Source organism: Phodopus roborovskii, unplaced genomic scaffold (assembly GCF_943737965.1).
Source record: "Phodopus roborovskii unplaced genomic scaffold, PHOROB, whole genome shotgun sequence".
In the NCBI taxonomy this organism is placed as follows: Eukaryota; Metazoa; Chordata; class Mammalia; order Rodentia; family Cricetidae; genus Phodopus; species Phodopus roborovskii.
This window is the reverse complement of record NW_026126433.1, coordinates 14,635,514-14,707,602: the sequence shown is the minus strand read 5'-3', so window position 1 is coordinate 14,707,602 and position 72,089 is coordinate 14,635,514.

The window sequence follows — 72,089 nt, the reverse complement described above, 5'->3', positions numbered from 1 at the left end:
GTTTTTAAAACAATTTTTATACTTTACATTTTGATCATATTTTCCACTCCCCCAAGCTGCCCAGATCCCTGCCCACCCAACATTCTTTTTCAAAAACAAACAAAAAATCTAATACAATAACAAAGCCCAAAAACCTAGAAAACTTAATATAACATCACCTAAAAAGAACAAAATAAAAACACTAAACTGTAACCAAATAAACACACACATAAATAAAAAGCAAAGCAAAAAAAAAAAAAAACAGCAACAACAATAATAATAAAAGCCAAAAGCAAATAAGCAAATAGAAAACCTGTGAGTACATTATTTGTTGGTCAACTACTCCTGAACATGAGATCTGTCTTGGAGTAGTTGATATACCCTGTCCTCTTATATTGGAGAAAGCTGATTTCACATCTGTCAAGGATTTTTTGTTTGTTTTGCTTTGTTTTTTAAAGAGGCTAGCTTTTTAAACCAAGAGGAAATTTCTTGCTGTGCAGGCATGAGCTTAACCCCCTCAGCCAATGTATAAAGTGTAGTATCATGATGCGTACTTTTCTTCCCAGTGCTCTGTTGCAGAGACTAATAAATTCCTGGGGCTTGCTGGCTAGCTAGTTCAGTTTAATAGGAACATTCCAGACAAAAAATGGGAAACACAGTCCCAAACACCAAGGCAGATAACTGCAAGGAATCCACGAATGCCAAGAATGACCTCTGGATACTGCATTTCTATATGTATATGCTTGCTTGTATATACACGCACACAAACACACACACACACACACACACACAGAGAGAGAGAGAGAGAGAGAGAGAGAGTTTCTATTATAGTAGCTTAGTGGTCACTGACTTGAGGGGAGAAACAACACAACACAATGATCTTGATGATGGGCCGTTCGATAGAACTAATTGAGAGCATGTTTGACAGCAAGTTGACTAGAGACCACACCCCTAGTAAATGTCACAGTGAACTGCTTCCATGCGTTTTATATCCAGAGTTAAGTACAAATAGCTCCTTTACACACACAAAGACACAGGAGCCTCTCCACTGTGGCTACATAAGAGAATCACTTGAGCAGCTCAAAAACAAATGTAAATGACAAGGCCCACTGCAGACCAATTTTATCAGAGTCTGTAGGGTGACATGTGTGTGTAGTTATCTCAAAAACTCTCTCCAGTCGATACTAATGTGAAGCTAGTGTTGAGAATCACTGACAGAGAGATGAAAAATAATCATGAATTCTGCCACATAACAATCAAGAATCTTGAGTTATTATTCACAGTTAGGGTGTTGAAATGTAACCACCGCATTTCTCAGTTTCCTTAGCTTGAAAAATAAAAGGATGACACTAGAATCCCCATGTAATTTTCTAGCTCTGTAACTCTTCAAATGTATTCTTGAAACTTGTATATAAATAAAATTTTAGGTAAGTATATGAAATATAGTTAAATTCCATAATGCATCCTTCATGAATGCAGCTAGTATAAACATAATCAACCTTTGATTGTATACAATCAGATATAGATCAATTTCAGTATCTGTTATTTTCATTTGTGTACATATGGTGTATGTATATGTGCATGCTCACACATATACACACACAGTTTCATTTTCATAGTATGTGTGAGTATGTATATGTGTGTGTGTGTGTGTGTGTATGCATGTATGTGTCAGTTAGATACCAGTTTTCTTTTTTAATAGTACTTGTGCTCATATTTACATGTCTGTGAGGAGTATACACTATGTATGGAGATATGCATGGACACACACACACACACACACACACACACACACACATATATATATATATTTGCAAGCCTGCCAGGAACCTTCCTTGATATCTTTTTCATCTAATGTCTTTTTAGTGTTTCTGTTGTTGTGAAAAGACTCTATGACCACAGCAACTCTTTCTTTTTCTTGAAGATTGTTATTCTTTTTTTGTTTGTTTTGTTTATTATTATTTTTTTTCTTATTTTACATATTGATCACAGTTCCCTCACCTCCCATGCCCCCCACCCCCTCCTATCCCTCCACCCACTCTACAGGAGAGTGATGCCTTCCAGGAGAAATCAACAAAATATGTGAAGTCATTTGGAGTAGGGACTAGGCCCTCCCTCGTGCCTCTAGGATAAGGGAGTATCCCTCCATGAGGAATGTGCTCCCAAAGTCCTTTTGTGCATTAGGGATACAAACTGGTTCCACTGTCAGTAGTCCCTTAGACTGCACAGGCCTTCTAGCTGAGATCCATGTACAGGGGTTCTGAGTCAGTCCAATGCTGGATCCCCAGTTACCAGTCTGGGGATCCATTAGCTCCCCCTTGTTCAGGTCAGCTGTCTCTGGGGTACAGAACTGAAGAGAGAATTCTCAATAGAGTTATCCAAAATGGCTGAAAGAGACTTAAAGTGCTCAACTTCCTTAGCCATCAGGGATAGGCAAATCAAAACAATTCTGAGATACCATCTTACTCCTGCCAAAATGGCTAAAATTAGGAAGACCAATGACAACTTATGGTAGAAAGGATGTGGAGGAAGGGGAACACTCCTTCACTATTGGTGGGAGTGCACACTTTTATAGCCATTTTGGAGATCAGTATGGTGGTTCCTCAGGAAAATGGGTATTAGTCTACCACAGGACCAGGCAATTCCACTCTTAGGCATATACCCAAATGATCCACATCCATGCAACAAGGACATCTGTTTAACTATGTTCTTAGAATTATTTATAATAGAAAGAACCTGGAAGAAACCTAGATACCCCTCAGCTGAAGAATGGATAAAGAAGATGTGACATATTTACACAACGGAATACTACTCAGTGGGGGGGGGGCGAATCTTGAAATTTGCAGGGAAATGGATGGAACTTGAAGAAACCAACCTGAGTGAGGTAACCCAATCACAAAAAGAGGAACATGTTATGTAATTCATACCACCAGAGGAACTAGGATATGAGGAGACAAGGAGGAACCTAAGAGATTCATGCATGGTCCCTGCCAGAAGGGGAAAGGAAGATGATCTCCTGCGGTTATTGGGAGTTGGGGGCCAGTGAGTGGAGAGGGAGCTTGGAGAAAGATCACAGCAAACCTTATACAGGAAAATATTTCTTGAAGTGGCAGCTTATAGTTACACAATTTAGTTCATTACTCATATGCTGGGGAGTGTGGTGGCTGGGAGTATGGTGGTGTGTAGGTAGACACATGGTGCTGGAGAGCTCTACATCTTGATGCAAAGTCAACAGGAAGTTAACTAAGACACTGAGTGCTATCTTGAGCACAGGAGACCTCTAAGTCCATCCCCACAATGACATAGTTTCTCCAACAATGTCATATGTCTTAATAGTGCCACTCCAACTGAGGGTCATTTTCGTTCAAACCCTCACCCCATACTGTTTGAAGTAAGGTTTCTTAATCAGATTTAGAGCTGGTAAATATGTCTATTAGCCAGTTTGCTTTGATATCTTTGAATTCTGGAGCTGAAATTGCAGGTAACTCACCACATTCACATCACATTTGGGTATCAGAACTTGTGTCCCTTTGTTTTTATAGCAAGCAACCACTGACCCAGACTTCCCTATACCTCTTTTTTACCTTTTGAGACAGGGTCACTTATTTTCTTGGGAGCTCAGAGATTCCACAAGGTTCACTAACAAATGATTTCCAGATATCCTTCTGTATCTGGCTTTCCAGCACTAGGAATTTAGGTGCATACCATCATGCCTAACATTTTAGGTGTGTCCTAGAGAATTCCAGCTCAAGCCCTCATGCTGATATATCAAACACTTTTTCTACTAAGCTGACTCCCCATTCCAGATTCAAGGATTAAAGCATTCAATGTGTTCCTAATAGAAATATTTCAGTACCCAGTTATGAGACTTTCTCTAGTTGCATCAGTCACATTAGAGAGCTGAACATTGGTTTGCCTCTGCCCTTGAAATTCATCCTTTGGTGTTTAGTTTAGAATGTGAGCTTATCATGATTTTTTCCTGGGATACATGGATAATGTCTCATTTTCAAAGATGAAGGAGTACCAGTGTTATTAATTATTCTTTTAATAGTTGTATCCATTGTCTGGGCATAGCTTTAAACAGATAATAGACAGAAGTTTGCACTGCTAGGAATGATTTCTTTCTCATTCTTTCAGTTCCTCTTTCATAACTCATTTGTGACTTAATTTACTTATACTAACAAGTTTCTGGATGAAGAAATTAAGAACTGAGAGCTTTACTTAGATAAGCATTTCTGTGTGGGTCATGACCCCTGGTGGTTAAATTATACTTTCATAAGGGTTGTGTAAGACAATCAGAAAACATAGGTATTTACATTATGACTCAAAACAGAATGAAAATTACAGTCATGAAATAGCAAAAAAAATAATTTTATGGTTGGGGGTCACCACAACATAAGGATGTATATTAAAGTGTACAGAATTAGGAAGATTGAGGATGACTGGTCTGGATTGAATGGTAAATAAATGTTTGGATTATTCTGTTACAAATCCTTCAACTTGTTTTCAAGTATTCATTGAGCCCTATAAAGTTATCCATAAAGCTACATGTGACATATTATAAGGCTTGTGATTCCTCTTAAGGAATTTAGAATTTAAGGGATCTGTTAGAGTCTAAGACCCCAAGAGTGTAGGAGTTCCAGGTGTAGGTTGTTACATTGGTAAGAAGGAGGATTTTCCACAGATTCCAAGGAAAACTGAGCAGAATGAAGAAACAATATGCTGTCAAAGTCTTTGTCAAACCCAATACAGCCTAATACTCACCAGATGTAAAGTTCCAAGAAATCATAAAGGGTCTTAGTTTCTACTCTGGAGCTTACCAGAGGTAACAAACTTAACAGGTGATGAGATGAAGATGTGAATAGTACACAGAGGAGCAAATCACAGATTGCATCCATCCTAGAACTGGAGTCAGACTCATTTAATAGGGCATCATCTGTGTGTGAGTATGGGGGAATTAGAGGAACAACTTGGACTTATGTGTGATATTCCAAGATGCAAATATTACAGCCTCTCCTCCTAAGCCCAAACCACGGTGTTGGAAGTAAATTTAGAGACAATGGAAATGTGAAAATGATTTTCTTACACTGTTAAAAAGTCACTAACATTGGTGTCACAATCAGACTGTTTGCAGATAGATATCAAAAGGATTATTCAGAGAAATGTGTAGCGGCACAGTGATTAATCAAGGTAACATATTAGTTTTTCTTAGCTAAGCGAAGCAGACTTACAGAGACAAAGGCTTGCTAGAGAAGGTCAACATTTGTGCATTTGTAAAAGATTTAAAATTCAAGGATTTAATTAAGTCATTTCTTTTTCTTCCTCTTAGACACATAGTGTTTCATTATGGCAGGCTTATGAGATTATGGAATTTCTAAAAACTTAAACTCATCTAATTTTTTACTTGGAATTAATTATTCCTCAGTGTAGCATTGTTCAACATGTTTCTGTTGGATTTGTGGTATTTGGAACATCTAACATGGCAGACTTTATTATTTTTGGTGATGAAAAATATTACTAAATTTCTCATAACTCTCTAAGACAATGATTTGGACAAATGAGTTATACATTTACAAGATGCTGGTTTTTTGTTTTGCTTTGAAAGTTAGCCTTAGATTATTTTAACAGAGCATATGCTTCTATAATAAGTCACTCTCCAAAGTTTAATTGTTTACAATGAAGATGCCAGCTGCTTTAGAAGATATATTGTTTTACTGGTTAAAATATTAAGCAATTCCCAGAGCACTTACATTCAATTTGGTTTGACTAGTTCATTATAGTTTTTCATTTAAGCACAGACAAGAATTTTAAGAATAATGACTCCAGCTCTTAAGCTTCTTTCTAAATTTAGGTGAGGTAATTAGTGTGGTAATACAGAAGAAACTGGTAATTACAGTGGTAAATGTGCATTGGTTTGAATATTTCTGGAGGAAATGATAACTTATGTGTGTTTGCCAGTACTAGATTAACTGTTGAAACCAAGATTTTAACTTCAATTCACATGTTTTCAAAATCTGACATTTTCTGCTTGTATAAATATTTGATACCTGTTTCACACATCCCTGCAGAAGTGGCACTTGAGCTAAATGCTACTTGTGTTCCTCTTGGATAAAAACCAGGTGAATGTATAATCTGGTATGAAAGTATAATATTTTGCTAAATTATATTTCCTTAGGAAAACCAGGGAGATATAGATGTTGTCAGTCCTAGTCAATAAGAACCTGCTCTATGAGCTTGTATTCTGCTTAACCTGCAGTTGGCCAAATCACTGTGGATCTGATTAGCTCTTTGAGGGTCTTCCTTCATTTATCATCCGATTTAGAGTGGTGCATGCAAATGGAATTAATGAGATCACATGTTGGAAACTGCCATGCTTCCTTAGAAATGTTACCTTGACCTCACTCTACAGAAGCAAACTCATAAATTATTTTTCTTTTGACAATAATATATTCTCCATTTAGTTTTATAGATTCATTAAAAAATTTTATGTTATCTTTTGGCAGTTATTGAAAATGATGATAATATTTAGCAAACACACACACACACACACACACACACACATACACACACACACACACACCCCTCAAATAGTTTTCTTTATATAGGAACCATCTGAGTTTCTAAACTTACCTTCTCAACCCTAGCTTTGGTCACTTCCCAGAGTAAAGCCTTCTTAGGGAATAATGCTTGATGATAACAATTTAGACTTTGCTGTATTATATATCTATGCATATTTTCCCTGAAATCTCAACATCCTTTCCTGTAGCTGACACATCTCTGGCTGACTTGGGTGAACAGATGTAAATGACACTCACCCACTGTCAGGGACTGCAGTCACATTCCTGTCTTGCATGAAGTGAGTGCATTGTATTTCCACAGTCAGCTAACTTGACATAATTGACTTGTATTCCTGTATCTATGGTTGTAAGGATGTTCCATATCACCTATAACTCAGATTCAAAGATGATTGCTGAAGCAATATAGGACACAGGTTCATTTGTACTGGAAATATTTCTATTTACCATTTTAAAACAGAAAATTAAATTTACAAATGAATTTCTACCAGAAATAGGGCTGGGTTTTTCATTAAGTGCAAGCTGAAATTTATTCAGAAGTAGTGCTATGAAACACAAGTCTATGATTTAGTTAGGGATTTTCTCCAGAGACTCCATACAAAATAACCCTGTTTCTCTCCTTTTAGTCTGAACTATCTTCAGAGGATGTTTCCCCCAGGGCTCTGCTCATGATGGATCCTTGATGAGGCACATAAAGAACTGATGTAGGTAGACTTATCAGACAGATGCCATCAATAAATGCCATCACAAAAATACTTGCCTGTCACAAGTTAATTTGATGTAGTATTTTCTGTCATGAGAGTGGATTAATTTTGTCCATTTTCTTCTCTTGTCGTAATTCTTGTCATGTGAATAAGAATGTATTATAAAGAAGAACACACTAGACATTATAATCCTGTGATAACTCATTTTTGTGACAAAGAATATAATGAGACCAGACAATAGTGCAAATTCATCATATTCTTTCTGTGAACTTAATATTGACTTCCTGGCTTCTCTTCATGATTTCAAAGGCATGCCACTTATGATTTTCTACCAACCAAATGATTGAAAGGACCACCGTTGAAAGACTGGCGCTGATGACAATGTCTTTTCCACAGACATAGTAAAATCATTTTGATTTTCCTTCTTTTCTAGATTAAACACACACTTAATGTATATCTCTGATTTCATCTTGATGAATTAAAAACTCCTGGACTTGGTAAGTTAGCCAGAAAGTATTATAAACTGCAATAGTGAACAGCATTTGTTGCTAAGGGAAAAGTAAATTTTCTCAATTAATTATTGTTCCAAGTCATAAAGGAAACATGGTTTCACAATGAGGAATCCATCCAAAATGGTCCCTGTAGTTTATGCTGGTGGCTAGTACTGAACTATCACTTTAATGTGGCTTGTGGCCGCAGTCAAGCCTGCTGTGCCCCTGGAAATGACTCCCTGTGAAGAGATGGGCTTTGTTTGCTCTCCATTCATATTGCCTCTGTCCCACTATCATAGACACTCCTTTTTTCATATTGGAACAAAGAGAGAAACAATTATCTGGAAACAACCACTCCTTTATATAAAATGTAATCTCAGGCAAACTGGACAGAACAGGCAAGATCTATAAGCAATGCTGGAGCTTGAATTATATTACAATATATTCATATTTACTGTGTTCAGTGGATATGAGAATATATCTAAAATCAAACCATTCAGTCTCTAGGGTGGTAAAAAGAACTGCTAGACTGTGAATCTCTCTCCCTGTCTTATTTTGATCTCATAGTCATATATATATATATATATATGTATATGTGTATATATACATATATATTAAATTCTGATAATTTGATATACATATACAATGTAATATGAACAAATCCATTTCTGGTTCTCTGGGTTATCGCCTTCACATGCCTGTTAATTCTCTTCTTCCCAGTTAGTTGTGGATGTACTCTCATGTTTGTTTGTTCAAGTCTTAAGTAGGTGGCTACAGCTGCTTTATATTCATGATTACAACAACCACATCATACCCAGAAGAGAAAATTTCATAGCGTTCATCTCCCTTCCAGCTCTTAAAAACTTTCTGTTTCCATCATCTCTAATGTGATTAACATTTTATGATATTTCTTGGACCTTAGCATGGCTGATATATACGTACTGTTTAGAGCTAAACACTCTATTATCACTTTTCCTAGTACCAAGAGAAGTTAGAGGTCCTAAAATAACTGCTATCCACTGCATCAAACTATGGGTGTAAATATAATATTTAGAAGACAATTTGATATATACCCATTTATCTAAATATCAGTATTACGTTCTCCCTACCCAATCCTGTGGCATCTCAGCATGTCTTTTTGTCCATGTTTACACTACTACACATGTATTTCTTTCTGTGATCAGGCCTCAAATCCAACAAGAGAGTGGTCGTTCATAGCAAATAATCTGGCTACTATAGCAGCTGCAGGACCATTTTTCCTGGAAGGTGGGTGTTTTAGTTTTAGTTTGCATAGTTCACTGCTGGGTAAGTCCACTGATGCTTTTTCTCCTCTAACAGCCTACATAGCATGTTTGGACAACAGGAATGCTACCAAGTGTGATAGAGGTTGTCTAGGTTATCTCCAATATTATTTGCCTGTGTTGCATCCCAAGTGTGTGATCATCAGTAATTGGGTATTACTATATAATTCTTTTTTATTAATTTAAAAAATATTTATTTATTTACTTTTTTAGCCTACATTACATCCCAATCACAGCTTACCCTCCCTTCACTCCTCCTAATTCTTGTGAGTAAGAAAGCAAGTTGGCAAGAGCCTCTGTTATTTTGGGACCATTTAGATGCTTCCTGGCCAATACCTCATGTGAAGATTTTGTTTATAAACCCACAGCTGAGAAGTAGATGGGGTTGGGAAGGAGGAGAAAGGGAGGGAGGGGGAACTGGGGTTGGTTTTGTCCAGCTGTTTGGAATGTAGGATCAGCTTATACTCTGTTTCAGGCGGTCTGGTGTGATCAAACCACATTAGTCTGTAAGGAATCCACATCTTTTCATTTTCTGTGGAAACAAAAATAGAAATACTTTTCCCCAGTAACTTGTTCTTCAACTTAAATTTTGGAGTCAAAGCGTTTTTTTTTTTTTTTTTGTCGATCCTAGTTCCCTCTCCCTCCCTCCCTCCCTCCCTCTCCTCCAGCCCTCCCTCCCTCCTTCCCTCCCTTTTGCCCTCTCTGCCCTCTCCCATGCACTCTAAACACCCTCCCCTCCCAACCCCCCACCACAATACCATATGTAGGGGAATGCCATACAGTTGGGGTCATGTAGATCTGACAGGTCCTGTGAAGTAGGGACTAGGGCTTCTCTCCTATCTCTAGAATAAGGCAGTTATCCTTCCATGGGGGATATGTTTGCAAAGTCCTTTTGTGCACCAGGGATACATCCTGGCTCTACTGTCTGAGGTCTCTTAAACTGCTCAGACTTTCTGGCTGAGACCCATATTCAGGGGGGTCCGAGTCAGTCCCCTGTTGGCTTCCCAGCTATCAGTCTAGTGGCCCTTAGCTCCTTCTTGTTCAGGTAAGCTGTCTCTGTGTACTTCTACCGCATGGTCTTGTCCTCTCCATCTGCTTCTGGGTTCTAGTTTGACTCAGTGTTTATGTATGGGTGTTTGCTCCTGTTTTCAACAGGAATTAGTTGAGGACTCCATGGAGAAGTTAGTTGTTGATCTCACTCTCCAGGAAGGGCATTTATGATAGCCTTTCCACGGAAGCTGAGATTGTTAGTTGGGAGCAGTCTTGTAGTTCCCTCGACCTTTCTTTGTGTTCAACTTTATCTTCAAACCAATATTGGCTCCCTCTTTTATGTTCTCTCTCTCTGTCTCAGTCTCTCTCTCTCTTTCCTATTTTCCATTCCTAACCAGGCTCAATCCTCCTGGTCGCACATGCCTTCCTCTCCTCCCTCTCATTTTCTCCTACTTCTCTCTCCATTAGCTGTCTTCCCCCACTTTACCTGAGGTCTGGGGGACTTGTCCCTTCCCAGTTCTGTGAGGGACTTTCTATGAATCTCTTAGAATACAACTTGTATCCTAGTTCCTCTGGTGGTGTGAATTATAGGCTGGTGATCATTTGATCTAGTTCTAAAATGCATATATGAGTGAGTACATACTGTGTTTCTCTTTTTGTGACTGGGTTACCTCATTCAGGATGGTTTCTTCAAGTGCCACCCACTTGCCTGCGAATTTCAAGATACCATTATTTTTTTCTGCAGAGTAGTATTCCATTGTGTAGATGTGCCACATCTTCATTAACCATTCTTCAATTGAGGGGCATCTAGGTTGCTTCCAGGTTCTTGCTATTACAAATAGTGCTGCTATGAACATAGTTGAACAGATGGCTTTGTTGCATTGATGTGAATCCTTTGGGTATATGCCTAAGAGGGGGATTGCCGGGTCCTGTGGTAAACTAATTCCCATTTTCCTGAGGAACCTCCATACTGATCTCCAAAATGGCTGTATGAGTTTGCACTCCCACCAGCAGTGGATGAGTGTTCCACTTTTTCCACATCCTCTCCAACATAAGTCATCACTGGTGTTTCTAATTTTAGCCATTCTGGCAGGGGTAAGATGGTATCTCAAAGTTGTTTTGATTTGCATTTCCCTGATAGCTAAGGATGTGGAGCATTTTCTTAAGTGTCTTTCAGCCTTTTTGATTTCCTCCATTGAGAATTCTTTCTTCAGTTCTGTACCCCATTTTTTAATAGGGTTATTTGGTGTTTTGTTGACTAGTTTCTTGAGTTCTTTGTATATTTTGGAGATCAGCCCTTTGTCGGATATAGGATTAGTGAAAATCTTTTCCCAGTCAGTGGGCTGCCGTTTGGTCTTGTCAACTGTGTCCTTTGCCTTACAGAAGCTTCTAAGTTTGAAGAGGTCCCATTTATTAATTGTTTCTTTCAGTGTCTGTGCCCCTGGAGTTATGTTCAAGAAGCGGTCTCCTATACCAATTTGTTCAAGGGTACCTCCTACTTTCTCTTCTAAGAGGTTCAATGTGGCTGGATTGATGTTGAGGTCTTTGATCCATTTGGACTTGAGTTTTGTGCATGGTGACAGACATGGGTCTATCTGCAGTCTTCTACACACCCTCATCCAATTGTGCCAGCACCATTTGTTGAAGATGCTGTCTTTGCCCCTTGTATAATTTTAGCTGTTTTGTCGAAAATCAGGTGTTCATAGGTGCGTGGATTAATATCAGGATTTTCAATTCGATTCCATTGGTCTACCTGTCTATTTTTATGCCAACACCAGGCTGTTTTCAGAACTATAGCTCTGTAGTAGAGCTTGAAGTCAGGAATGGTGATGCCTCCTGAAGTTCTTTTATTGTATAGGGTTGTTTTGGCTATCCTGGGTCTTTTGTTTTTCCATATAAAGTTGATTATTATCCTTTCAAGGTCAGTGAAGAATTGTGGTGGGATTTTAATGGGGATTGCATTGAATCTGTAGATTGCTTTTGGTAAGATTGCCATTTTTACTATGTTTATCCTACCTAACCAAGAGCATGGGAGGTCTTTCCATTTTCTGGTATCTTCTTTAATTTCTTTCTTTAGAGTCACAAAGTTCTTATTATATAGATCTTTTACTTGTTTGAAGATTCCCCTTTCTGCTTTCAAGTCACATTTACATTCCCGCCCCCCCCCCCCCCGTAAGCCCCTGCCTACATCCTCATGGCTCCTGCTTAGCTGCCTGGCCTTTGTGGACACCCTCTGCAAACTTAACCAAAACTACAAGTTAAAGCTAGGATTCTTACATAAGGGATAACATGACATTTGCTTTCCTGGGCCTTTAAGCTCACTCTGTATCATATACTCCAGTTGTATACTTTGCCTTTCAAACACAGTAATTCTAGTTTCCTTTAGTCTCAGTTATAACATCTAAGCATTAGACTTTTTATTGTATCTCCTTGTTATATTACAATGATACATTTATTTTACCAGATTTAGATAATCCACAAGAAAAAAAAAATCTAAGAATTTTACTCAATTTTCTGTTTACAAGAGCCCTTAATGTAGGTGTCATACCATCTGTTTGGTTTGATGATTTGTTTTTTAATCACCTATAGCAAAACCATATAATAATATTCTTCCAAGAACCTGGTGATTCTATTCTGGTGCTGAAATTGGAGCATATATAGCCTCCTGTAATATGAAGCACAAAAAAGTCTTTTTTGCTGTGGCTAGATTGTGGTCCTCTCTCCTGTCCTTTGGAATTTCAATAGCTTTTTGAGACAAAGGCCAACTTGGCTGTGAATCATCACATGTAGTGTTTACAGGAAACCCAAGTCACTCTATGGTCCATAGCTAATTGACCTGACAGCCTGGGAATGGCAATTGGGATAAATTGTAAACCATCCAGTTCAGGATCTACCCTGTAATTTGATTACAGTATTTGCCTAATATAGGTGTTAAGGTTTGCTTGTTATTCATACTGGAATGCTAATTAACTGATCAATGATTTACAAACCAGGTTTTATATAGTGTTCTTTGGATTGCCTTTGGCGATTTGAATAACATGGTATTTATTAGTTCTTCTAAAACTTTAAGCTTTGATATCTCAAATAAAGATAGAGAAAGCTTATCTCATATTAAATCACTCAATTTCGACAACAGAAGGTGGCAAGTGTGTATTACCCTTTTAAGCATTTAAGCAGATTTTGATTTATTTCCTGTTATAAGAATTTGAACAGTGGTGTGTGTGTGTGTGTGTGTGTGTGTGTGTGTGTGTGTGAAATATCCATGGATGTCAACAAGTAATTACTGATTTATGTGGACTCTCATAGCAGGGAAGTGCAAAGAGAGGTGGATGTGTGCTTAGCAGTTAAACTGCTAGTGAAACCAAGCAAATGGTAAAACAGGTGTCTGCCAACAGGAAACATGCCCAGGTGCTCAGCCTGGAAGCTCAAAGTAGGTCAGATGAAGTTCACAGGGCAGCAGCACTAGGCACATCTATGTTGGTAACCTGAGGTCAGTCATAGGTCAAGCTGGATAAGGGGAGCAGACATCTGTTGATCTGGAGGGATTGCAAGGAGATGCAACTGGGTCAGTCAAAGAATGTGTTTTGAGAAGGTGTAGGGAAAGTTTGGCATGAAAGCAGCAAGGGCCTTGTGCAAACCTCCAGGTATTAAACAGGAGCATTTTATGTCTTATAATTAAACCTCTACAGACTCAGTGGTATTGGGATGGGATAGAGACAAATGATCAGCCACATGAGAAAGAGTGCTACTCACTTTACTGCCTTTATAGACTGGACAGTGTTATTCCTAAATACAAGCTCTCATGTTAAATAATAATTAGCCTGAGATTTTTTTAAAACCAGGTACAGTTGAGTACATAATTAGGTCCTAGTGGCTTCATCTACCATTTATTGGTAAAATTATACCTTTCTTTTTGAAATGCTTTGTTTCTATATCTGAGGGTGTAAATTGTGCCTCTCTGTCCCTGTGAACTTCACAGGCAAGTTTAATCTGAATTTAGAATGTTTTCTGTGAAATTTGAGTACAAATTCATATTGGCTTGATAATCTAAATATTTTTACTTTTCCTTATTTGGGAGAAATATGGAAATTTGTGTACAATTTTTTGTTTAAGAGTTTCATTGCAAAATGAAGCTATGAAGGTAGTTGATCAAATGTCCTTTTTCTGTGATTGATCATTTTCTGGGTAATTGCCTAAGACTGTTATTGCAAGCTATTGAAGTTGATCGACTACCAATTTTCTTTCTTTTTTTAAAAATTTTTTAATTTAATTTTTTATTTAATTTATTATTTTACATGTTGATCCCAGTTCCCTCTCCCTTACTCCCTCCCCCCTCTCTTTTACCCTCTCTGCTCCCTCACATGCATCCTGACCACCCTCTCCTCCCATCCTCCTACCCCAATTCCATATGTAGGGCAATGCCATCCAGGTGGAGTCATGTAGATCTGTCAGGACATTTGAAGTAGGGACTAGGACTTCTCTCCTGTCTCTAGGTTAAGGCAGTATCCCTCCATGGGGTGTCTGCAAGGACCTTTTGTGCACCAGGGATACATCCTGGTTCCACTGTCTGAGGTCCCTTAGACTGATCAGTCCTTCTGACTGAGACCCATATTCAGGGGGCCCTGAGTCAGTCCCATGCTGGTTTCCCAGCTATCAGTCTGGAAGGCCCATTAGCTCCTCCTTGTTCAGGTCAGCTGTCTCTGTGTTTCCGCAACCCGGTCTTTCCTCTGTCTGCATCTGGATTCTAGTTCGACTCAGTGTTTAGGTATGGGTGTTTGCTTCTGCTTCCAACAAGTATTACATGAGGGCTCCATGGATAAGTTAGTTGTTGATCTCACTATCTGGGAAGGTCATTTATGGTAGCCTTTCCACGGTGGCAGTCTTGTAGATCTCTAGACTTTTATTTAGGTTCATTTTTTTCTTCATACCAATAATGGGTCCCTCTTTTATGTTCTCTCTCTCTCTCTCTCTCTCTCTCTCTCTCTCTCTCTCTCTCTCTCTCTTCTGTCTTCAATTCCTACCCTGATCAATCTTCCTAGTCGCACATGCTTTCCTCTCCTCCCCCTCTCTTTCTTTTCTCTCTTTTCACTGCCCTCCCCACTTCCCCTGTGCTCAGGGGGACTTGTCCCTTCCCCCTTCTGTGAGGGACTTTATATGAATCTCTTAGAATACACCTTGTATCCTAGTTCCTCTGGTGGTGTGAATTATAGGCTGGTGATCCTTTGCTCTAGGTCTAAAATCTATATATGAGTGAGTATATACCATGTTCCTCTTTTTGTGACTGGGATACCTCATTCAGCATGGTTTCTTCAAGTGCCATCCACTTGCCTGAGACTTTCAAGATTCCATTAATTTTTTTTTCTGCAGAGTAGTATTCCTTTGTGTAGATGTGCCACATCTTCTTTATCCATTCTTCAGTTGAGGGGCATCTAGGTTGCTTCCAGGTTCTTGCTATTGCAAATAATGCTGCTATGAAATTTGCAGCCAAATAGAACTAGAAAAGTCCAACCTACTTTGGGAGCAAATTCCCTATGGAGGGATATGCCCTTAACATAAAGTCAGTTGGGAAGACCTAAAAAAAAAAAAAAAAAAAAAAAAAAAAAAGAGAGAGAGAGAGAGAGAGAGAGAGAGAGAGAGAGAGAGAGATTAAAGAGTTTCATTGCAGCAATGAAGCATGATGAAGCATGATAGCATGATAACCAAAAAGCAATTTGGGGAGGAAATAGTTTATTTGGCTTATATTAAGCATTGCTGTTCATCAATGAAGGAAAGCAATATAGGAAGGAAATCAAAAGCAAATGGGATAGGATTTAGGGGGCAGGATGTGATGCAGAAGTCATGAAGGAAATATGCTTACTAGCTTGCTTCTCTTGGTTTGATTTCTTGTAGAACCCAGAACCACCAGTGCAAAGATGGTACCACAAACCAATGTCTAAGCCATCCCCTAATTATCACTAAATTCCTGTGGTGTTTGACAGAAAATGGCTTCCAAAGGGAGTAGCACTGCTATGATATGTGGCCTTGTTGGAGGAAGTGTATCCTGTGGGCATGGGCTTTGAGGTCTCATTTGCTCAAGTTTCCCCCCAGAGTGACAGTCAGTTGATTTATTGTTGTTGGCAAGATATGTCACTTTCAGCTCCAGCACCAAGTCTCACTGAACACCACCATGATAATAATGAAAGTATAAGCAAGCCACCCCACTTAAATATTTTCCTTATAAGTGTTGCTGTGGTCATTGTGTCTCTTCACAGCAATACAAACTCAAACTAAAAAAAATGCCTTAGAGCTGGATTTCAAGGTAGGATTTCTTCAACTGAGACTCATTCCTCTCTGATGAATCTAGCTTGTGTCAATTCAACACACACACACACACACACACACACACACACACACACACACACACACAAATCTAGCCAGTAAAATTGTCTTATGTTTCAAACCTATTTATGGTTTTTTATTGCTGCTAGAAATTGTTTCTGTACTTATTACTAGCAGTAAAGTAAAAGTGAGGAGTCAGAAGCTTCTCTGAGCCTGGATTTACTAGGTTGAATGACAATGTTTTACCATTTGGATACCACTGATTTGAAGGTGAAATGCTCTCTTTGGTACCATAAACCCATGGTTTTGCACATGTGGTCCCCATTTGGCTGCACCATTTGAGAGTGTTGCAGAGCCTTTAGAATGGGAGCTGTTGTTGTCATTGGGGATTGGCCTTTGATATTTCTATACAGCTCTATGCTTCATTTTACTTTCTGTGTCCTGACTATAGATACAGTGAGACTGGTAGTCTTTTGATACCATAATAGATGGCATCATCTTGAACTATAAGTCAAAATCAAGCCCCTCTCAAGTTCTTGTTAGGTATTTGGTGAGAGCAATGAAAACCTCAAGTAACAGAGCCTCCAGATATGTGTACCTTAAAGCATGCTCAGCTAAGAGGTTCCAGAATTTTTACCTCAACCAAATTTCCCACTTTAAAGACAGAAGAATATCCACACTGATGTTTTTGATAGTATTAGTGTCCTCTGCAGATTTTACTCCTAACACATAGCAAAACCACTGCCTCTTAAATTGGTAGAAGGGATGCAGGAAAGGACTGATGTTGCATAGAGTTAAGCACAATGAGTGTTTCTCTATTCATCTCACAGTTTTACCACTTCTAGTATCATGAGTAGTCTAAGCTATTCCACCTGTAATGTTGAAATAATGGCTGTACTTCCCTCATAGTATTGGAGTGAAGATAAAATATGCTAATGCAGGTTATATACTTAGAGAAATACAAGGCCTACAGTAGTGTTCCCTATGTGTTTTTTAATCTATCATAGAATTTTGATCATAATTATTTTATTCAATTGTCATTAATACTTGCCTGAGAGGAAGAGGAAAATAAGGGAACCGTCTAACAACAAATACACTTGGAAGGAGGATGAAAATAGGAACATTATGTCAACAACTTTCTTTCTACCTGGACACTTAAGAGAAATTTCAATTTTTACCTAGCTGTTGGATAATAAGGTGAATATAATCAAGCTTTTTTTTTTTTTTTTTACACTAGAGAAAACATTAGAAAGTGTTATTTGTAGACAGGTGAATTCTGTACTTTTTTGAGAACTATGAGTATACTCATTAGATAGTGCTTTCATTACAAGCATAATGAAACAATATTGGCTGAGTATTCAAAGGTTGTGAAATTAACACAAAAATGACAATAACCAACTATATTGTAATTTACTGACAATCACAAGTTTGTTTTACTCTTACAATGCAAGAACAGATTTCATGGGAAACTACTGGAAAGGTCTTCATTGCTGATGCCAAGTAATCAAAATTGATTACCCAAGAACTGAGGTGTTTCAGTAGATTCTTTGTTAGGGACATTAACCCAAAGCCCAGCTGTAACAACATAATCAACATACCCACTTGCATAATTTCTTTATGGAATTATCTTCTATTTTTTTTAAAATCATACTGTATTATTCCACAATAGGGGGTTGATATGCATTTGTGAATTACTAATTTATGACCTAATTTCATCTAAAAAAACAAAACAAAACAAAACAAAACATTATATAAACTAATACCTAAATTCCTTGCAGAAAGGGATAGAATACACAATAAAGTGTCCCAGTAGGTTCTGGGCAGCCTTGTTTTGTTCCTTATTTTAGAGGAATCCCTATGAGTTTCTCTCCATTTAGTTTTATGTTGGCTGTTGGTTTGCTTTTTTATGCTTAGGTATGTCCCTATTATGCCTGATCTCTCCAAGACCTTTATAATGAAAGGATGTTGGATTTTGTCAAAGGCTTTCCCAGCATCTAATGAGATTATTATGTTGTTTCTCTTTTCAGTTTGTTTATATGGTGGATTATATTGATGGGTTTTCATACGATGAATCATTCCTGCATCCCTGGGATAAGGCCTTCTTGATCATGGTGGATGATTTCTCTGATATATTCTTAGATTCGATTTGCCAGTATTGTATTGACTAATTTTGCAGCATAGAAGAAACACACCTCAACTTCAAAGACAGACTTTACCTCAGAGTTAAAAGTTGGGAATAGATTGTCCAATAAAATGGTTCTAGCAATCCTAGTACCTAACAACTAAGACTTTAAGCTAAAATCAATCAAAAGAGATGAAGAAGGTCATTTCATGTTCATCACATGAGAAATCTATCAAGATGAAGTCTCAGTTATGAACATCTATGCTCCAAATACAAAAGCACCCTCATTCGTAAATGAAACATTACTAAAACACAAATCTCACATAAAACCTCACACACTTACAGTGGGAGGTTTCAAACCCTACTCTCAACACTAGACAGGTCCACTTAATAAAGAAACTGAGGAACTAACTGAAGTTATGACCTAATTGGGTTTAACAGGCATTTACAGAATCCAAACATAAAAGAATATACTTTCTCAGAGCCACTTGGAACCTTTTCTAAAATTGAACACATACTCAGCAATATATCAAAACTCTTTAGGTATGAAAAAACTTGGAATAACTCCCTGTATCTTATCAGACCACCATGATTTAAAATTAAAATTCAACAACAACACAAATTTCATAAACCCTACAAACTCATGGAAACTGAACAATAAACAATTGTAAAATTCTGGGTCAAGGAAAAAATTAAAGACTTCCTAGAATTCACTAAGAATGAGAACACAACATACCCAAAATTATGGGACATTTTGAAAGCAACTTTGAAGCAACTAGAGAATAGTCACACTAAAGTATTAACAACACAACTAAAATCTCTAGAACAAAAAGAAGCAGACTCAACCTGGAGGGGTAGATGCCAGGAAATAGTCAATGTGAGGGCTAAAATCAGTAAGTTAGAAACTGGGAAAGAATACAAATAATTAATGTAGGAAAGAGTTAGTTCTCTGAGAAAATCAACAATATAGATAAACCTTTATCCAAACTAACTAAAAGACAGAGAGAGAATATGCAAATTAACAAAATCAGAAATGAACAGGGGATCTTAACAATGGACAATGAGGAAATCCAGAGAATCGTTAGTCATACTTTGACCTTACTTCACAAATTTTGAAAATTTAATGGAAATGGAGAGTTTTCTGGGTAGATATCACTTACCAAAATTAAATGAAGATCAGATAAGTAATTTAAGTATACCTATAACCACTAATGAAACAGAAGCAGTCATCAAAAGTCTCCCAACCAAAAAAAGTCCAGATGGTTTCAGTGCAGAATTGGACCAGAAATTCAAAGAACATCTAATAGCAATATTCCCGAAAGGGTTGTTCTCTATAGAAGCAAAAGTGTAATTGCCAAACATTTTAGGAGGCTTCAATTATTTTGGTACCCAAGCCACACAAACACACAACTAAGAAAGAGAACTACAGACCAATATCCCTCATGAACATTGATGCAAAATATTCAATAAAATACTGGCAAATCAAATCCAAGAACATATTAGAGAAATCATCCACTATGACCAGGGAAGTTCACAACTTTCTATAATGAGATCGGATGCCCTCTTTTGGCATGCAGGCATACTTACAGGCAAAACAATGTATACACAATAAATAAATAAATATTTTCTTTCTTTCTTTCTTTTTTTTTTTCTTTTTAGATTTTTCTAGACAGGGTTTATCTGTGTAGCTATCCTGGAACTAGCTTTAAAGATTAGGCTGTCTTTGAATTCACAGAGATTACCCTTGCTTCTGCCTCCTGAGAGATGGAATTAAAGTCATGAACCACTGCTACCCAGTAAAAACATAAATCTTAAGAAAGATAGAAAAAAGAAAGGAAGAAAGAAAGAAAGGAATGAAGGAAAGAAGGAAGGAACAGAACACTATTCTGCAATGTGAAGGTTGGAGCACAAGGTTCCAGGAGAGATAGGTATGAATCAAAGGTCAATTTCAAAAGCCAAGGGTTTGAACCTATGAAGGGAACTGCAACATTGGTAACAGACAACTTGTTTAAAGAAGACTCCATTAACTAGATATATGTTGTTTTAATTTCATAGAACAAATTCAGGGAACATGGAGTTACAATGATCTCATTTGTTAATGTCTTCATTGGTAGCATGTATCATATTTGTAGAAAAATCTTGATTTAGAATAAAACAGGATTGTCCTTAAATAATTTTGAAAGCAAATACACATGGATAATTACATGCTTGCACTGAAAACTTGCATAGTTTATAATTCATGTCACATATGTAAATGAATTATATTAGTAATAAATTTTGTATGTAATAATATAGAATATATATTACATTAAGTACAATATATATTTTATGACTTTAAAATTTGCAAAATGCATCCTAGCTTGAGTAGGGTATAGCTCACTGGTAGACTCATTGTAAGCATGCATAAAGTCCTTGGTTCTTACTATAATTGGTTCCATCCAATCTAGCTCTCTCTTGTGCTTTTTTCCAAAGTATCACAGTTAGTTTCTTGATCTTCTTGTACTCATGTTCTATTGTCTTCTAGATCACTCTGGGTCCAGGTCACATCGAAGGAATACCTCATAGAAACACCTAGATGTTTTATAGATCGCCCTATCAAAGCCAGCACTGACACTGGGCCTACAGGCCTGTCAAAGCAGCACTTTGCTTCCCAATTCACTTCTAAGAGGCTGCTTTCCAGATGCTTCATACCTGGACCTAATTTATGTTACTGCATCACTACCACAGAGCTCTGCATTAATACAACCAGATTATGGCTTCATTAGGATTTGTCATAATAATTAGGTTTTACCTGATATAGATATTATAATTTGTACTATGGCTTGGTGATATTCTTTTGAAACATTGACCTAAAATAATCTCAGGATCAGAAGTCCCAAACTAACTTTTAAAGAAAATAAATATTGAAATAATTAGCTTGAGAATAACTATTTTTGGCTTTAGGAATTTGAACACTGGTTTTTATATTGTAATGTGATTCACTTTATCTTAGATTCAGGGAGTTAAAAGAGTAGGAGATTCTGCAGAGTAGTATTCCATTGTGTAAATGTGCCACATCTTCTTTATCTAATCTTCAGTTGAGGGGCATCTAGGATGCTTCCCTGTTCTTGCTATTACAAATAATGCTGCAATGAACATAGTTGAAAATATGTCTTTGTTCCATGGATATGGATCATTTGGGTATATGCCTAAGAGGGGTATTGCTGGGACTTGTGGGAGACTGATTCCCATTTTCCTGAAGAACTGCCATACTGATCTCAAAAGGGCTATACAAGTTTGCATTCCCACCAGCAGTGGAGGAGTGTTCACCTTTCTGCACATCCTCTCCAGCATAAGTTGTCATTGGTGTTTCTAATTTTAGCCATTCTGGCAGGAATAAGATGGTATCTCAAAGTTGTTTGATTTGCATTTCCCTGATAGCTAAGGATGTTGAGCACTTCTCTTGAAATTCACAGGCAAATGTATGGAATTTGAAGAAGAGAGAGAGAGAGAGAGAGAGAGAGAGAGAGAGAGAGAGAGAATAAAAGATGGAGTCATTGTAGACTTGAAGAGAAAACTGAACCTAGAGAAATGTCTAGAGACCTACAAGACTGACCCCAACTATTTGAGCAACAGTGGAAAGGCTACCATAAATGCCTTCCCTGATAAAGAGATTGACGACTAATTTATCCACCATTATAGAGCCCTCATTTAGTAGCTAATGGAAACAGAAGCAGACACCCACAACTAAACCCTGAGCTAAACTGGAATCAGATGCAGAGAGGGAGGACAAGACCAGGCTATAGAAACACATGGAGACAGCTGACCTCAACAAGGAGGAACTGACGGGCCACTAAACTGATAGCTGGGAATCTAGCATAGGACTGACTCAGACCCCCTGAATATGGGTCTCAACTAGAAGGCCTGGCCGGTCCAAGGGACCTCAGACAGTGAAACCAGGATGTATCCCTGGTGCACAAAAGGACTTTGGGGGCACATCCCCCATGGAACAATATTCCCTTAACATAGAGACAGGAGAGACGGCCTAATCCCTACTCCAAATGACTTGACAGATTTAGATGACACCTCCTGGAAGTCATCACTCTACATGTAGAGTGGGGTGAGACAGGAGGGGAGGGTGGTAGGGTAGGAGACAAGGGAAGAAGGAGGGAGGGAGGGAGAGGGAACTGGGATCAATATGTAAAATAAAAAGAAAATAAGAAAGAGTGGGAAATTATTTGTCTGAACTGATTCATTCCAGATATTTTTAAGCAAAATGTAAAAGGAGCTTGTATAATTGGTGAGAATGCATGCAGTATGCACGTGGTAAAAATTCTTGAATCAGATATGGTGGTTTACAATTTTTACATTCATGTTACAATATAGGTTCATATTCTTAGTAGTAGAAATTCTGCAAGAGTTGGTGTGGACCTAATAAATATTTTGTTGAAAATCATGTCTGGATCTATTTAAGAAACTAATAAAATGAAAAAAGGCAAGAAAGCCAAGTATCTTAGCAAACTACTAAGCAGATGTTGGTGTTTGAATCTGAAATGTCCCCCAAAGGCTCATATAATGAACTTGGTCTCCAGCTCCACTTCTTTGCTCTTTACTTCTTGTACATGGTATCAGTGTGACCAGCCTGCTCCTATTCCTACCACAAAGACTTTCCTGCCAGCTCTCATTCTTTCTATCATGATAGTTTATATTCCCTATGACAGACAATAAGAAACAACATGATCACTTTTCTTTAAGTTGCTTTGTTGGGATATTTTTATTCCAGAAACAGGAAAACAGGTAATAAATTAACTACGATGTCTTGATACGTAACAGCCATTTCTTTCCAGCTTCTCTATGAAATTACTATCTATATATATCTGTGAATAAACTCTTTAGAACATAAATATCTTGGTTCCATAAATTAACTATTTAAAATATCTAATATTTTGTAAAGTCGTCATTACTGTTTCCATATTTAATAGGAGAGATATAAAAAAGTCTAATGTTAACAAACAGGATGACAGAAGAGAACAGTATTAAAATCAAGATGAGATGTCTTGGTATTAATGATACTAGGCCATGCCTGTCATTGTGCTTCTGATACCTACAGAGGATGTTAATTCCATTCCATTCAGTTTGATATGTTTGGCCAGTTTAGAAATGTACAGGGTTATTTTTACTGGAGACAGACTCATTCTAAGAAGTTATTCTGCCTTCACTGATAGCTAAAACACATTAAAGTAGAGAACTGAAAATTCTTTGGTCTAGAATCTTCTGTTTATTAGTCACTGGGCTCTACAGGTAAGCAGAAGGGTTTTATGGACAAGAGGCAATAGCAGTGGTTCGGATCATCAGAAGTTATTTGGTTTCTAACAACCCCTGCCTGAGGAAGCAGCAGCAGATTTTCCTACTGGAATGTATGTCAATATTGGGATTAGGAGAAAGCAGGAGTAACTTTCCCCTCCCTCCTGCTTTTAACAAAATGGAAAGGAAGCTAAAAGTAGGAAAGGAAGCTGAAAAGATAGTTATTAACCAGGGTATATCTATCCACAAGCTGGCTTTCAGTACTAAAGCACAGGCCAGAGCCTTTTCAGCTCTTGGATCTATTGTTCGTTCTCTGTGACACTAGAAACCCTTAGTACCATGGAGCTTTCCTTGTCACTTCATTGAACAGACAAGTTGATCTTGATTAATGACAACAGTAGCCAGAGGAGCACATAAAAGATTGTCTCCCATGGAGACTAGAGAAGTATGGAATATATTATCCCTTCCATCCTTACTAACATTAACTGATAATTTGGCACAGCCTAGAACCACCAGGGTAAAAACAGGACCCCAATTGATCAGTTTTCTTCATCGTGTTGGACTATAGTTATGTTTGTGAGGAATTGTCTTGACTGTTAACTTATATAGGAGGGCCCATCCCATTGTGGGTGGTAGCAATTTTAGGCCTGTGGTCCTGAGGTGTATAAATAACTAGATAAGCTTGAACCTGTGAAAAAGCCAGAGAGTCAGCCGATAAGTCATTGCTCCATGGATCTTTATATAGTCCTTGACTGTGCATGAGCTGTGCATTCAGAGGTAATTGCCATGTGGAATATGCAAACTGTTCATCCTATCTTGAGTTATTCCCCTGGATTATCTCAATGGTGGATCATGACCTGCAAATGTAAGATAAAATAAATTCTTTCCTCGTCTATTTGGTCAGTATTTTATCACACCCAAAGAAAGAAAACTAGAACCCCTCCTAATAGTTGTGTTTGCATTTTCCATCTTCATTACAAGCCATTGAAACAGATGTGAAACTCAAAGAGATCGTGGCAACTGCTCATAATGTAGGAAAGAAAGGAACGGAATTTTGCTGTGTTCTTTCTGTGGTTCTCACACATGGCAGTGTCTATTTCAGCTCTTTCTATTTACTGAAAGATTCTGACTTATTCATGCATTTTATCTCTTTTCAGCAGCATGCTGAAACTTACCCCATTCTGACTGGATCTTTCAGCTTCCATTCTATTCATACTGCCTCCTGCAACTGGTATGCATTGTTCCAAAATGATAAGAAAAATTCCCTGTCCTTGGCAGACAGAAATAAAAGGACCATATTTCTGGTAGATTACTAAGTTAAATACTTGTCTTGCAACAGTGAAGTTTTAGTTTTGAGAGTAAAGAAGCATCTAATTTGTCAGGATGTAGAGTAAACCAGCTTTTAACAAAATTGGCCCCATAATAGGTCAAAACTCACTGAGTGACACTTGCTAGAGATAGCTCCATAGTAAGCAAAGAAATAAGAATTTAGTGTCAGACAACAGAGAAAACCAAATTATTGTCAACTTGCTATTGGGACTCTGTTCAGAAAATATATCATACTGTCAATGGTAGACATTAAAATACTCATACTTCTAAGCAAGGATATTGCTTGTTTACACCCCTCAACCATTTCCATTTTAGTCATAACTATAACACTCTCCTATTTTTGTACCAGCTTTTTATATCATAGACATCAATCCATGTAGCATGGGATTTATGCTCAGGACTCATAATCAACACATCTGAGATAGACAAATTTGCGCAGTCATTACAGAGGAAAGTGTCTCAGTGATGTTAAGTGATCTGGCCAAGGTTCCACACACAAGACAAAAGCACAGCAATGGATGAACTGAGCTTTCCCTTCTTGTTCTTGATATTAAGGCATGCATGGTATTAGCTCCTAGTGGCTGACTGCTGTCTGCTCATTTCTTTCATTTGAACATTTGGAAAATGATCTGTTTAACAAGGAACATGTAATTCTTTATAGACGTCTATGCTGATATTTCTAGAGTTCCTTGGTTCTTTCATCAGATGAGCCATGTTATATTGTGTTGCTGCTGTCCTGACCCTGATCACAGTGTTACTCTTTGAAGCTTTCTGAACCTAATTTCATTTAATCTTAAAACTCTATTAAAAAAATTCATAGAAGCTAAGATTCAATGTCAAATCTTATCTAATTCAGTTACAGTCTTTACCTTAGTTCTCTAGTGAGCACAATGAAGGAATTATAATTCGCCTTAAAGCAAAGACCCTGACTAATCATAACTAAATCCATCAGACAGTGTCAAATATTTTTCTGCTAAGTCTGTGGATGACAAGTAAATATTTATAATGAGTTTATCATGGATTCAGGAGAAAGAGAAGTATCTTGGTAGGTAAAACCATCTCAGAAGTTGTCTTGCATGTAACAGCAGACCCTGGTTTCCATTAAGTGTTAACTTGATTTGGTGTAAGAACCTTAATGAAGTATGCAGCTGTGAGTATACGTTAAGGCTAGCACAAGTTGTTTGCATTCTACTCTGGACTAGAACGCACACTGTTGAATATTGTATAATTTCATAGACCCTTCATATGGAATGTTCATATCTAAATCATCACATGTCTTATGCTAGGTGACTGAGATGCTTGTTTTCAATTTTCACTTCAACTGATTAGTTGTCATAGAAGAACACACACATTTAAAGAAGGGCTATTGCCAAAGTGCCGTGAAGTGATGGAGCTGATGTTTATTTTCCGTAATGAGCCTGGCCTCAAAAGTTTCATTTTGAAGAAGCAACATTTCCCCCACCTTCTTGGAAACTGGCCCTTTCCTACCTGCATCCAGGATTGTTCCCTTAGTAACAGCTTGTTTGAAATCACTTTGGCTTATATAACATTTTGAAAGATAAAAATTCAGAAATTTGGGTGGGGGACATAGCTCAGTTGATAAAGTACTTATTGTGTATACATGTGAGCATGCATTCAAATAACTAGCCAGCATGTAAAAAATCGAGCATTGTGACAGATAACTGTTAACTGTTAAACCAGAACTCATGGAAGTGGGGGTTGGCAGAGAAAGGAAGATCTCCTTAGCTCACTAGCTATTTAGTCCAACCAAACATGGAACTCAGGATCAGTGAGAGACCCTGCTTCAAAATCTAAAGCGCAATTTATGTAGACACCCACATTGACCTCTGGCTTTCTAATGCACGCACGTGCATGCATGTGGGCGTGTGCACACGCTCTCTCTCTCTCTCTCTCACACACATACACACACAAACAAACACACACATACTTCAGGGATTCTATACATACTGGTGAAATCCTAATTTCCTGATCTATGACTAAAATTGCTAGTAACGCTTGTAGCTTGATTCCATGTGGTGAAAACCTTTCTCAGCAGTTACTACATGTAATCTGCCCTGCTCTGAGGCTTCATAGGATTTCACAAACACACAGTTTGTTAGAACAGAGGTAAGATTTCACAGTTGAATTTGCTTCTCATCTTTAATTTTATTAAGGTCTAATATTATAACTTGTATGCATTTAGAATACAGAAAAACAGGCAAAACAAATGCAGCGCAGATGGACCCTTTTATAGTTTTCACAGAAAGTGATTTGGTTTTAATTATCTACTTAGTTTTTACACAGTGCCTTTTAAATGGTAAGTACCAGCGTAGGTGCTAATTACAGCACAAAGGCAGTTCATTCCATAAATTTGTATAATACATAGCATAATAATATGTACATATTTATTGGCTCATTTATGCTTTATTTAGATAAAAAAGTAAAAAATTTGCAGGTGTTTTCATCATAACATTCAATCTTCACGACATCTCTAAGAAGCTCATATAACTGACCCCAAATTAAAGTGACTACCCCTTTGACAGAAAGAATTTGAGAGATTCAATAGGAACTCTGATCCAAGGCTTCTGGCTATGAGGGTGAATGCCTGGTTACATGGTTTAGTGGGTAAAGCCACAGAATTCACATCCAAGAATCCATATAAACATACACATATGGAGGTATGCATTTGGAATCCTAGTGCTTGAGAGGGAGAGACAGAAGGATCCCTGAGGCTCAATACCAGAAGTCCAGGTATAGAGGCAGGCCTCCTTCAAAAATGTAGGGAGAGAGTTGTCTTAATTAAAGTTTCTATTACCATGAAGAGACACCATGACCATCACAAATCTTAAAAAGGAAAAAAATATTTAGTAGGAGTAAATTACATGTTCCCAGACTTAGTTCATTATCATCATGGTGGGACAGGGTGGCATGCAGGCTGGAGAAGGAACTGATAGTTACTACAGTTTGACTTATAGACAATAGGATGTAAACTGTACTAGGAGTAGCTTGAGAATAGGAGATTACAAAATCCACCCTCACAATGATCACTTCTTCCAACAAGGCAATACCTAATGCAACAAGGCCACAACGCCTAATAGTGCTACTTCCTTTGGGCTTATGGAGGCCAATTACATTCAAACTACCACAAGAGTAGTTTGAGAAGAAACTAATTGACTTTTTCCCACTCCATGTATATGAATGAACACACTTGTAAGCACACATATTATGCACATTTCAACATTCTACTTCAATACACCATAGTTATGACCTTCTAGTGAGGGTTATTGAATTAATACCATAGAATTTTAGAAGGAGGAGGGCACCCCATAGACCATGAGCCTTGAACTTGGATGATGGATGGACAGAGTTACAAAGAGGAAGAGGAGGGCACATTCAAACCAAGATGGGGGAGCACCTGATAGAAATACCAGTAAGACACACTCAATGCAATACATTAGCCAACATGAAAGAAGTAAAACATTAGTGTCAAGCACAGCCCTAGGTGATTTATGGAGGCATGAGGACTAACTGTGGCAATCCACTGGTGCTATTTTTCAATCTGTGCTTCTATCTTACCTGAGCTGGGGAAACCAAGGTTCTTGTTTTAAAGGTCATCTTAAATCTTTCAGGATGCTCCATTTGACATTTACAATTTGGATATTTTTCCTCCATGAACCTCCTAGTACATCAACTTTTGTTTTTGAGATTATTACAATAATACTCTTCTGTTTTCCTAATTATTTTAAGTGAATTTATCTGATGACTCCAGCCAGACAATAACGTTTAGAAAGCTCAGCCTCTGCCTATTTATTAGTAGTTATGGAGCCTACATTCCAAATGTTCTATCAAACAAAGAAAAAGATCTATTTAAGATCAGACATTCAAGCACAGAAGAAATATAAAGGAGGGTGAAGGTATGGCATAGATACATATACTAAGAACATGAGAAACCAACCTCTGAAGATACTAATGTAGAAAGAATGCAAGGTGAGTAACATATGGCTTATCATCACTGTGGGAGCCAAAGTTACACTTTAAGTTTGAATTACTATACTGAAGAAATCTATAAAACAAAAATGCCTCTCATTTTATAAGCCCTTTGCCCAAGAACAGATAATTCCTGAAATGCTGGAGACTTTAGAATATGAGAGATAACAAGCCATATGTTTCCACTCCCCTAAACAAGTTTGCTTGACCCAACTGTACCTAATGTGCTTGATCACATGTGGGCAGGGGGTTCACAGGCAGGAAATTCATCAGAATGCATGCTTGCTCCTGATTGGATGTAGCCTGTGGGTATGTCAGGTATGTTTGTCCCTGAATGGCCCTGATAGGAAATATTTAAGCTGCTGTAAAACTTGATTCAGTGCCATTTTTCTGGGGAACCGGAGCTGTACTTCTGGGGAACCTCCATTGGATGGCTTCACAGGAAAATCATGGCCAGAGCCCATCCACCAGGCCAGTATTTAATTAAAACTTCCTTCAAATTTGACCTTAAATTGTGGTAGAGGTCTTATTCTCACTTAGTGGGATTAAGGGTCATGGGATGAACTGTATTGTTCTCATCTCACCTGCATTTTCTTCCACAATGGATCCCAAGTATTGAATCTGCCTTACCCCAGTTTATATCCCTTAACCAGGTAAAAGAAAGTATTCTGTGAAGAATCAGTCACTCTCCAGGCCTCTGCCACTGATGGATAAATCAGTAGCTAGTGATCTGGGTGATGGCTAAGTTAGCAATTTAAGGACCCTAATTCAATATCCAGAAAAATCCAGATGTGTTGGAACACAGACAGTGAATGAAGTTGGGTGAGATTTCTGAGGTCTTGTGAGAAAACCCCAAGTAGAAACATAAGAGTCTTGAAACTTTGCTCATGTGACATTGCTTAACCCACAGAATGCTCTCAGAATATAAATTGTCTGGTTCCATGAATAAAAGTAACTATTGTATGAGACTTCATTTCACCACATGTCTAGGTTCCATTCTTCAAGGTTCATGCCTACAAACAGAGCAGCAACAGAGGTACAGTGGCATGGGCTTTTAAACCAGCTCTAGAGAAAGAAAGTAGGTGGTTTTCTGGGGTTCAGTGCCCTGCCTGCCTAGCCAGTTCCAGGCCAGTGAAAGACTGTTTCAACTAAAGGTGTATGGAATTCCTAGGAACTGCAGTAGAGTTGGGTTATCTTCTGGTTTACATATACACAGGTACACACGTGTGCAGGTGCGTGCGTGTGCGCACACACACACACACACACACACACACACACACAAAGAGAGAGAGAGAAAGTGCATACTCCATACCCCCATACATGCATAGCATACCCACACACTCATGAATACACATATACTTATACACAGCGAAACAAGACAAAAAAATGAACATAAAACCCTAGCTAAGTTCAGAAAGTATTTCTTTGACGTCAGGTGTGGTATCAAATGCTTTTGTAGAATGTTCTGTATAGTCACTGTAGGAAAATGCCACCATCTTTTCTCAGACTCCCCCTGGAACATGCCATGTCTGTTTGTCGACAGCTTCTTACAGCTTTTCTCAGATTTCTTGACAGGCATTACTGCTGTATCTGCTTCTGCATTTTCTTTTGTTTTTTCCATGGGCCTGAGGGTTCCAAGGGGCCACATCTGCCTGTGAATAGCTCCCCATCTCTCCATTGGATGGCTTCACAGGAAAATCATGATGCATGTCATCTCCCAGATAAAGAGTCTTAGCAACATTCCCCTCAAGTAGTTCTTAAGTAAGTTCTGGGATATATTTGATAATCCTACTGACTGAGAATAAGACCACTACCACAATTTAAAGCCAAATTTGAAACAAGCTTTAATTAAATACTGGCCAGGTGGATGGTGTCTGGCCAGGTTCCTGGGAAATGGCCCAGAATCAGTTCCTAGCAGCATAAGAAGGAAAATCCATGATTCACTGCATTTCCTAGCAGGTCTAATCAGGAGCAAGCACACTTCCTGACACACTTCCAGCCTCTGAACTTCCCACTCATATGTGATCAAGCACATTGGGTACAGATGGGTCAAATGAAATTGTTTAGGTGAGTCAAGCTTGTTTAGGCTTGTTATCTCCCATAAATAACAGCCTCCAGGTTTAAGGAATGATCTGTCCTTGGGCAAGCAGCTTGCAGATTAGAGGCATTTTTGTTTCATGGATCTCTTAGGTATAACAATTAAAGCTTAAAATGTAATTTTGGTTCTCACATCTTTCTCTCTGACACCTGTGGCTCTGTTGTGATACATACATAACTCCTTTCAGAAGCAATCTGACCTCAGCTCCTCAGAATGTATCCTCACAGCAATTTTCCCTGATGAGCTTTACATCATGCAGCACAACACAGTGGGATCCTCCAGAAGAACTCAGTGAATACAGCACAGAATACAGGAACTTTTCAGATTCTTCCCTCTCTGGATCCCTGACCACAACATTCGGGATAATGGTCATGTTCTGTAAGGCAAAGGACATAGTCAACAAGACCAAACAGCAACCCACAGACTGGGAAAAGATCTTCACCAACCCCACATCTGACAGAGAGCCGATTTCCACAATATACAAAGAACTCAAGACACTAGTTACCAAAACACCAAATAATCCAATTAAAAAGTGCCGTAGAGAACTGAATGGAGAATTCTCAATAGAGGAACCCAAAACTACTGAAGGACACTTAAGAAAGTGTTCAATATCTGTAGCCACTAGGGAATTGCAAATCAAAAAAACTTTGAAATACCATCTTACACATGTCAGAATGGCTAAAATTAGAAACACCAATGACAGCTTATGCTGGAGAGATTGTGGAGAAAGGAGAACACTCCTCAACTTCTGGTGGGAGTGCAAACTGGTACAGCTATTTTGGACATCAGTATGGAGGGTTGTCAGGGAAATGGAAATCAGTTTACCATAGGACCTGGCAATTCCACTTTTAGGCATATACCCAAATGTTCCACATCCATGCAATAAGGACATCTGTTCAACTACATTCATAGTAGCATTATTGTAATAGCAAGAACCTGGAAGGAACCTAGATGCCCCTCAACTAAAGTATGGATAAAGAAGGTGTGGTACAATTATACAATGGAATACTACTCAGCAGAAAACAAAAACAAACAAACCAATGGAATCTTGAAATTCACAGGCAAGTAGACAGAACTTGAAGAAACCATCCTGAATGAGGTAAGCCAGTGACAAAATGAGGACCATGATATGTACTCAATCATATATGAATTTTAGACATAGAGCAAAGGATCGGAGGAATCTAAGAGATTCATACAAATTCCCTCAGAGAAGGGGAAAGTAACAAGATCTCCTGAGTATATTGGGAGTGGGCAGGCAGTGATTAGAAAAAGAGAGAGATGGGGAGCTCTTGGACCCCTCAGACTGTTAGGAAACCAGCACTGTACTGACTCAGACCCCCTGAACATGGGTCTCAGATGGAAGGCCTGGGTAGTCTAGGAGACATCTGGCAGTGGAATCAAGATGCATCCTTGGTTCATGAAAGAACTTTGGGAGCAAATGCCCCATGGAGGGATACTCTGATGGAAGATGTCATTCTGTGAATATGTTTCTCTTATTGGTTAATGAATAAAGCAATGTTGTCCAATAGGAAAGCAAGATAGGTAGGACTAGGAGACTAGGTAGAGAATGGAATTTGTAGGGAGGAATCAGCATGTAAAGACTTGAGAGAGCAGAATGCCAGGCTCTCTCTGGTAAGATGAGACCACGTGGAAATACTTAGATTAATAGAAATGGGTTAATATTTAAGACAGAGCTAGCCAATAAGAAACTAGTAACAGGCCAACAGTGTTCTATCAAATACAGAGTCTCAGTGTGTTATTTGGTGCTGGTGTGGGGGTAGGCCCAGGCTGGTGGAAAAATAACTCTTAACAATAATCCCTTAGCCTAGGGCAGGAGGGAGGGGCTAGAACCTACTTCAAATGACTTGACAGACTTTTATAACCCCTCCTGGAAGGCATTAATCTCCTTGTGTAGTGGGTGTGGGAGTGAATGGGAAGGGATGTCAGGGGGCATTTGAGGGAGAGAGAGAGGGAATTTGGATAGATATGTAAAATAAGAAAAATCGTGTGTGTGTGTGTGTGTGTGTGTGTGTGTGTGTGTGTGTGTGTGTGTGTGTGAAATTTAGGATTTTGAAAATAATCATGAGTTCAAGGCCAGTATAAAATATATAATGAGATTTTGTCTCAAAATACATCAAACCCTATATGTAGTTAAAGACTATTCTTATTATATTATGAGTCATCTGACTTATTGGTAACAAATGCCAATTAATCAAATCCTTGTTACATTTAGTACATTTTTTGTATTGAATTTCCTCTGTTCATTGTCTCTTGTGGCTTCTTCTATAATGTGACTCAATCACAAGTGAAGAGAGAATCAAGATAATATCAGAGAGACTCTCCCCTGTCTCCATTCATCCCTGTTCCTCAAGGAAATGTTTTAAAAATTCTTGTCTACTTATATGTGTATTTCTCTAGTAAGACAACTCTACTGTCATTATTGAGCTTGTATATTGTAGATATCTATTCTTATCCTATAATCTCAAATGTAGCAATGACATTATTTTCGTTAAGTTAATCCCTTACATTATTATTATTATTATAAATATGATCAATTGCTAATGCTATAATTGTATTTCTTTTATTGTCTGACTAAAATATTTTGGAGTTAAAAATTGACATTTTTGTAATTGTTGGCATTTGTATTTGTAAAATATCCCATTGCAGCACAATCTTTGAATTTAGTTCCCTGTAGAGTTGGCAGAATTAAATGTAAAGATTGTGGTCAGTGATGTTTACCTGTCTTATATGCCTTCCATTTAAATTTCTTGTATTATTCCTACCATACATCCCTCAAACCCTAAATATCTGACATTATATGTTATGTTCATTGGAGGATCAATTCATGGCAGAAGAACTCAAACTCCTTGTTTTTTTTTTTTAATCAATATAAACTATTTTTAAAAGTTAAAAACAAGAACAAAATCCCCACAGTTCTATGTGTATGACTCCATTGTTTTTTCTTGGATGTACTTCAATGCCTTTCTGTGAAAGCCTTATGCTAAATTATTAGATACTTGTTTTTATTTTCGAGCAAAGTGACATAATATTGCACAATGTGAATCATATACTCAAGGCCTCCTGAAGTACTTTACCTCATCAATTTGTCCATTTCATACACAGCTTTTGAATGCAATGGTATCTGGTATGTTTCTGATTCAGAGAAAAAAAGTAGTAAACAGAAACACATGGAGCAGTGTTAAGCTTGTGGGTAGTCTAGACATGAACAATATCAATCACATGGACAGGTTCGCACAGATATCTGTGAGCTTGTTAGAAAGGTCTATACTTATGGAAGTCGTGGAAGGCTTCACTGGGGGAAATGAGTCTCGAGTAGAGACCTGAAGGATGAGTAGGGGGTTAATTAGGCAGTGGGAAGCAGGCAGTTCCTTGTCTTCAGAATACTGCATGTAAAAATCTGACTAGATGTATATAGTACAACAGACAATAAAGCAAGCACAAGGAACACAAACAACTGTGTGTGACTGGCAAGCAGAGAAAAATTTTTAAAAAAAGAAGGAAAAAGGAGTGACATAGGATATGGATTCCAGGGCAGGATGGATAGAAATTTATGTATCTTTTTGAGGGTCATGTTTATTCTAAGAGGGCAATTGCAAAATCTGGGCAAACTTAGTGCTGGCAGTCAGCACTGAAGAGAATGATTGAGATGCAAGGTGGTCAGAGCAGATTCCATAAAGGGTGTTTGAGAGCAATGTTACAGAGCTTGGAGATGACTTAGGGGGAAAGACTATACACTGTACAAGTATGAAACAATGAGTTCAAATCCACAGAACCCACATAAAAAGCTGGATGTTGCCTCACAGGGCTGGAGATGGTGCCAAAGGACAAGAATGATCAAGGCTTGCTAGCAGACAGCCCAGTTCTGTGAGATCCTGCCTGAAGAAGTAAGGTGTAGAGGGGCAGATAAAGTGGAACACTACTAACCCTTGGGTATACATTCACATGACCACTTTCTCTCTTCTCCTGCTCACAAATGCACGTACACAAATAAAAATAAAATAAAAATTTCATTTGGAAAATGTTGAGGCAGGGTACATCCTATATTCCAGGCTAGCCTCTAACTTGATACATAGTTAATAATGGCCTTGAACTTTGGTTGTCCTGCTTCCACCTCTATACAACAATGCCTGGTTTACTTGATAACTAGCTTCACACTGCTATACAAGCATTCTACCAGCGAGCTATAGCTCCAGCTCAGAAGGAAATAGCCATTGTATCTTTGGTCTCAGTTTTAACTAATGACTGCTGGATCATAAAAGGAAATAATTATTTGTTCAACTAAATATCAGCTTCTAGCTCCTGGCCTTGTTATCTTTCATCTGATCTTCTTTAATCATCTGATCTTCTGGCAGCTGCTGGAGAGTCTTGCTGTAAACAGCTGAAGCATCCTGATACAGGATGGTAATTGCAGTTATAAAAACTAAATCCTTCCCTCCAGCCACACACTGGACATGAATTCGTAACAGCTAGGAAATTGCAGAAAATGTACGGAGGCACAGTGGAACCAGGATTTCATATCTCCTCCATGAACAAATTGGCTTACTACACAGTCAGTAGCAGTCTTTGCCTCTCAGCCAATTACCAAGACAACAGAAAATTGCAAATATGCTTAGGCAGAGAATGTAGTCATGCCATGTGGACTTGGTAATAAAATTTATTTCTAACTGTCATGAAAAGTAAACACATTACATTTGAAAATCACCCAGAAAGTTGTTACAGACATTTTTCATTTTTTTTCTCATTGCACCGTATAAAAACTTCTATTTTGTTATTTAAAGTAAATATAAATTATTCTTATTTGTATTTTGCCTCTATTTGGCTTTTGTGTGTTGTTGTTGGTGGTGATTTTGTATTTATTGTTTTGTTTTGGTTCTTTTAGATTTGAGATTAGTACCTTCCCCCTAAAACTTTATGCGCTGGATGATAGGAAGAATGATTTAGTCACTATTTGAGCTGAAGATAAAACTATTATTTCTATTTTGGCCCTTGAAAGGGGGTTCCCTTACAATTTCAAATTTAAATTGTTTAAACAGGTCTTAAAAATAAGTAGTGGCTGAAGCATCTCTGTTCCTTATTAACAAAAATATTTCTGCTTGTAACAGCATAAACTCTTCTGCATCATCTTTTATTTTTAAAAAGAAATATCAAATACTGAAAACTTGTTTTACAGTTAAATTATTAATTACAGTGTCTTTTCTTTTTCTGTCCATAGTGGGACTGTGGTTTATATCATAGTTTCAGAATACAGCACACAGGTCACAATCTCTCTCACAAAAAAAAAAAAAATCATCAGATGCCTTATGTTTCTACTTATTCACAGCAGATTGGATTCTATATTATTATGTGGTAAAGGATCCTGTCAGTTCTAATAAACATCAGATTTGATAACATACTGTTTATTCATTATCACATACAAATTGCCAATCACTTTATACCAAACTAGTTTTGTTGTTAATAGGGGATATTATTTATATATTTTTATAGTTATTGAAATCCTTTACTTTTTAAACTCCAGAGATTTCATGGGCAATTTACGGTATGCTATCTTTGCTTTTAAGTAATTTTCCAGTAGCATAATAAATAAAGACCCAGAGTATGATACTGGTGTTCAAGCTCCAAGCTGAAGATTAGAAAAGGAAAGCAGCCAGCCACTAGCTCTTAACCTCTACCTCAGGCTGTAAAGGCTGATCCTGTCTCCATGGACTCTCACCAAAGCCTCAGACTGCTGCCACTCCTCAGCATGGATTGTGATTGCTGTCTACTGAAAACCCTGTTCCTATTTTTTATATCTGCCTAGTGCTGTGATTAAAGGCCTTTGATTCCAGGTGCTGAAATCACCTTGGTGTGAGCTGTTTCTTTTAGGACTGAATCAATTTCATGTAGTCAGTATGGCTTTGAACTAACAGAGATCCATCTAGCTCTTAATCCCGAGTCCTGGAATTAAAGCTGTGTGTCACCACTGCCTAGCTTCCATTGCTAACTGTTTTGTTGTTTTGATCTCCAGTTGCTTTATTGCATTATACACAATATATCACCACATTTTCCTACCTGAAAAATCTACTTAACAAAATCATGGAATTGTCATTGCCAAATAACATCCAATGTCTGATATTTAACTCCTGCTGAAACCCAAATCACTATGATTGGAACCTTAAGTGATGTACAGATAAGTTTTATAATTTTATGGGGAAAAAAAGCTGAGTTTGATTCTGACATTTGGGGCACAGATAGTTAAATCTTTACATATCATAATTAAGTTATAAGAGTTATGAATAAAATGTAAATCAACTGTTGAATGTTAAAATGGGTGGGAAATCACATACACACAAGGACATATGAAGTAGGAATATTGCATAAACTTCAATTTCTGGAATTTCTCTGGGTTTATGAAGTCTAATTTTAAGTGTACTCATGCTGATTTAACTTCTGCTCATAATGCTTTGCCTGTACTTTCCCTGTAACATTTATTAACCATTTTTTGAGTATTGATGCATCTGCTTTTTTTCTCTTTCACTGCATTTTAGTACCTTCCACCTAGGACTGGTGTCTGAGTGTTCTTTTTGTCTTTCATTGCACCTTTAATTATTACTGTTCAATGAATTTCCATTAAATAAATAGACCTTCAGCTTAGTGGGGGGAAAAGCAAGAGACCTACATTTGTTTGTAGAGAAGCATTGAGCGAAATTATTTGTAGAGAAGTCATTTACAGGTAATGATACCGAAACCTCAGGAATGTCTGCTTGTTTCTTAATCACCATCTACTATTTATCACCCTGAAAATCTGGGAGGGAAGAGCTCAGAATAGGAGAGCATGCTTTTACTTTCACAGGCTGAAAGAAAAGGAATTATTTATTTTCAATGATTTCTTCTTTTCTTCATTCAGGGCAAAATCTAGTTGTATCTATGACATGCTCATGATGGTGAGAACCTGGGGCTACACATTGAGTGACTTGTGCTCATTTCCTTAAGGAATGGAGTCCTGGAGTCACCATTATGCCTAATGTAGAGGGTAAGGACTGATTAGTTCTATCCAGGTGTTGTGCTTATGTTCTGATGCAAAAATAAATTTGAAACAGCTAATGTATCTATTATACAAAAATGTTTCCTCCAAATCAAGATAAACCAAATTGCAAGGAAGATGACATTGGGTCAATTGAATGTAGCGTCTACCTCGGCCAGCAAGGAAACACAACCATGACTCTTCTTCAAGCAGTTTATGCAGGAACCTGGTACATCAGCTTCTGCCTCCCCCAGCCCCAGCAAGCCCTTAAATATGTGCTCACTGCCCAATCAGCTCATGCCACCTGGCAATCCTGGATAGGCCACAGAAGGAAGAAGCACACCAGATCCTTCAAGCACTTCCAAATAAGGCTTGTTTACAGCTAAGCTCGGACTACCTGGCATCCAGCCAGGCACCAGCTTGGGGCTGTGGCTTCCTACAGTTCCCGCTTTTTTGTTTAAAATGCAACAGGCAAGGGTAGAGGTCTGACCTTTGATGAACTAGGGACATTGTAATGGCCCTGCACCCAGTTATCAGCCAAGCTGGTGCCACACCCATCCTGTGTCTTTTCTCAGAGATGGGATTAAGATACCAACCCATATGCAATCAGACTTGCCCTCCATGAAGCCGCTAATAGCTGGCCTCAAGTGTAGTACTTTGTCTCGAATCCTGAGCGTGATGACTGCTTTGCTTTTAAGCACAGTTAACCAAGCTTGAAGTGATTGCCCTGCCTCCAGGGCTGCGAAGGCTTGTGCAATCATGGCATTACTTCTCTGCTGTGTAACCCTCATCCTGAAGATACACCATAAAGCAATGAGACTGACTAGCATAAACACCCCTCCCAGGGCAAAACTAACATTTCCCTCTACAGAACTAATATCCTTATCTAAAGGCAAAAAGGGTAAATTTAAACTTAAATTGCTACTAAAAAATCTGGGAAAAACTTGGGCAGAACACCTAATTGGCATGGGTTTAGAAAACACCAACAGGATCCCCCATCGTGGATTTGCTTCCATCTTGTTGACCAGTACCACCATCATGATTGTCAGCATCAGGTGTATCACTCTGCTCGTGGACCTCGCCATCTTCAGAGGCAGGAACTCTCCTGGTAAGTCTTTCAGGAATCCACAAAGGTTCTGACTGATCCTGTGGGTAAACACAAACAGACCCCTCACCCATGAAAACACAGGGCCAGGACCCTTCCATAGTCCAGAAATGTCATCTTTTCATTATACAAATCCCTTATCAATGGGGAGGACACTGTGATGGCGATCAGCAGCTGAGTGCCCATCCACATCCAATTGAAAAAAATTAAGAGTCAGTAGTACTAGAGATATTTGGTTTATTAAGCATTCCGTCAAAGTTCTGTGAGCTCGTTCAACAATGCCTTGACCTTGTGGGTTGTAGGGAAGATCATGTCTCAAATCTATCTGCATTTGCTTGCAAAATGCAGAGAAAGATACAGCAGTATACGCTGGTCCATTATCAGTCTTTAATGGCTGTGGCATACCCCAGGCAGCACAAGATTCTAAGCAGTGGGTAATTACATTTTTTTGCCTTTTCTCCATTTAAAGGAGTAGCATGTATCACTCATGAGCATGTATCCACAGAGACATGCACATACCTTAATGTGCCAAATTCATCGATATGAGTAATATCCATCAGCCATATTCTAAGAGGAGCCAATCCTTTGGGATTATCCCCCAAGTAGGCGATTGTAAATACACTACACAATTTTTACAACCTTTAACTATATCATGAGCGGCTGCGTGGGATATCCTGAAGCGATGCCGCAAGGTCTTCAAATTAACATGAAATTGAGAATGAAATTGCTGAACTCTATTAATTGGGAGAGAGGCAAATATAAAATGCATCCAGGTACACTTATCCACTAATTCATTTTTCTCACTAATTGGTTCAGGCAATCCAGTATGTGCTCTAATGTGTTGGATATAAAAGGGTTGCGAACATTTCCAAATGATCTCTTGTAGCTGGGTTACAAGTGGCTGAATAGGGCTGTTAGTTTTTATTTTTCCAGCTACCTTCAAATCTTTAACCAAATTAACAACATAATTGGAATCAGAAATAAAATTGAAGACTTCAGAAACTTTCCTAAAAATCTCTAACACTATTTGAAACTCCACTATTTGAGGCGAGCCTGGCATAAATTGACAGATAATTGGGGCAGCTTCTCCAATTACATACGCACCGCACCCAGTCTTAGAACCATCTGTAAAAATGGTCACTGGATCCTCAATGGGTACTTTACAGGTAACTTTTGGGAAAATAACAGGATATTCCTTAAAAAAGCTCAAAATGGGATGCTTGGTATAGCGGTTATCTACATCTCCATCAAAACTACATTTTAAAATAGCCCATTCATCTAATGAGGCAATTAAAACTTTTATTTGGGCAGCAGAATATGGGGTAATAAGCATTTCAGACTGACATTCAAAAAATTGTAAACATTGCTGGATCCCTATCAAAGCTAGACTAGCAACATTGGTCCGATAATGCTCTACAGACTTAGTCACTGAGCTTTTGGGATGGATTCAATAACTGTGCCCCCTGCCGCCTGTCGGTTGACACGCAGTTGCCAGGATACAAAGCCAAATGGGTTGATTGGGGATGCATCACATTAAAGACTCCATGCTCAGTCCTTGTTCCACCTTATGCAATGCCACTCGGGCCTCATCAGTTAATGCCCGAGGAGAATTTAAATCAGGGTTGCCAATTAATATATCATATAAGGGTCTTAATTCTTGATTGGAAAGCTTCAAAGATGGCCAAATCCAGTTTATATCGCCTAACAATTTTTGAAAATCATTTAAGGTTTGCAAGATATCTAATCTTAAAGTAATTTTCTGAGGCACTACTCAGTCCTTATATATCTTCACTCCCAAGTAATCAATAATATTGCTCTGTTGTACCTTTTCTGGGGCTATATATAGTCCCTTGTTCTCTAGGATCTTTACCAACTCACCATATACCTTGTGTAGTAATTTCAAGTCTTTACTGGCCATTAAAATATCATCCATATAATGTACACATTGTACCTCAGGATATCTTTCTCTAATTGGAACAATGGCACTACTCACAAAAAGCTGACACATAGGGGGCTATTAGCCATGCCCTGGGGCAGCACCACCCATTCATAGTGCAGATCAGGGTCTTCATGGTTAACAGAAGGCAAGGTAAAAGCAAATCTAACACTATCTTTAGCACACAATGGGATGGAAAAGAAACAATCCTTAATGTCCACTGCTAAAAGGGACCATCCTTGGGTAAAGCTGACAGTAAAGGTAAGCCATGCTGCACAGGCCCCATAACTTGTATTTGCTTGCTTATGGCTCTTAAATCATGCAGCAATCTCCATTTCCCCAACTTTTTCTTTATCACAAAAATGGGTGTATTCCAGGGTGAAACGGAAGGCTGAATATGTCCTAATTTTAATTGTTCTTGAACTAAATATTTAGCTGCAATAAGCTTTTCAGAGGAGAGAGGCCATTGAGGTACCCAGACTGGCTCCTCTATATTCCAGGTAATGGGAATAATGTCCTCAACGGCCCCTAGGAAAAACCCAAGCCCTGTCTAGGGGAATGAGGCTTGGCCTGAATTGGGGATCTACAACCTTGCACAAACTTTTCTAGCCCATAAAAGGGATGGTAACCCATGGCCTGCATCATACCTTGTGCCACAGGGGAACATTTGCCTTCATTGGTAAGTATATATTCTATCCCCTTCAATAGGTCTGGGCCCCAAAGATGTAAGGTTGTATGCTTCCAGAATGGCCTTCAGTATATTTCCACTCCAGTTCCTGGGCACTTACACTGGGAGATTTCGCATACCCCAGGCCCTGTAAAGTCTGAGAGGATTCTTGAACAGGCCAAGCAGGAGGCCAATCCTTCATCCAATCACTTAGAGTCATACAGTGGGGAGTAAGGGATTCAGCTCGTGCCACTGTAAAAACGGCATTTACCCCATAGGTGAGGACAGACTCTGCAAGTGCTTTAACTGTTTTAAAATCAAGATATTCATGATAGCACTGCCCTGCATTATTCTGAAAGACTGAAAACAGAATTCATGTTTAACCTCCTTTCAGACCTCTGAGCAGAAAGACAGCCCTCCAGGATCATCTAACAAAGAAGTTACAGTGTATGGAGGAGGGGGCAGTCCCGGAGCAGTAGGCTCCACCTTGCAGGACTCAGAGAGCTTCCACGAAGATGACTTCTCCATTTTCTTCACCAACATTTCTAGTTCCTCCTCTGATTCTGAGCTACTTTCCTCTAGACTTTCCCTGGAGCTTTCCTTTTCTGAATTCATGGAGCGTTCTTGTTCTTCTTTCAACTGTTCTAACACTTCTTGCCACTTTTCAACAGCCCTGCAGCACCTTTGATCCTCTACGCAGCTGGGAACAAGCCTCCACATTGGTCTTTTCCCTGATATCAATGTTCCCTTTTCCCAGGCAAAGTCTAGGTCTTTCCCAAGCTTGTTCCAGCAACTAATGGTTTACCAGAAACAGCATACCAGGGAGCGACTGTCTCGACCTCCCCGAGGAAACTCTCCAGAGTGCTCTTCTTTAACTTCAGACCATTGGATTCTAACAGCTCTTGAAGAGCAAGGAAAACTGGCTGTGATGTTGTATTTCCCATACTTTCACTTTGGTTCCTTCTGCTTTGTCTGACACCAGGAACTTCATTGCTCCTCACCAGAGACCTTTTTGCCTCTTTACTGAGGCAATTTAACTTGGTCCCACCTTACCTGGGACTTACCAGTCGACTTCCCTGACTGCAGGAAGTTCTGAGCCACTCAGCCACGGAGAGAGGATCCCAGTACCGGCCACCACTTGTTGCATATACCTTAGCCAGCAAGGAAACAGGACCATGACTCTTCTTCAAGCAGTTTATTCAGGAACCTTGTACATCAGCTTCTGCTCCTCCCAGCCCCAGCAAACCCTTAAATATGTGCTCACTGCCCAATCAGCTCATGCCACCTGGTGATCCCGGATAGGCCACAGAGGAAGCATACCAGATTCATCAAGCACTTCCAAATAAGGCTTGTTTACAGCTATGCTCGGACTACCTGGCATTCAGCCAGGCACCAGCTTGGGGCTGTGTCTTCCCACAATTGAATCCTTAGGTTCCCATAAATAATCAGGTAAGGATATTTCCTAAGATTATAAGCAAAGAAGACAGCAGGTTCTCTGCAGAAGACCCTGTCATATACATGTAAGGGAGTTAGAGTTTGAAATGGTTCTTTTGTTTGGTCAAGGCATTTGAAACTACAGGTCCACTCAGCCTACAGACAATACTTGGCTTTCTGTGAAAGCCATTTGCAGGTCAATAACCAAAACATGTTTGGAAATGTTAACCACAAAGTCTCCAGTTAAAAACATAAATGGATTTTCTGAGGAAACTGAATTAAGATTTCTTGGACATCTATTAAAATATATATCATTGGAAAGCACACTAGTGCTACTGAATCAAATTCTTTGTAATGGAATCATCACATTCACTTAGTTTTACACCAGGTTTTTTGGATTTTATGACTACCACATGAGTAGGTAGGAAAAGGTAGTTAAACACATTGCTTTAGTTTATTTCTGTTACCATAACAAAATAAAAAGACAAAGGAAAGAATTTTCAAAGCACAGGACTCATGCCAGCAGTTAGAGTTTAAAGCATCTGATCATTAGAAAATATTATTCATTGCACTATTATATTGTTCCATGCAACTAGTGAGAGATTTAGAGCAGCACCTCTTTTCTTGAAGTCCCACAGGGAAACATGTGGCCTGAGAATAGAGTTGGTGATGCTGTGGTTGGAATTTGAGATATCCCCAAGATTTATAATTTGGACACTTTGCCCCAGCTGTAGGTACCTCTTGGGAATAGTTTGGAATATGTAGAAGGTGGAACCTTACTGGGGACAGCAGCTCAGGTCTTGCGGTTGGGCATTCCAGTCCCAATTCCAGCTGAATCTCTGCTTCCTTGCTGACAGCACAATGTAACCAGTGTCTCAGGCTGTAGCCTCCATGTCTGCCTTGTCATAAGAAGGTGAATTCTTTCAAATTTTGGTGAAATAAATTCTCCTTTCTTCAACTTGTGTCTTCTCTGGAATTTGGTTCGAACAACAGGAAAAATAAGCATAGTAAATATTTTTACAACTCATGTTATCTTGAACTAGCATGTTTCACATTGGCTATCCTTTAAATACTTTGCATCTTTAGTGCATCTTGTTTATGATTTCCTTTCTGCCTTAGCACTCCAGAAAGAGGCCCCCATTTAAAGAGAAGCACCCTGCCCTCTGAGCATGACTATAGAGGAAACTAATGAGTCCCCCCCAAAAAAAAAGCTGTACTCCAGGTACCTTCTTCATTTATTTCCCCTCCCTCTACTCACTGTAAGCTCTGTATTTACTTATTATTTTCTTTTATGAGGGACAAATAATTCTCTTGAGAGACAAGACTAGGACAGAATTCTCCAGGTGTTCAGGTCAGAGTGTCTTATTGAACTCTCAGGGAATGCTTACCTTTTATTGCATGACAAACAGGAAGTTGTTTCTTGTGGCCACGTCTACCAGAATTTTGAATCTGTACAATACTATATAAATAAGAATCAGTTTCTTTGTGATTTAGGACACATGCTTATTTTTAAGTATCAACAAGAAATTGAGTTCAAATCAAAAATAATGGGAAACAGTAATCTCAAAATGGGACCAAATATACCATGATGATTTGCATAAAATAGGCTTAAATTGTTCTTAAAGAAACAAATACTCATTGCTCTTCTTCATCAAATTTTTTGTTTTCATGAACTAAAGCTTTTAGGCAGTGTATTAATGAGATGTAAGTCAACCGAATTACATCTCAGGAAGCAATTAGAGTTTAGTGGGGAAAGATAAAAGGAATTACTGATAGTAAGTTTTCTTCACTTAGAGAGAAAAGCTTTTAAATAATAATAAGACCTCCCAAGAAAATAATATACACCAGGTATAGACAGAGCAATGTAGACAGAAGTTTCTGTCCCACCCTCTCCTAAAGATATTTAGTACCAAATAAACATACAGATGTTTGTATTAATTATGAACTGTCTGTCTTATGGCTGACTTCTTATTGACTATCTCTCTCCCTTGATTATTGGCTCCCTCTCTTTATTCCTTCTCCCAGAATTTTCCTAGTCTGGTAGCCCTACCTATACTTCCTGCCTGGTGACATCCTGCCTGTCCATTGGCCAAAACATCTTTTTTTAATCAACCAATGAGAGAAACATATATTCACAGCATATAGAAGGATATCCCCATCACAGAAGTAGTAAAATAAATTTTCATGCCATTTCAAACAGTCATTACACTTATATCCTTCCAAGCTCACTATGGTCACTATGACCAAAGAAACAGATTGTGTTCTTTTATTCTTTAGTGTTAGTATCATATACACTAACATTATGGTGAGAAAGAAGCAGTGAACATAACATTGCCCTTGTATTACTGAATGTATTAATTCTATGTAGTCAGGAATGGCTAGAACAAGAGCAATGAGTGATTATACAATGGGTACAAACACCACCACAAATGAAAATATCTGATGGTTTTTTAATTTTCTTAATGTAACTCCTGCATTAACCTTTCTGTCTTATCATAAATCTTAAATGTTCTGCAAAACTTAGATTAAGGATAGTTTCTTTTTCAGATCTTTTCCGTGTGTTAATCATGTGCCACATCTGTCTTCAGAAATTATCATTTGCTTGTTTTGAGAGATATTCTTAGTAGTTAGTCAAGGCTGGCTTTGAACTTTCAATGTTCCAGCTTATTGTTTCCTAATGCAACTTATACATTTTTATACATTTCTGTGTGCATGTGCCGCAAGCACATGAGTGTGGGTATGCACGTGTGTGTGCGTGTCTGTGTTGTATGTGAATGCAGGGGTACAGAGGTCAGAGGACAAGCTTGTGTGTCAGTCCTTACCTTCCACCTTCTTTGCGACAGGGTCTCTTTATTGCACACTGTAGCATAGTTTAAGATAGCTGCCTCTAAATTTCCATGGGTTTTCCTGCCACAAGAGTACTGCAATTATGGACAATTATACTACATCCTGTTTTCCCACAGTTGTGAAAATTAGAGCTAGGGGCCTAATGCTTGAAAGTGCTTTGCTCATTGATCCACCTTGTCAGGCCTTGTATACACTTCTTGATAACCTCAGTTATTCTCCCTGTATCTAAAGGTGAATACCCTGCCATATCCAACTATGCACTTCATGTGCTTAGAAAATATTGCTCAGTGAGTAGTAATTACATACATGAGAACATGGGGAGTTAATTCAGATGGAATTCCAGCTATGTCACAGAGGAACAGATTTCCAGAGGCCCATCTACATGTTGCATCCTGTTGAAAGAGGATTCATGAGAGGGGAAGAAGTCGGCCAGGATAAACTTAGTCCTTGAAGAAGACCATAGTGGTTAAAATACTGGCCTGATGCTGATGAGAAAATCACATTACCTCTCACTCCAATGTGCTCCTCAATGGACTCAGCTGTAAGTATTCTCACTTGGGTAAGCATGACCTAAGAATTCTTTCCACAAAAATTTCTTCACATACTGGGTGTTTTAGGGTTTACATTGAAGTGGAAAAAAATGTCATGACCAAAAAGCAAGTTGGCAAGGAAAGGGTTTATTTAACATTGCTGTTCATCACTGAAGGAGGACAGTACAGGAATACAAACAGGGCAGGATCCCAGAGGCAGGTGCTGATGCAGAGGCCATGGAGAGGGGTGACTTACTGGCTTGCTTCTCTTGACTTGCTTATGGTGCTTTCTTATAGTACTCAGAATAACCAGCCCAAATATGGCATCGCCCACAATGAGCAGGGACCTCTCCTATTGATTCCCAATTGAGAAAATGCCTTACAGCTAGATCTCATGAAGGCATTTCCTCAACTGAGGCCTTTTCTTCTCTGATGACTCTAGATTGTGTCAAGTTGAGAAACAAAACTAGCCAGTACACTGGCCATTGGCACCAATTCTCATGAACCCTGTAAATTACTAAGTACTAGAGAGAAAGGCATATTTTTCATTGTTCAATGGATCAGAGGTGTTTAGTCCATATACGTGTGTGTGTGTGTGTGTGTGTGTGTGTGTGTGTGTGCATATACATATACATATATGCTCTTATGTGTGACAAGATATTGTTGATGAAAGAAGAGTGCTTCTTCATATGCTGGCAGGATTTTCTTACGTTTGAAACAAGGAGTTTGTAGTTGGCTATTTTTTGAGAAAATCTATATTAGAAAAGTTGGCTTCTTTGACATCTCCTGTGTTGCTAAATGCTAATTGGAGGAGCAGAAGGCTACAGCTCTACCAGTTGTGTTTGGGGGAGAATGAGGACAACAGGCTGAATGAGAGTACTAGCATCCAGGAGAAGGGCAGATATATAGGTGAAGGAAGTGCCTGGGTCATAACCTAATCTACATTAAATGGCATACTCCTATCATAAATCTCCTAGCACAAGTCTTCTTATCATATGTGGAAGCATGGTCCTCTTAAAATGTTCTCAGCACAACATCTAATTAACATATGAGAAGCAGGGGAAACTTCTGCAGATAGCTCTGTCAAGAGTTATACTTGAGATAAATCAGGTATCCGAGTCTAGAGACATTCTCCAGATAAGGGTAGGTAGAGAATAGGAAGCCTCTGCTGGGCAGGGAGGGAGTCATCTTTGTTGTACCAAGCTGAGGGATAGCTGCCAGGCCATGGTAGATTGCAACCTCTAGCCAAATCTTCTTGCAATTGTCCACCTGTTGAGCCATGCCCCTGGCCCCTGGGAATACTTCAGTCCATAATCATTAGCCTCATATATTTTCTGAGCATTTGCATCTTTGGCTTATCTATATATAAATTCTTAAAATCTAAGTACTTAGTGATTAATAAATGTAATTGAAGGAACCAACACATAAATTTGGCACTTGATCTGAGTCAATAAGAGAAAATGAAGGATTTGGAGGTCAGGTAACTTATTCTATGGAAGCACCCAGCTCCATCTCCTGTAGACCTGCTTTCTCTGTCCTGATGATCTTGAGGACAAGCATTTTCCATCTCAGTCATGCAGTGAGAACTCGGTACTTTTGGTATATCTGATAAGAATAGCCGATTCCTTCATTTTCAGCAATGCCAGATAGTCAAGTCCTAAGAAGCCATGTTTGGACTTCAGAGACTCACTTATAATGCTTGTTGAATTACAGTATAGTCACCTATTGCAAAGTTGGGAATAGAGTAAATCTTGAGAGCACTGAATACCATCATGTGCAGAGAAGCACAGTTGGTGGTATAGTGTAGGGACTGTTTTGTCCTATGGTCATGTGGTGAGCTGGGGCCTTTGGCTACCAGCTACAGCCCACAGAGAGTTCAGACTCTAAAGTACAGTTTCTACTGCATGACAATCTCTTTTGCAAAGTTGGGCTATCCCAAATTGCCTATAGCTTAATCATCTCATTTTATGAAGGAAGAAACTGTGATCTGAATGGCAAGCTAACTCACCCTAAATTATGCCACCATTTTTCTTCCCCTCCATTACTCATTTTATAAGAACAATTATTATTAATTTTAGAAGATAATCCAGTATGCCTTCCAGGCCCTGGGCTGAGTGACCATGTACAGAATACCTGCTATGGAGGCAATATTCAAAACAACTGGCTTCAATAAATTCACCATGTCCATTGCTTAGTCCCAAATCCAGTCTCAAATGGATCAGAACATTCCAAGGCAACTGACAACAGAATACTTCTGGGCTCAGCACTGTTCTATATTGAGTAATTTGTCAATTAACTTTACTCAGCTTCTTTAGAATTAGAATTTGCAAATGCTTTCTTTGTTACCTTAGTCCTTAGGAATTGTTTTCAAACTCTTCCTATCTATGAAAACATCAACAGCCCTATAAGCATCCATCTATTTAATTTCCATGCTGACACTGGCTTCACTGGCTCAAGACCATTCAGTTCCAGGATAGAGTCCATTTTCCCTCTTGCCAAGGTGCGTGTAACTTATCTCCGTTCTATATTTCCCTGCAATATAGCTCAAAGCACCTGACTTAGATGGGTTTATGAGCAAAGCTCTGAGAGCAATTAACATTTGAGTGAAAGCTACCTGTGGAATCCCCTATTTAACAGCTGTTAAATGAAATTACTTGTCTCCTCCAGACTCTAGGCTGGTGGTTTGTGTATAGCCAGGTGGGAATTACAATGCCCACACACAAAACAGGGATTAAATGGATTGGATAGCATAAATCAAATTGCAATTTTGAAATCCAGGCAGTAATCCCAATGACTGTCAAAGAAAAGCCCACAGAGATGGATCAATGTGTAATACATCACGAATGTTCAAGGATAAGTCAGGGTTTAATGGTCACAGATCTAGTTTCCAAGCCTGGAATTGGCTGAGGTCATCTCCACCATCCAAATCTAAATGGACAAAACCAGCAGTAGCACTTGAGGGCAGAGGCAGGTGGATCTCTATGAGTTCGAAACTAGCAATATGTACCATTTTTAAAATTGCTCTGCTTTAGCAATGGAGGCCATTTTCAAGGCTTCAACAACTGAAAGTTAATATGCTTTGGGAAAACATCTTTTTATTATTACTTTTTCTCTTGCAAGTTTCAAAGAATTTCTGTCCCTATCTGTCAATAATATAAATTTGATTTAGCATGATGTATTTTGTGTATATATATATATATATATATATATATATGATATTTATATTTATATTAATATTCCTATTTACTTTGTTGTTTTACAGTGCTTTAAATAAGTATGCATTGTTATTTGTGCAATGAAAATATTTAAGAAATTATATTACATTTACTAATGTGTAAATTGTAGATGAAAGAACTTCTTTAGAAATATTTATTAATACAGAAACTTATTTTTACTTTATAGTGGCATGAAAATATATAACATATATAAAAATGGATGGTAACTCCTTTATTTAATTAAAGCTACAACTTTTTTACACAAAAGAAATGCATGATTTAGTCATATAATTAGACTGTAGTATACAACAGATTGGATTTCTATAAGATTCCTTGCAGTGACATTAATGTAATATTTTCCTCACACAATGATTCATTAAAAAAGTTTTATTCTTGTTATATTTAACCTTTAGTTTAAGCAACAGTTAGTAGCTAATGAATAATGAAAGTAAAAGACATTAAATGTTTCTTTATTTAAAATACAAAAAATCCCATTAATAAATAAAGTCATAAAAGGTGTGAAGCAATAGCACATTAAATTAAGTAATTAGCAATGTGCAGCTGTGTATTAATTTCTGCAACAACTAACTAGGAGCTGAATAATTTACTGTCTGAATAACACCACAGACTGCCTTTGGACAAAGCCTGAAAATTTGTTCTGTTGGATGTGTGCCAATGCTGTCAGCTGTCAGAAAAAGGCAAAAGAAATAGATGAGATAGACTTCTGCAGTTAAACATATTTGACATGAGAAGAGAAAGAAAACCACCCCACTTTTAACAGTACAGGCAGATCATCAAATTCTTATAATAATTTCAGGAATGAATGGTGTTCCAATTTAAGTTTTAATTAAATATGAACATGTTTTAGTGGTGCATGTAGTGATTTTGAGATCATAATATACAAGCAGGTGAATTAATGTAGTTTCCAAAGCACTCATTTGAGATAAGAAGAGTATATACTAACTGCTCCAGTCTACGGAATAGGAAGCCAAGTCTCAGAGATAGTCTTTGCTTTTCACACAGTAGCATGATCAGCAAATGTTTGGGGGTGGGTTTTTTTTTTATTGGTCTATCAACTGTTAGAGAGTTTATCTATTTGTTTGAGATGGAAATCCTAGCTAACTAAGTATTTTGGGGTAAATCAAAAAGAAGAGGAACACTGAAAGATGCTTGCTGTTCATAAGAGTTGTGGTGGTTCAGTGTCCGTACCATTTCTGCTGTTCTCAAGCTTTGTGATGAAGAAAATGGCATCATTTGAGTTCTTATCCGGGTCACAACAGGAAGATAATGTGGATTGCCTCAAGGCAGCAGGTCAGTCCTTCTAAGTGAGCAAATTACTCACATTCCTCTGTTTCACATCCCAGAACCAGAGCTGAATGCTCCAACTCAACTGTGTTCTGTGGAAACTGTTTTCTTTACAGTAATATTAGATCTGAGATTAGTGTTTCACTTGACCTTTAGTGGCTATTCTGTATTCTAAATATGGATACATGACCTTTGTGGTGTGACTCTGCAGTACTAACTTCTGAAAAAGATGGAAGTTATTTTCCTTTCTCTTCCATGTTGGGTGTGGTTGTCTCATAGAATGTTGGTCAGGTGAAAGTAGTCTGAAGGTTCCTAGCATGAGAGGTTTCTTGTGCTGTTTCTGTATCTCTGTGTTATCAAGACTAGGAAGAAAATTAGTAGAAAGATACTTGTCTAAAAAGAATGGAAGGTTTGTGACACTTATCCTACTCCACTGCTTGGAGCTCAGCAAAAACAAGATCCATTGGTGCCAATTCACAAAACCCTGAGAGATGGATGATCTTGGGTATTGAGTTTGGTGATTTCTTACACAGTTAAAGCTAGCCCATGGAAGAATGCTGCCCATACTCAGGGTGGGTCTTCTTACCACAATTAACATAATCTAGAAGCTTCCCTCATATCCAAAAGTTTGTAATCACTTAGGTGATTTTAGATCCTGTCAAGATGGGCAGTCAATATTGTCCCCAAGGTATAGCTAAGGAGTCCTGGTGTATCACTAGTTACTATGGTCCAATTAAGGTATTCTGGTGTATCAGTGATCACTAAGGTCCAACTAAGGGATCCTGGTATCACTAATTACAATGATCGAGATAAGGGTTCTTGGTAAACCTTTAACTATCATATTTGAGACTTTGTTCAGATTGGTTTCACCATTTCTCCTTTATATCTATTTCTGTCCCATGACTTCAGAGTGGGTGCCTTATGACAATGAATCATAATATGTCCTCATACTTCTCTAGTCAGTGACAGATTTTCAGACTTTGCTTTTGAACAATTGGTAAAATAGTCTTCTGTTGAAATGGTTGTGTTTCTTAAAGTTATGTTGGCATTGTATGTTTTGAGAATGAATATTACAATTAAGAGCTCTGTTATCATCAGATTAGGTCAAGATGAATGTCAGCACTATGCTCACTATAATATAAGCATCCCTTATCTGGTATCATTTGTCAGAATTCTCTACTACAAAGAAATATGCCTTAGTTTCCACACCATACTTTTGGACAGATATAACTTTTCATATTTCATATTTTATCAAAAGGCATTCATGCTTTTTCATTATTTTCAGAACAAAACATGTTAACTGGAACAGTAAACTTCACAGAAACCCCTTCTTTTCCATCATTGCTATTCTCTAAAGCGAATATTTTTGACAATCTCATTTGTGTAAGAGCCAATCAACCACTTATTGAATATCTGTTTCTATAACTTTTAATTAAATGAAATTCTATACCATGTGAACTTAGTGTTTTACTTCTTTCATTGATAATAATGCTTTTGTACTTTTTTGGAATAATTTATTTATTATTACTTTTTATATAACATATTGTGGTTATGTTCCTTCAGCTTTCCCATCCAGCTGCTTTTAATTTTTCATTTTTATTTAATCCACAAATTTTAATGAAAACGTTTTTATTTTTGACTATTTCATACAAGTATATTATTTTGTATAATCATATGTACTCATCATTTATTTCCTTTGACTCCTCCTGTGTTGTAGTACCAAAATTTTCTTTCAAATTTACATATTTCTGTGTTTTTGATAACACACTAAGTCTAGTTAGTGCTACCCATATATGTGCAGCACCATCCACAGGAGCATAGAAAAACTACAGGTGGCATACCCTCCCTGGCAGCTCTCTGTTGTCAATAGCACTTCAGTAAGTGATGGGACATGCAAAGCACCTACTCCAGCTATGCTAGAAGTATTGCTGACTTTATCTCCTGCAGGCAACCATGGCTGCTATTGTAAACTGATTGTTGTATCCATGTCCTGTCTAGAAGACAAATTTCACAATACTATCCATACTTTGGTTCTTTCTGCCTCCTTCTCCAGCTTTGAGTGTTGGAATAGTGGTGTTAAAAGAAGTTCCATTTAGGGATGGAACTTCTCTTTTTCTCAGAAATTTTACCAGTTATGTGCTTCTCCATTGGCTGCTATCTGTTATATAAGAAGGTTTTGTTCTCCAAGATGGAGAGAAGCCCGGGTTTACCAGCAAAAGTATTTAGAAGGCAATTTAGCATAAACATCAATAGCAAGTTGAATACTGCAGCCTATGATCTCTTCAAGGCATTTGACCATAATTATGTTTCCAAGGTATAAGCATCCCTCTTGTATAGCAGGCCTCTAATCCAATAATAAAGTGTTTAGCTATGCCTTGCCAGTTGTGTCACTATAACTTCAATAGGCATGTCTTGCCAGTCATGTTGGTTTTGTAGCATACAGAGTCAAGTACTGGGAAGTCCGCTGATAGATTTTATTTTCCAGCAGTCTTCAGACCATCTTTATGTCACTATATAAGATAGCCAGTCAGTAAAAATGTCCCAGTCCATTTGACATTGATTTCTCTATGTCCTGTAGATGAAGTGTGTGGTAGTGTCAATCTGACTATGTAGATTTGATGGGTAATAAAGGACAGTCTCAATAGCCTGTATTGTAGAAACCTTTGGGATCTCCCTGATCAATAACTTCATAAAGAAGTATCCAGTCCCTTTTACTGTGATTTTTACTTAATAATCCATGCAATTTGGGATCAATGTTGTTCATATATCCAGGGTAATTACATTTGAACATCTATCTTTTCAAAGCTATATTTTGTAATTAGCTTTCTAAGCATTATATTTCCATATGGCTTTTGTTTTTGTTTTTGTTTTTGTTTTATAGAGTTTTAGTTTTACTCAACTGGCCTGGCTCAGTCTTTTCTTCTCTACTTTCCACCATCCCTGCTTTATTCTTTTACCCACTCTTTTTTTTTTCACATGTGTTTTGCTGTACTCCATTTACTTACATACTTATATTTTTTTAAGTTGAATATTGAGATAATGAGTTCCACCTGTCTCAAATTGTCCTTTTCTTTTGGGTGAACCCTCCCCTTCACTCCTGCATTTTCTTCTATGCTCATTTCCATCCCTAAATGAACCTTTCTTACTCCAGCATTTGCTTACTATTTTATTTTATTAGTGTTATCATATATACTCCTAGGGTATATTTTATATTACCAAATAGTATTTACCTTAATATGTATAACATATTTTGGTTATCCATTTACAAGTTTAATACTTGATTTTCTCCAGATTGGACTATTGTTAGTGATGCTCTATGAACAGTAATATCTAAGCCCTGATATGGATAGTGTTCATTTCTTCTGGATAGTTAATTTAATAAACTATTATTAGATTATTCTTAAGCTTTTAAAGGAACTAACAATTTAATTTCCAAACTGGATGTTCTATTTTATTAATATTTAGTAACATTCAATTTAGTAACTATTTCTCATTAGTACTGTAAGATTGTTCTGAATCCTTGCTAAATTTTATTATTTTTGTCGACTTTTTTCTGTTTATAGTCAAGAGAATGAATTTTAATGTGCACTTGCCAAATGATTAATATTGTTGAAAGACCTTAGAAATTTATTTAAAGCCATTTAATCAAAAAATCCCTTATTTTTATAGAGTAATTTTCTTGTTGATATTTAGTTATTGATATATTCTACTTGGATGACCTTTGTGGCATATTTATATTTTTAAAATATCTTCTCTTAATTTGTACACTGTCTTTGTAATCTTTGCTTTTTAGAAATATGAAAGTTTTTTTTGTTTTTGTTTTTTTTTTTTGTTTGGCAATGTGACTTACAGTGGATTAGTTTTACATGTGGGCAATATTTGGTTAAGATCATAAAGGCTGTTTCCTTTTTCTTTTTTTTTTTTTTTCTTTTTTTGTATTTTCTACTGAAAGTTTTGCAGTTAATTTGTATATGGATGAGATAAGGGCTAGCAATTGTCCTTTCTTGTAGAAATATATCCAAAGTCTTAAGTCTTTTGTGAAAAATACCATGGTAACTTACTGAATGTAAATTCACCTTAATTATAAGTGTTCCTTTATGAACTCCCAACTCCAATACATTGACTTATAGGTCTGTTGCTATATCAGTAACAGAGTGTTGTTATCTGTAACTCCATTGTAATTTTAAGAAATGTCTCCTTCTTTAATGAACCAAGTTTTCTATGATGGTAATGATAGGTATGGAATATTTTCTTTGTGTTACTTCTGAGACATTAATGTTAGTTCTGCATTTGCCTAGTATTTGTCCTCTACAAGTCTCTTTGTTGGGTACCTATTAATTCTTTTTGCACCTTTGTATTTGGAGCTCTGAACATAGAGGCAAGGCTTGTGGACTTTGGATTTTATTGGAAGGTAATATGTTATCAACATATTTACAAATTTGAAATGGGCAGTGGTATTAAAGCAATGTTCCTAATTAAGGAATTCAAAGTATAATTCAGAGACAGCAGTGCTAATTTAAGGTTTTCTTTTTTGAATCAAAAACTCAACTATATTAAATTTAATTTTTTTTAAATAAAAAAAAATTTAACTAATTATCCACAGACTTTTATTTTTAAACCCTCTTGTTCAGGCATGCCTGTATTCTCTATCACACTTCCTAGGCTGAAATTCTCCTTTGCGATCCCTTTGTGATCAGAGTAGTGTTTCTTATCTCTGTGTTTCAGAATGTCAGCATCTGAAAATAGAGTAACAGGGATGTCTACTTCAGACTGAGTCAAGTGCCTGAGATACTCATAGAATTGTTCAAGTGCTTTGTCTTCTCCTTTATGTCCCCATACATCTTTCTTGCCCTTTCTCTATAAGACAGTCATAGATTACAAACTGAGATGTCTTTGCTCTTTACTATTTGTAGCTAGAAGAAACATTGGGTAAGTTTATCCTCTGAATTATCTGTTCAGCTTTGTGCTGTTAAATGCTTCTTTCACAGTGTTTCTCTTAAGGCATTTATCTAGGTGTGTTAGTGGAGTCTTTTTCATCGTGGCACCATTCATAGTTACAATGGGTCTTCTGTTAATTAACTTAATCTATGTAATCACTCACAAATGTTCCTAGAGGCTTGTCTCTAAAATAACTCTAGATTCTGTCAGAAGTTGACAGTATTAGCCATTACCACTGCAGACAATTTTAGTAATATAGCTAGTAGTCAAGCTGTTTTTTTTTTTTTTTTAAGTGTTTTCTGCTACTGTGTATTACAGGCCTTTAATAATATGTCAGAAATATCTTGTGTCCAAATATTCATTGTTGTTTTCACAAGTTTAAGGATTATGTCCTAGGAACACCTTATAATTATCCTTTCTGAAATCAATTAATATTGAGGAGGGCAAGTTCAGCCCATTGTACTATACATAGTATTTTGAAAACTCAAACTTGAAATAATAAGAAATGGCCCAAATTTTTCCATTGAAAATTATTGTATTCAATGACTCAACACTTGAGTATTTTAAATTTGTTTACTTTTGTCCATGACTACATAAGCATTCTTCAGCCATGGTTTTCAATAGAGGGGGACTTTTATCTCTCAGAGTACATTGACAATGACTATAGATGTTTTGTTTCTCACAGCTGCAAAACTGGAGAACATGATATCCAAGATGGTGAACAGGGTTTCACTAAGCATCTGACCATGAACATGCTGCCCCCACAAAGCTACCCAGCCAGGAACATCAGGAATGCTGCTTTTCACAAAGATTCTTTCCTTGATTAAACTTTTAGTCAGGATTTTGAAACTTTTTGAGCCCAATGTGTGCATTCCCTATGAAACTGAGTCTACTAGTACCTGCTAAGTTACTTCAGACAGAACTCTCTCATCCTTGCTATGGTATCAATCTTGACTGTCAGTTTGACTACAGTTAGATCAATCTAAGACCCGAGCTACTGGGCATTCCTCTGAGGGATTTCCTCAATCAGATTATTCAAAATAAGAAGAATCTGCCTCAATCTGAGCCACACCTTCTAGTGGCAGCCCACATTGAAGGACATTGAAGAAGGACACTTTACTTTTTTGCCCACATGCCCTACTTTCACCAGCAATTCCATAATTGCAATATTCTTTCACTAATATTAGAGCCTCAGTGGCATACCTTTTCCAATGAGATTATACTTCCTAATCCTTCTCAAACCGTTCTATCAATTTATGAATATGTATTTAACTATATGAACTTATGAAGGATATTCTCTTTCAATCTACCACATACATATGTATGTATGCTGCTTATATGAATACATTATATATATATACATATATATGTATGCATATGTATACATATGTGTATATATATTATATTCATATGCTGATATGATAACTGATTATGTTTGGTATCTACTCTGGTTTTCTTAGGTGATGTCTAATCACACGGCCTATGTTCAACAAGAATTCTGCTAAGTTGGCTCTTCCAGGCTTCCCTTAGTCCTGATGTTTTGTCTTAGCAGGCTCCTTCTTCTATGCCCTTCCCTGCTTCTTAATTGTAATACTAATTAATAGCTAAGCCCCATATTTGTGCCCTACTGCAATATCCAGCAACAATGTTGTTGTTGCCACAATTTAACAAGAAAACTCAAATAAGTTTAAAATCATTAAACTAAAACATTTATCATCATCATCATTATTTTAGGAAAGAGTCCCTTTTAGTGAATAGTATAATAGCATTTTATCAAAAATTTGTTTGTAGGTTCCTTTATTATTAAAACCGTTTTTATGATAATATTTTATAAAACTTTGAAACAAGCTTGTTTTACATGTCAATCACAGTTCTCTCACCTCCTCCTCTGTGCCACCAAACCCACCTCCCATCCCCTTTCTTGTCCCCAGGGAGGGTGAGGCCCTCCATGGGGGGATCTTCAAAGTCTGTCATATCATTTGAAACAGGGCCTAGGTTCTCCCCCATGTGTTTGGGCTGAGAGTATATCCCTTTATGTGGAATGGGCTCCCAAAGTCCATTCATATACTAGGAATAAATACTGATCCACTACCAGAGCCCCCATAGAGTGCTTAGTCATACCAACTAACAAACACATTCAGGGGGGTCTGGGTCAGTCCTGCCCTGGTTTCCCATCTATCAGGTTGGGGTCCATGAGCGCCCCCCTTGTTAGGTAAACTAATTCTGTGGGTTTCTCCAGCCTAGTCTTGATCCCCTTGCTCATCACTCCTCCTCTGCTCCTTCATGTCCAACTTCTCCCTCCTCTTCCTCTTAACTCCCTTTCCCTTCCTGCCCTGCTCCCACTTTGCTTGGGAGATATTGTCCCTTTCCCCTTCTCCAGGGGACCATGTATATCTTTCTTAGGTCCTCCTTGTTTCATAGCTTTTCTGGCGGTGAGGATTGTAGGCTGGTAATCCTTTACACTATGTCTAAAAGCTGTATATGAGTCAGTACATACTTCTGCTCCTTCATGTCCAACTTCTCCCTCCTCTTCCTCTTAACTCCCTTTCCCTTCCTGCCCTGCTCCCACTTTGCTTGGGAGATATTGTCCCTTTCCCCTTCTCCAGGGGACCATGTATATCTTTCTTAGGTCCTCCTTGTTTCATAGCTTTTCTGGCGGTGAGGATTGTAGGCTGGTAATCCTTTACACTATGTCTAAAAGCTGTATATGAGTCAGTACATACTGTGTCTGACATTTTGTTACTGGGTTACGTCACTCATGATGGTTTCTTCTAGTTCTATCCATTTGCCTGTGAATTTCAAGATTCCATGTTTCCCCCCACTGTGTAGAATTCGAGGTATTCATAGGTGTGTGGGTCAAAATTAAGGTCTACCTGTCTATTTTTGTACCAATAACAAGCTTTTTCAGGATTATAGCTCCATAATAGAGTTTGAAGTCAGGAGTGGTGATCCTCTGGAAGTTCCTTTATTGTACAGGGTTGTTTTGGATATCCTGGATCTTTCATTTTCCCATATATAGTTGAATATTATCTTTTCAAGGTTTGCGAAGAATTGTTCTGGGATTTTGATGGGGTTTGCATTGAATTGGTAGATTGCTTTGGCAAGATTGCCATTGTTACTATGTTGATCCTGCCTATCCAAGATCATGGGAAATCATTCCATTTCTTTAATTTCCTTCTTTAATAAAGACTCAAAGTTCTTATTATATATGTCTTTCACTTGCTTGGTAAGTATTACCCCAAGATATTTTATGTTGCCTCTGGTTATTGTAAAGGGTGATGTTTTTCTTACTTTTTTCATAGCCCCTCTATCATCTGTATATATTAGGGATACTGACCTTTCCACTTTGCTGAAGGTGTTTATCAGCTGTAGGAGTTCCGGGGTAGAGTTTTTCAGGTCACTTATGCAAACTATCATATCATATACAAATAGTAAAAGCTTGGCTTCTTCCTTTCCACTTTGTATCCCCTTGATCTCCTCTTGCTGTCTTATTGCTCTAGCTAGTAGTTTAAGTACAATATTGAAGAGATATGGAAAGAGTGGGCAGCCTTGTCTTGCTTCTGATTTTATGGGAATCACATTCAGTTCCTCTCCATTTAGTTTGCTGTATATTGTTTTTATTATGTATAGGTATGTTCTTGTTATCCCTGATCTCTCCAAGGCCTTTATCAAGAAAGGGTGTTTTTTGTTTTGTTTTGTTTTGTTTTTTTGTTTGTTTGTTTTTGTCAAAGGCTTTTTCAGCTTCTAGTGAGATGAACATGTGGTTTTTCTTTTTCAGTTTGTTTATATGTTGGATTACATTGATGGTTTTTCATACGTTGAACCATCTCTGCATCCCTGGGATGAAGCCTACATGGTCATTGTGGATGATATCTCTGATGTGTTCTTGGATTTGACTTGCCAGTATTTTAGCATCAATATTGGGATATTGATCTGTAGTTCTTTCTTAGTTGTGTCTTTGTTTGTATGTCTTGGCTACCAGGGTAAATGTAGCCTCTTCAAAAGAGTTTGGTAATGACCATTCTGCTATTATTGTATGGAACCCTCTGAGATGTTGGTATTATCTTTTATTCGAATTTCTGGTAGAATCCTGCTCTTAAACCAACTAGTCCTTGGGCTAGTCCTTGTTTTTTTTTTTTTTTTTGGTTGGGAGACTTTCAATAACTGTTTCTATTTCATTAGGGGTTATAGGTCTATTTAAATTGTTTTTTGGTCTTGATTTAATTTTGGTAAGTGTTATCTATCCAGTAAATTATCCATTTCCATTGAATTTTTGAATTTTGTGGAGTATAGTTTTTCAAAGTAGATTATCTTTATTTCTTTTTGTCTGTTGTTATGTCTATCTTTTCATTTCTGAGTTTGTTAATTGGCATGATCTCTCTCTGTCTTTTGGTAAGTTTGGATAAATGTTTGTCTATCTTGTTGATTTTCTTGAAGAACCAACTCTTTGTTACATCAATTCTTTGTATTGCTTTCCTAGTTTCTACTTATTGATTTCAGCCCTCAAATTGATTATTTCCTGGTGTCTACTCCTCCAGGTGAGTTTGCTTCTTTTTGTTCTAGAGCTTTCAGTTGTGCTGTTAATTCTCTAGTTTTACTCTTCTCCAATTGCTTCATGTGTCTTCTTAGGCCTATGAACTTTCCTCTTAGCACTGCTTTCAATGTGTCCCATGAATTTGAGTATGTTGTATCTTCATTCTAATTGAATTCTAGGAAGCTTTTAATTTCTTTCTTTATTTCTTCTTTGACCCAAGAATGGTGCAATTGGGCATTATTCAGTTTACATGAATTTGTATGGTTTCTTTGATTTGTGTTGTTGTTGTATTCTAACTATAAAGCATGGTGATCTGATAAGATATAGGAGGTTATTCTAAGTTTTTTGTACCTATTGTGGTTTACTATATTACCAAGTGTGTGGTTGATTTTAGAAAAGGTTCCATGTCACACTGGGAAAAAGTTGTATTCCTTTGTGTTTGGATATATATAATGTTCTATAAATATCTTTTTAACCCAATTGGGTCATAACTTCTCTTAGTACCTTTATTTATTTGTTAAGCATCTATGTTGAGAGTGGGATGTTGAAATCGCCCACTATAAATGTGTGAGGCTTTATGTGAGATTTGAGTTTTAGCAATGTTTCTTTTACAAATGTGGTTACCTTTGTATTTAGGGCAAAGATGTACAGATTTGTGAGTTGTCTTGATTGATTTCTCTTGTAATGGATAAGAAAAGACATTTTGGGCTCTTTTGATTGATTTTAGTTTAAAGTCTAATTTATTAGTTGTAAGAATTGCTACACTTGCTTGATTCTTGGGTCCATTTGATTGGAAAGTCTTTGACCAACTGTTAACTCTGATCTGATGTCTCTTTTTGAAGTTGAGGTGTGATTCTTGTATGTAGCAGAAGGATGTCTTCCTATTCATTATGTTAGTCTTTGTCTTTTTACAGGTGAGTCATGACCATTGATTTTTAATTCTTGTCTGTTTTGGATTTATTGTTGTTGATTTTATGTGTGGAACTCTCTCTATTTTTCTTTTGGCTGTTGATAAAGTGGAATTATCTATTGCCTATGGTTTTGTGGGTATAGTTGACTTATTTGTGTTAGAATTTTCCTTCCAGAACTTTATGTGGGACTGAATTAGTTGATAAGTATTGTTTCAATATGGTTTTATCATGGAATATCTTGGTTTTTCCATTGCTGAGTCTGGGCTAGCATCTGGGATCTCTTAGTGTCCAGGATCTTATAGCCTTCAGAGATTCCATGGAGAAATCAAGTAAAATTCTGATAGGTTTGTCTTTATATGTTACTTGGCATTTTTTCTGTTTTGTTCTTCATATCATTTCTTTATTCTATATGTTGGTGTTTTGATTTTTACGTGGCTAGGGGACTTTCTTTTTTGTGGTCCATTCTAGTTGGTGTTCTGTAAGCTTCTTGTACTTTCATCGGCATGTCTCTCTTTAGGTTGGGAAAGTTTTCTTCTATGATTTTGTTGAATATGTTTTTGCACTTTAGACCTTCTTCTATACCTATTATTCTTAGCTTTGGCCTTTTTTTATTTTTTTGGTGCCCCTTATTTACTGAATATTTTGTGTTAGGAATTTGTTGGACTTAAGATTTTCTTTGGTTGATGAATGTGTTTCTCCTAGCATATGTTCGATGCCTGAGATTCTCTTTTCCATATCTTGTATTCTGTTGGTTAAGCTTGCCTCTGCATTTCCTGATTTTTTCCTCAGCTTTCTAATTCCAGCATTCCCTCAGACTGTGTTTTTTATTGCCTTTATTTCAGATTTCAAAACTTTCACTGTTTGAATTGTTTCTTGCAATTTTTGGTTTGTCTTTTCTTCCATTTCTTTAAAGGTTTTTCTCATTTCCTCTTTTAGGGTGTCGATCATCTTCATGAAGTTGTTGTTAGGGTCATTCTGTTCTGCTTCATCTGTGTTGGGAAGTTCAGGTCTTGCTGGTGTGGAGTCCATAGACTCTGGGGGGCATCATATTGATCTTTCTATTGTTGACTATGTTCTTATATTGTAGTCTACCCATCCCTTCTTCCAGTGCTGGTGGGTTCTCTCCCTCTTCTGGTAGGTATGGGACAAAGGCTCTCTTCCAGGGAGTGCCAGCAGGTTCAATACTCTGATGGATCTCTTCTTCCAGTGGGTGGTGGTGGGATTAGGATTCTGGTAGACTGTGCATTGGCTGGTCTGATGGGACAGGTTACCCCATGCACAGTCCCCAATCCTCTGGAGGCTCTGAGCAGGACACCAGATGGTGGGCTCCTTCTGTGTGTGGAGGCAGGATCAGGATGCTTTCAGACTCTGAAAGGGTAGGTCCACTGGTTTGGGCTCTCCAGTGTGTGTGCAAGCCCCAGGCCTCATGAGGCTCTGAGCAGGGCCCCCAAAAGGTGAGCCAGAAACTGGCTCAAGCTTACTTCCTCCTGTAGTTGAAGGTGGGAATAGGGTGCTGGCATAGTCTGGATGGGTGGTCTGCTGGGACTTGTTCCTCTGCACACAGCTGTCTCCAGTCCTCAGGAGTCTCCAATCAGGGAATCTGAAAGTGGGCTCCTTCCCTGGGTGGAGACCTTATTAAAACCTTTTCGATTCCACTAATTATTGTATGTCTATATGATGAGGAGAGATGCATTTGTGTGACAATGCATGAATATAGATATCAGAAGACAACTTTGTTGTAGGGAGATAGTTCTGTGGCACTGACCATGCCCATTGGGGGTGGAGCCATGGGCGGAGTGACCTGTGGAAGGAGGTCCAGGGGGTCAGGAAAGGCGCTCTCTTTCTGGCCTGACTCGGACAGGAGAGGATCGGGTTGAATTTCCTGGTGTTCATCTGTCTAGGTTGTAAGTTATTTCTCCCTGAATAAACATCTATTCGGCCTATTTGTTTATCCTGATCCTTATTTACTGCTATATCTGGTGTCAGAAGCAGATTTACCTGGGTTTCACCCCCAGGCGGCAGAAGCCGCCCCCCTCCCCCACCTTCCCCAAGGGGCAGGGTTTAACCAGGTGGACTCACCACAGCTTTGGGACATTTGCCTCTTCCTTACTACAAAGGAAAGAAGATGGGGCCCCACATCATCGTTTCCACTTGACTCAACCTGATGCATCGGAACTACAAACATCACCCTAAAACCGGTTTGAGACTGTTTTGCTCGAGACAACTCATGACTAGCTAGCTATAATGGTGCACCTTTTTATTACACCCTGGCCAGAGTTTCAAATAGAACTACAGTCAAGAATTTTCTGCCACACACTGACTAGCTACATATGTCACAGCCAGTTCTGTTGAGAAATTTGGTTGCTAAAAATTTTCTTCCTACAGGATCCATTGGAACAATCATCGTCCCATTTCAGCAGGAAGTAATCTTAATATGACGATGCCCCCTTTCCCTACCTTTGGAATTTTGGGATAATAGTCATCGTCTTTGGGTTGGTTTTAGTTATTTGGGATTGGGTGATGCTTACACTCGGGTTTATCTTTTAGACAGCAATAGGGAATGGTTGGGAAAGGTATGGTTTAGAGGGGATATAGGTAGATTAGCCTATTTTCTTGAGAATTTGAGTAAGAATGAGATAGTATTTTACAGCTTACATTGTTGTGTATTCTTATGTGGTAAGCTATGTAAAATTAAGTTTATATTTTGTTATATTGTGTTAAATCTTTCCACTTACAATGTTTTATGCACAGTATTTTTTACCATATTCTATGTATGTATACTTTTCTTGTATTCAAGACATTTTGTATATTGATACAATTTGGGATATTTATCCTGCTGCCCTTTATAGTTCTACCTCTTGTCTTGACACTTATACTCTACCTCTATTTTAGGGATTTACATGTATGTATATGTAATAGTTATATTGTTTAAGTATTTGTTCCTGCTTTACTCAGGGAAGTTTTAATCAGTCTTTTTAGCTAAGTTCCCAAGTATTACAGATTACCTTCACTCACATTTCCTGTACCTATGAGATTAATCAGATATAGATGCATAATCTTCAATCACTTCATAGACATGCAGAACATGGCATTTAAATGTTTTAATATTAATACTCCATTGACATGAGACACTGTTGCTCCTGACAGCACCGTGCACTTTCCCGAAAATATGTTGGACACTGTTGTTGCTCCTGCTGGAGTTCAATCTCACCTCAGCTAATGGCCTGTTGGGCAAAGAATTGCCCCCACCTTGACCACTGATTTGGACATGCAGTCCTATGTGCTTGCAGGAGACAAATATAGAAGACTGCTTGACCTTGCCAAGTCAGGGTAAGACAGCCATTCTACCTCCCTGCTGTTGTTGTGGTCTGTCAAGTTCTCTTGGTCTTAGCCAAATCTGGGTGTACCAACGTGGCTGTGAGACCTAAGGTGACTGTTCAGGTGGTTTGCTGTTTCTGTCCTTGCTGCACCTTTTGAAAGTTGTCCATCCGCATTTCCTGTCTACTATAGTATTGTTAATTTCCTTCTCAGGTCTTGATGAGGTTGAAGATTAAACTATCACAACTATTATTCTCTCTTCCTAGTTAGATATATTAGGTACTAGACTTAAGTTTTCCAGCTTAGGACAACTCTATTGTAAACTCCATATTGCCCTCACCCTAGGACTAGATATGTAGGTCATTTTGTTCTCCATTTTCCTTTTCTTAGAGCACACTTGTTATTCACTGTTTTGTATATAGTTTTGTATTAAGCCTAAATCTTTTCTTTAGACTAAAAGGGGAATTGTAGTGAGATAGTTCTGTGGCACTGACCACGCCCATTGGGGGTGGAGCCATGGGCGGAGTGACCTGTGGAAGGAGGTAGGAGGGGGTCAGGAAAGGTGCTCTCTTTCTGGCCTGACTCGGACAGGAGAGGATCGGGTTGAATTTCCTGGTGTTCATCTGTCTAGGTTGAAAGTTATTTCTCCCTGAATAAACATCTATTCGGCTTATTTGTTTATCCTGATCCTTATTTACCGCTCACTTTGTGTGGATTTCAAAATCAAACTCATTTGTAAGGCATTATTGCAATCACTTCATTCATGGAGTAATCTGGCTACATGCCTATTATTTACAATTTTCTTACTTTGTTTGAACTAAATGTTGTTCTCTGTAACAAAATATCTTGATAATATCTTTATATTATCCGATTGCTGTATTTTTGCCAACTCTGTAATATAAAAAAAAATTGTTTTTCCACATTTCAACAAAGAATCATGTAATTAAACTGTAATGATTTTTCTTTGAGACTAGGAAATGAAACAAAGGGTGAGTTGCAGGGACCAGTGAACATAAAGTAGCTCTCTATGTATCAGTTGGGGTACCATTTATTACAAATGTTCATGGCTACTCATCTGCTTTATCATCCTGTTTATCATTTTTCCTGTCACCAATGATTGTATACTGAAAATTAGAGTATGTTTTGGAACCAGTCATAAAGGCAAAAAGCCAAGAATTTGGAGTTGCTAAGTTTTGACAGCAGAGGTTACCTTACCTGGCAATCATGCCCAGTGAACACTTTGACCAGCTGGTCTAAGTCACCTTTATCTGTCACTCTCTGGAAGTGGGAGAGGAAGTGGCTCATTAAATCATAGGCATAATTTAAAACTTTTTGTCCTTAGAAAAATTTAGAATTTTTATATTGGGAGCCAACATGAATCATTTTATTTTCTAACTCAGATCTTGGCTAGAGAGTTTATGTTCATAGAATTTTAATTAAAATGCCATAAATTTTACTTTCAGGGAAAAGATACAGTGATGTATCCTGTAATAACATATTAGTCATCTTATGCATGGGTAGACTTATTAATATGAAGCTGAAAATACCTAGTGCCTTGTAATAATGCCATCAAAATTATTGCTCACTTTTATGTTCATGTGGATTTAAGCAAAAGCATAGTACTGTGATTATATAAATTTTGGAATGTGTAATTATGTATGTGACTAGTCCCCTTAGATTATAATATTTCATGATACACGCATATTGATGAAATCATGTAACATGTTTCTCAAATACAGCTTCTCCTATTGTAAAGCTGTATAGGACTTGTACCAACATACCAGAATAATATGTAAATTCTTAACTATTGTTAAGTTTTAAATGCCAAAATTATAGTACCACTAAATTAATCATGAAATCTATGCTTGTATATATCCAGATGCACATGTTGACATTGCAACCTCCATTATAATATAATGTATCCAAAGATATTATTGTGTGGGTAACTGGATCATAGGGTGCACTCTTCAAGAATGGGGCCAATAACCTTTCATGTTCTATTTTGTTTCATTTTATATTTGTATGTGCGTGATACCTATGTGTGTGATATTTGAACATGAGGCATATGCATCCACTATAAAACCAAGAGGAGGACAGTGGTTATGTATCTCTATTGACTTCTACCTCTTGGTCTTGAGATAAAGTTTCTCCAAAATTTATTTAGTAAGCTATATCCTGAAATCTTCAGCTTGTAATGCTGAAGTTATGGGCATGTGCAGCCATGTTTGCCTTCATTTTTTTTTTCTGCAGGTTCTATAAACTCAAATGCAGGTCCTCAAGCTTGCACAGTGAGCCATACTAGTTCAGGGCCTATTTCTTCAGACCCAATATGGCCCTTTTAATGAGAGAGATTGCTTTCTCTAACTCATTCTGATCTGTTTATGTAATGATATCCTACAAGGTTGACTTCTTTAAAGGAAGAAGAAAGTCCTCATTAGACACAGTATGTCTTGATCTAGGTTATCCTATCCTAAAGTAATATAAGTAATATAAGAAACTATTTTCTATAGTTTAATTATCTTTAGGTTGATTAATTATTTTCTGTTGTTATTCTATTGTAATGGTTCCAATGGACAAACATAAGATTCTAGGAGGTACAAAATATAACAAAACACAATTAGAACTTTTACCAAATTCTAAGGGATTAATTACCTTGTTCCTGACTAAGAGTAGAAATCCCTATTATACGAATGGACTTTGGGAACCCATTCCACATAAAGGGATACTCCCTCAGCCTAGACACATGGCGGAGGGCCTGTGCCATGCTCCAAATCATATGACAAACTTTGAAGACTCTCCATGGAGGGCCTCATCCTCCCTGGGGAACAGAAAGAAGATGGGAAGGGAGCTGGTGGGGGAATAGGGGAGGACGACCAGTAAGGGCATAGGAACTGAGACTGACATGTAAAACAAGCTTGCTTCAAATTTAAATTAAAAAAAAATCAAAAGAAAAAGAAAAGAAAAATAATAGCTGTGTTGGATTAGTTTTTGTTTGAATGGGGGTTGTATGGAAAAAGCCATATTTTCTCATGGGCCAACACTAAGAGAAACTTATCCAAAGAGGTAATGAGCCTCTATTGAGTCTCCTTGATAGCAGCTTAGAATATATGAACATAAGGAGTTTATACTCCTTACCCAGTGTGAATTTTAGTCAAAGTAAAGGAAGTAAGCAAAACTAACAGTACAATGACAAATCAGGGGAAGGAATTGTAAATGTTGTAAAATTGATTAGTTTTGGTAGCAATGAAAGCTAATGTGACTCTATATCAATAGACTACTTTAACAATCTATAAAGACTTCCTAAGTCCTAGTTGTTTCTTCCATTTATAAAATTGCCTATAGTTTTCAAAGGTAGCTAAGTGAGTAGAAGAAAATAATGCAGGTGAATCATTTCACAAACCTCATGTTAATATATCTCTAAGAGATATTTGTGGTATGTAGAACTAAATTAACCGAGGGAAACTTGGAATAGGGTCTTCTTTCTTGGAATGAGTTTATTCTTGACTATTTGGGAATGCTTTGTCCTTTAAAGTTCCCAAATTTTTGTTGAACATGCATTTCCTGATGTTCCTCAATGCTAAAAAATGTAATAACAATAAAATTAGTTCCAGTTTCTCTATGTTCCAAGTTTACCTTACAAATAATCTGATTAATAATAATAACCAAATAAATGAGCAACAAAGACAAAAATAAGTTTTTGTTCAAGACTGATATATACTATGATAGACAGCCTTATTCTGAGTCATGCAATGATAGTCAAAATACCGACTTATATATTTGTTACACTCACTGACTATCTCAAGATAATCCTTTCAATTAATTGTACTTACACATATACAAGCACAGCTACTTATCAAAGGATTTGTTGCAGTTGTTTTTGTATCAAGATGGGCTGAATCAGACCACCATCATCCTGATAGTTTTGTCATGCCTATTGAGGATCCACTTGCTTCTTATGCTTAAGGAATGGAAGCTATCTTACTTTTTAATCTCCTCTGAACTAGGATTTTTGTTTGTTTGTTTGTTTTGTCCTTTCATTATCTTGAAGATAAATATGAATGGTCAGGTTATCCTTAGTATGAGACTGTATAGACATCTAGTCACATGCTGTTCTTGTCTGCAAAATTCTTCTTTTCAAGCAGCTAAATTTTTCTCTCTCAGTGCCTAAGATGTCATTACCCTGCTTGCTCAAATGGGACAAGAATTGCTTATCAAAAAAGACAATTATCATGTTTCACTTTGAGTCCCAGGAAACCTGCCAAGGGTGTCAGGTTATGTATTGCATGAAGAAAGGAAATCTTAACCCCAGAGGAAAGCTATTCTTGGTTTTGAATATCTCTATTTTTCTTTTTACTAGAGAACCACACTACTGAACTCTTAACATCTCTGCTGTCTTTTCTCATTTTTGTTCTTTATTGGCATCTATATCTATATTTAGGGATAGATATGCTCTCACACATTTTTGAGGTATGATGTATGCATATGCATATGCATAAAGCTCACTACATTGAATAGAATGTGGATTCAGACAAAGGGATTCATGAAGTCCTGGAAGCTTTTCCCTTAGAAGCAGGTGCATATCGTGTGATTAATAGCAAATATGAATATGAGGAACAGGATTGTGACTGGAGTCACTACCTTTCTGACTCATTGGAGGTTGCACCTGTATTTCATAACTTAACTAGGATTAATTCATTTCAAATAAACTGGAGGTATTTTAAAATATGAGATTGGCTGTAAAAGCAGAATTGAATGAGTCTAGGATAACAAGTGAAATAAAATTGTTTTCATATATATTAGCGGGAATCTCACATGATGTGTTCAACAACTGAAACACAGCAAATGGAACAACTATGATAGAAAAACAGATTCTTGGATGTTCATCCCCATCTCAGAATATGACTTCTCATGAGGCTCCAGAGGTTTGTCATGAAGCAACAAGCATCCAATCACCTCCTGTTCTGAAGGGTTGTGAGTTTGATTTTGGGACTATGTTTGTTTAAGTAGGTTCTTTCCTTTAGGCAGTGTGGTAGTTTGAATAAGAATGGTTCCAATAGGCTCCTATGTGTAAATGGTTAGTCATCAGGGAGTAGAACAATTTGAAAAGATTAGAAATTGTGGCCTCTTGAATGTGGTCTTGTAGGAGGAAGTGTGTCACTGGGGTGGGTTTTGAGGTTTCAAAAGCCCACACCAAGTCTTCTCTCTCTTTCTCCCTCCTCTTCCTATCCTCCTTTCTTATGGATCATTATTAAGTTCTTAGTTGTTTGTCCAGCACCATGCCTCTAGACATGCTCCCTTCTATCCTGCCCTGATAACACAGTGAATTATTGAAACAGTAAGCCCCCAATGAAGCACTTCCTTTTGTAAGAATTACCATAGTCATAGTGTTTCTCCATAGCAATGACAACAAAATAGTCACTGATTCTGTAACTGAAAAACATTTAGGAACTCAAGCAGCCAGAACCATCTGTCTTACATAGCAAGACTTGACATTCTAGATATCAATTGTGGGGTTGAGAATGCAAGAAAAACAGAGATTTGTTTAGATTTCAGATTTATATGTTAAGGCAACATAATGGTCTTCTAAATGTCATCAGCTCTAGGTGAGAGAACACTAAATATTGACTATGAAATACTAGGATTTATGTCTAGCTTGCCTTTCTCACAATGATTAAGCATATCCTAGAATACTAGATAATTTATTAATCTCTTGAAGTATTTAAGATAAAGAATATACTTAATAAGCAGTTATAAGCTAATATATGGGTGGTCATCTAAAATACTGCAAGGTTAATTATGGTCAATTGAGAGGAAAACTGCCTTGCAGTGGATGTTTATAAGGAAGGGCATTCCTGAGAAGGAGGGGCTTCCAGAAGAGTGTTATACTGAGAGGTGTCAGGGAAGAGTTATATGTAAATAAGAGGATTGATAACTCAAAACAAAAACACAGATCTGAGGGATGAAAGGTGGAACTAAATATGATAAAACTATAAATGTACTAAAAGCAGAAAGCAGTACATGAAGAATTTTTTATATTTAAGAGGAATTAGGTTACTCCCCATAAAAGGGAAAAGATACTCTCCAAACAAAATGGATTTCTAGTGAATGGTTGGAAAAAACAAACTCATATTTCTTATGGTGATTTCACAGTTCCAGTAAAAATAGCATGGGAGTTCCTAGAGTACTAGAAGTAAACAATTTCATCACCCACCAACCCCACCTCAGTATCTATACCCAGTGGAAAGAAAATAATTTTGTTGAAGAGACAGCTACACCACATGTTTTCCAATACATGGTGTTATTCACATACCTGTTAGCAGAGAATGAATAAAGAAAATATGGAATATATGCACATAGAATATTATTCCTTCCCTTGAAAGAATAAAATGGTATCACATGGTGGAAAAAAATGGGTACAACTGGAAGATACTACATGAGATAAACCAGGTACATACAGATGAATGTTTTATGTTCTTGTTCACATGAAGATGGTAAAAAGAAATTGATCTAAATAAGAAATAGTAATTCCTAAAATTTTGGAAGAAATGATGGACTATGACAGTGCCTCAAATAGCAGGAAGCAGTTTAGAGAAAATGAAACCCAAAATCCAAAATATTGTTTATAAATATTTGTTTTCATTTAAATGGGATTGGATATAAATGGTTTGTTTTCATTTAAATGGGATTAGATTTAAATCTCTTTCTAAAGGAAAAAGTGGAATATGATTTAGAAATGAACACTTTATATTTATATAGTTTTCAGCTTATTGATACAAACATATATACATATACATATATGCACATATATATTTCTTCTTGTTTAGGAATTATGTTTATATAGCTCATTTAAAATGTAATGTATAACTAAGTACAGATTATAGATATTTACCTGTAATAGTTAAAACATGCAATTAGGTTAGTTAGGATTTTTAGATATATACTTCAAATGGATAGGCATTCTTCAACTTTTCAAAGACTACAGAATATGGCATTTCAAAGCATTCATGGGCATTGAAGAAACTCATTACGGAGTTTGTCTTCGACATGGAAAGACTAACTATTTGGGCAAGAAACTGCTCTTGCCTTGACTGTTTGACTGAATGTTGTATAAAGTGAACATGCAGGAACTTCAGGAAAGTGAATGCTGAAAC